Raw genomic sequence first — 64,231 nt, 5'->3', positions numbered from 1 at the left:
CATTTTTCATTTTCCTTTTTAACATGAACCCAGCCATCACAGAACACACTTTCAAAACAGGCTCTAATTACAAAGCAGGTTAAAAGAAATTTTATTAGACCAAAGCCTGTAACTTCACTTGGGGTCATATCCCACATGCTTTATTCAGGATCAGATGGCATGCCTGTGATCTCCACATGCAGATCTCTCATCTGTATGGAAAGGAGATGTCAGTCATGCTGCCACATTCCGCCTTATTTTAGACAGCTCTCCACAGGTCTAGGATGCACATATGAAGAAGAGAAAGGAAAATGTGCACTATTCACTCATTAAAGATTAGACAGGAATGACAACACAGCCTGAGAATGTCAGGTGCTCTCAGCTACTGTATGTTAATCACAAAGGAGTGTGCAAATGGCTTCATTTCTTCCCCTCAGATCTAAATAACTTGCTTTCCTTCTGACCAGGAATAGTGGTAATGCTTTGCTTTTGTCGAACCCTGCAAAGAACAGCCAAACACTTGACATCTGCTTACTTTATGTGTTATAAAACATTGCTTGTTCACCTTAGTAGCCTAATATAGGAGGCTCATTCTTCTCAGCATTACCTGATCCTTTAGCAGTGTGGCTCCACTGACTTATTTCTGTTAATTTGCTCTAAAAGAACTGAAAGAAATAGTTTTAAGCAGGCAAAGATTACAATTTCATATTTTTCAAAATATTAACCAAATCTTCTTATGTGCCTACATGAGACCTAAGGCTATGTCTGAGCTTCTTAATAAAATGCTTGAATAAATTGTATAATGATGCTGAGAAGCTACTTGCAAATTACTGCAATCAAGGTTATGTTCAGTGCTTGAATAGTTAAGTTAGAGAGACCAGAACCATGAGCAATCTTGTTAGGGGAAGTAGGTTCTCTGTAACGCTATTTAAAACTGGCCACAGCAGCTCAGTTAATGCATGTAAACATTGGAACTGTAACTCTGCTACCCCAATGGGATCCTGAATATACAAAGAACAACACTAGACATGCTCAGCGCATCCTGGCAGTCTACAGGGAAGTGTTTTTTCTCATCAGGCTTGTAAAAGTTTTTTCCACAAGGGGAAAAAAGAGGTTCATGGATCTGAAGATCATTACTCTTCTGTCAATCAGGCAGGTGAAGCAGAAGACAAAGCAGCTAGGGAACCTGTCCTTTTCATGGGCCACATTTGCTTACGCTCACAAATATCAACGCTAAGAGAGTCCTAGTTCCCTTCTCTACCCTATCAATGCAGAGGCGAGACACAAGACCCAAGAATTTTTAGAAGGCTTTAGCTGATTCACTTCCCTCAGTTTCCTCACACAACTCATGAGAGTTTGTGGTACAGTCCCAAAGTTCTCTGTAGGGTATTCCAGTATGCAGCCATTGTGTTGCCTTTATGGGGTTTCCTCTGTCCCCCAAAAACCAAATCATTGTGCACAATTATACTATTTTGAAATACCTTGGTACACATGAAGAAGTTAGTTTCCTAAGCTAAATACAGAGCAGAGTACTGAAATCACTGAGACTTAAATGTGGGAATTACCTCCTAGTTTTACCATTCAATTATTTTTCTCATTAGAACCACAGTTTTAATCAGCTAAGAAGTATTAAATATTAAACAGCCAGTAAAGCAGAATAGTATGTTACATAAAATAATTCTTTATAAAGTGCTTAAGTACATTAGAACTTCATTTGTCTTTTTATTATATGCATTCATTCATTCTATACTTAATTTAAAATAGATGTCAGGTATCAGCTATAATACTCAGATCTGGATTCTGATCTAGATGTTAGAACCTCTGCCACTTACCAAGCATGTTAAAGAAAGAGGAAGGAGGAGGGTAAGTTTATTTAGACCTGTTTTTAATAAGCTACAGCAATTAGATATTTTGAATACTCAGAATGATGTATTAGAATTATACAATTATTTGGTTTGTTCAGTTGCTTTTCAATACACTTGAGAACCAGCTCCTAATTAAGATACACGCGCTATCAAAGATGAAAAACTTAGATGGTGGTAAAAACAATTAGAATGATGATGTAGGCTTAGATTCCCCGTGGTTTTTGTACAGATCTGCAAGACAGTGTAGGGTACGGACAAGTGGAATTTGCTTCTCTGCACAAGGCCCAGACACAGCTGGAGTATTTGTGTGCCCTATAGGGACATGAGCCACCCTGGAGCATGTGGGATGCTCTGGGACATGGCTCTGTTTTCCCTGAGCTGACTGGGTACTCTGACAACAGGAGCTTTACCCTTTAAGGGAACTGCTGCAGTTATACATTGCCTCTGGGTAAGGAGTTGCTCCTCTCTGCACAATTCCTTCTGGGGAACAATAGTCTCAGGGTGCTGCAGTCCTCATCCTGGTCCCATGGCCAGACTGTTAAATCACAGCAGAGCTTCTGCCTGTGGAGTATATGCCAATTATATGCTAATTATTTGTTATTCCAGTATAGAAAACATTCCTTCCTATTTAAAAGGCATAAGACGAAAGCAGAGCATACAGCAAAGCACATTTTATAAAATAGAATAAGATAAATGATCCAACCAAGATTACCTCCAATTACAGGCATGCCTCACCCCTTTAAAACTAACAGACTATGTAATATACCATCCTTAATATGTCCTGAATGTATTGCTCTTGATCTCAAAAGCAGTAAGAGCAGTCTCTCTCATGAAATCTTGCTGCAGAAATGACTGAGTTCCTACCATCTCAATGCCACATGAAAAACCTTAATCAAAGCAACCAAACCTCTTGACTTGCTGCTGATTCCACAGCACTTTTTTTTTATCATGATATCACTTTTATCTATCATCATTTATTCAAAAAAGTAAATCAAAAGCATAAAATAGTCTCATCTGATTTTTTGCCTGGAGGAGATGTCCTTCTTGTTGGTTAAGCCATGAAGTCTTACATCAGTCAGAGACAAACTAAGTGGCTTATCTGACTTTCTGTTCTCCTTTTCCATGTATAGAAGTTTCTTATGCACAGGCATAAGATTATCCAGTATCAAAATCAGAATTTTTAAAAATAAAAGATTTGTCTTCAGCAGCTCGGCTAACAAAAAGGAGTACTTGTTTTTAGAAAGGTGCAACATTTTTTTAATTGCTGATCAGAAAGCCAATCCTCTATTAATCCTAACCAAGTAACCCGAATATATCACTAATGCCAGTTAGTGAGAGATGCATTTATAGCTATACTAATGATTAATACCAAGGATTTTTACAATTTGAATTCTACAAATAAATTCTAACATTTCTGTGTGTAAAGTGACACTTCCCTCACATTTGGACTTTTATCAAACTTATTTTAAAATAAGTCATTAGGAAATCACTTTGAATTAGACTGCAATAAGCAACACTTCAGCTGAACAGGTTCACAAAAAGATTATTGGGTCAGCCCTAAAGATCTACCCAGAGATAGGTGCCGTGTTGGCCAACACAGCTAACACCCCTCAGTTTTTTGTGGCCTGTGGCAACAGAACAGCTCTCAGGCCTCAGTGACTGGGTTTTTATTAACACCTCTCCACCAAGATGCAGCTTTTCCTAACTTCTTAGGAGGGCTCTGATTCATGCCTCTGGGGGCAGAGTATTTTACTCACTGTACTGTAACGCTCTCGGGAAAGATCTAACAGTATCCCAGCTACATCTGTTTAAAGCCATTTCAGTGCCTTTGGGGGCATGTGTGTGTGTAAGACCTGAAGGAAGCCGCAGAACTGCACATGCCCCGGGAGCCAACCAAATAATCATTAGAGAGTCCCAGAATGCAGGAAGAGTCCCTGCTACATGCGGCTTCCTTTAGCAAGCAGGAACAGAGAAGCTTGAAATGGTTTTCTCAGGGGAAATGGTAAACATAATGGTGATGCATAACTATCATGAGCCAGACCAAAGGTCTGTTTAACCTAGGAGCCTGTTTTCCAGCAACAGATGCTTAAGAAAAGTGGATTAAAACCAAGGCATGTATAAAACAGATATTCCCCTTGGCGTGGCCTCTCAGCTTCTGGGGAACAGCGCTTCAGAAACTTCCCGAGCTGGATTCACATTTCGTTTGTTGTGTTTAATAGTCGCAGATAAGCCGATCCATCACAGATTTGTTTCATCCCTTTATGACTGGATTTACACTTTGTGGGTCCGCAATGTCTTTTGATAGTTGTTTGTGCAGCTGGATTATATCCTCTCTGAACAGAAAGAGCATGATGGCTTTATAACCACTTCAGTTTTCCCTGGATGCCCCTTAACACCAAAGAATTGCGCAGAGCGGCGCCTTTTCCCACTCTCCAGCCCATTCCCAGCCGCTCAGACTCGCACTGCGCTCCTCTGGCACACAAGCGCCCGGAGCAGCCTCTCCTACTCCCCGCCTCGGGCGGCGGCGGCTGTGTCCCCGCAGCGGGACGTCTCGGCCCCCGGCAGGACGGCGGCAGGTGCCGGCCGCACGTGCGGCCTCCGGCGCCCCGGTCGCCGAGCCCTGGGCCCGGGGGCACCGCTAGCCGCCTTCCTCCAGGGCCCGGGCTTTCTTGACGTGGCAGCGCATTACCCCCGGGGGAGAGGCGGGTACTGGAGGTATGGCTCGCCCGCTCGTTCGCCCAGCCTTTGTCGGTGGCGTACTTTGCCCGCCGTGGGGTCGGTGTCAGGGCGGCGGTCGCGCTGCCGCCGGAGCGCGCGGGGCGCTGTTCCCTCAGGTGAGCTCGTCCTGTCAGCGGGCGCCCTTCTGCTCTGGGCCGGATGGGAGCTGTGGGGACTTGAGAAAATAAACCTGACGGGAATGTTAGGCATATTTCAGACATTTTTTTGCGGCAAATTGAAACTCATTTCACAGAACAGTAGGTCCAAGTCCTTCAATGTTTTTTCGAAAAAAAAAAAAAAAAGTCACTTGGTATCGAGACTCCTAGCTTTTATTTCAGTACCATGGCTTGTTCACCTTTCACTGCAATGGTGTAAGCTCTGGCGTTGTCTTTGTTGTTTCTGAAGGTCAGATATGTGCCAGCATTTCCATTCAGAGTTGCGTTCCTCAGGACTTGTCCCTGGGCTGTAAAATGTCACCATCAGCTGAAGCATGGTATGTAAAGTCCAGAGAAGCCTTTGTCCCATTAGTAGAAAACTTCAGAGTTAAAGGAGTGGGTTAAAATATATGGGTTTACTGCTTTCCAAACCTTTTTATATGCCTGTATAACATGAAAGCTGATTTAATTTAAGGAATAAAATGTGATTTGACAGGCAGATAGTCCTGACTCTTACCTTGTCCATGTATTGCATCGTACAAAAAGATTAAAATGGTTATATTAACATCTGAAAGGTGATTGCCCTTCTGATACTTTATTTCTCTCAAGATAAATTTCCTAACACATTTTTATTGCCAAGACAATGTACAAGATCTGACAAGTTTCCTGTATGCTTCAGGTGTCAGATGTTTGTCACAAGAGACATGGTTCAACATTTGGAGTCTGTGCTGTTTAGGCCAGGTTAAGTAGTTACTGCTCTCTTTTTTTCTTCCCTCCACATGCCTGAGCTGTTCGTTCCTACTCTTGAACCAGCCCCTGCAATGTGTCTTTGAGCCAAATCCAGCTGGTATGAGTCAACTGAAAAATAACCTACCTGGGAGAGCAGGAGGGAGTACTGGATCTCATCAGTTCCCAGGTACAAGAAGTAACAGCGAGTGGGCACATGGCAAGGGTAAAAGCAGCAGCTGTGGGGTGGTGCTGCCCATTCTTGGGGGTCTGGGCTCAGATATGGAGGAAACAGTCAACTTTATAGCACCAGGCTAAGTGTGTGCTTACATTGCTGTCAGTGCTTGTCACAGGTAGAGCGGTCTTGTAGTATGTGGAGCAACTCTACAGTATAGACGTAGTTACAGGCACCCATAGGGAAATCTGCTAATCAGCTATGCTGTGCTGCCATGGTTATTTCAGTGTTACTCCATTGAAATACATGCATTACTGAAGAAACTTGCTACTCAAAACCTCTTTCTGCTCCTAATTAAGTCGAAGGAAAAACTTTCTCTGACTTTTAAGAGAGCAAGGTCTGGACCTTCAATGGAATTCAAACATAAAACATCATGCTTCCCTGACAGCTGTGTGCCTTCTGTGGGGGGAGGCCAAAACCCAGCAACAAAATATGACTTGCTTTGGCCGCTTCAAAGTGAGATACTGGCAAGGGGAAAACGTTTATAAATGCCAGTGCTGGCAAGGAGAGCAGAGAGATGCTGGTCTGTTGCTTTCAAGGATGCACAGCTACTGCGTGTTGAGGAATTCTGCTTTTTATTATTGAGCTTCTGATCTGTATGCTATAAGAAAATGTATGTATCCTTAAGACTGGCCACAAAAATAGATAGGTTAATTTTTGACCCAGAGAAGTTGCAGATCTTTTTGCTGAATGTTCTTAATTTTATTTTTTTTTGGCATATGACTACTGTGTCATAGGCCTTTTCAGCCTAATATTAAAGGAAAACCAGTTTATAGGAGCCTTGAGATAACTCTACTAGATTTTATAGTAGATATGGTCACCAAACTTATTTAAAAATTATTTCTTCATGCTTTATTTATTTTTCAGGTTTTTGGAACACTGGAAGCGATCAGTCCAGAGGTATTTTCTTATGAGCTATCTGTGACTACAGATAATGTGGGGGCTTTTTAAGGAAAAAGTTTCTAATTTCCAAGGCTTTTCTTAAAACATTGGAAAGCATGTTTGTTATTAAACTAATTATGAGAGCATAAGTAGCATATTTTAATATCTAGTGGGGGTTTTTATTATTTTTTTGTTCGAGTTTTTAAGAAATATTAATATTTGTATCTTGTCTTTTGTGTGGCCAGGCAGAGCCTGATTAAAACTAATAATTGCATTGTAGCATAGTCTCTTGGTTTTACTGCGTAGATTGTGTAGTTGACGTCCACTTTCTGAAAAATCACTCTGACAAGAGACCCTACTTGAGAGATGTATCATGAGAACATTTGTGTGTTCCCTATCATGTCCCAAATGAAAAATTAAATATTTTCAACACCTGTTTCCAACACCTCTTTCCCATATTAAATGCATAACTATAAACACTGTATTTCAGACTTTAAAATTATTTTGCAGTATTTTGTCATATTAAACTATGCAGTTATGTATAACATGCATATTGTAAACATTTATTGTCTAACATAAAATAGACATGTAAGGTTTTTCCATTCACTGATCACTAAAGTTTAAAATGTTTTCTCTGTGTTTGTTTATAAAATTAAACACTTTTTAATTAAGAAACTATAACTACCTAAGGATATTTTAGGAAAGAAAAAAAACCCCAAGAAACCAAAACCAAACACCTCAGAAGTTCAGCATACATTAGATACTCATTACTACACGTAATTTGTCCTCTATATAGTTGTCACATACAGCAAACCATTCAAGATTAGAGACTCCAGTTAGAAATACCATTTAAATTTTGTTTAAATTACATTTTACTCTTGCTACATAAAGACAGTGTGAGCATATACTCTCAGAATTCCGCACCAGCCTTGTAAGCTCTTGTAAATTGTATTTACCAACCCTAACATAAATGTGTATGTGTGCTCACAAAAACATATATGTAGCTTCTTCTAAATGTTTTAAACAAAGATTTTTTTTATTAATAGCAATGCACAGCAGATATCCGTATAGAACATCCAATGCTGTTAAGACTAAAATCACACATTAATATTTCCAATACATTTTAAAGGATTTTATCTTAGCATGTGACTACTGGGGTGGCAGTTCTGTTTTTTACTATCTTTACACTCGTTTTACAAAGTATTTTCTTATTTGATCATGAATCAGCTCAAAGACAAATGTCTTGTTAAGTATATGGAAACTTTAACAATGTAATGCTAACTTTGTTGAGGTAAACTAATTAAAAATGAAAAAATACAAATTGCAAAAAAAGAGAACTTTTCTATGTAAAAATTTTGCTCAATGTACTGTGCCTGCTGTTTAGATGAACTCACTCGAGAGACATCTGTAATGGACAAGGCAAGAAAAGAAAGACACACATCTTGATGCCAAAAGTTTTTAGAAAGCCTTCATTGTATGAAGGCCATAAGAGGAAATCAGTTATATTGTTCTGGCAAAGTCCAGTGGTGGACAAAGGAGATTTGGTAATGGCCACTACAACCACCATTTATTTGTAAATGGTTTTCCCCTTATTGTGTTAAGAAGTTATTTAAACGAGTTTTTCATATAGTAGTATGCAGCAATATATTATATTTGAAGTAAAATGTTCCTGCTTTAGGTTTTGGTAATTTATGCCTAATACCTAGAGCATATAAAATGAATTGTTTTATTTGTTTACTGTGATTTGCAGGGATATTACTCCATGACAAGGTTACATTGACCTATCATTTCATGCATCAGCAGTTCTTCTATTGCACTGATTTGATCAAGCCTAGTGGATAAAAGAGGAGCAATCCACCCAGTGGACCAAATTAGAATTATAATAAAAAGTGCACATTCTGAAGGGCAAAGTAGGTTAAGTATGGTACTTATTGCACTTGGCATCATTTTTGTGATGTGTCACATTTTAAGCTTTTTTTCATAAATGTTTGTTCAAAGTTTTACATTCAAATTTTGCCTTTAGATTTTATGTAGTTATGCAAGTGATGCTGTAGCTACAGTTGAGGAAAAAAGGTAGTTTTTTGTAGCTACTGGAGGCTTTTTTAGGTTAGGTGCTTGTGAAAGTACAATAAATCTTTTTCACTTTGAATTCAGAGGAATTTCTGCGTATCTCTTTGCTGTACAACTCTATATACTGCTGTTACTTCTCATACTGAAGAACTTCACCATTCTACAGTCATAAAATGTCAAACAACCCTTCCTACTTACCTGGCTTGGTGTCTGCTAGACAGAGGAGAATGGACTGCATGATCTATAGCATTACTCTGTTTATAGAGCTATCTTGTTCCCACTTGCTTGCCTTGAATGCCAGCAATAGCTCAGTGAATCAGGAGGGGCTGTATATTGTCTGTTCTCTCCCAGGTAAGTTTTAAACTGCTGATATCCAGGGGATGGGCCAAGGTACCTGTCTTATGCAAGATGTGAAATAACTGCTGTAGCCTCAAACATTATTTTAATGAGATGTAGCAAGATCTTCAAATGGCTCTGAAGTAAGGTATGTGGAAGTTATAACAGAAATTTAAGCTTTTGTTTCTCTAATCACAAAGATTATGTATTAGATTTTAAAAATTTTAAAAATTTTTTTCTATATTACTCTGTTGTCATGATCCGCTAGTACTACATAATCAGTCTGTACTGATGCAGATTTGCTAACAGTGGAAAATCAAGGTTGTCGGAAATGATAATTACAAATTCTAGCACGTCATAAATGCTAAAGAGCATAATAGCAGCATTCATGTGGTTTGCTTACTAAGGAATCCACAGAGAAATTCATTTAAGCATGCATTTAAGTTTCAGTGATCTCAATAGGACATAAAAACGTACGTATGTTGTTTACATAATCGGGTAGAGTGTGAGCACATGCATTAGTGCTTTGCTGGATAGATCTCTTCCAATAGAGATGGAGACCCCAGGCAAGAAGCCCACCTCAAGAGCTTGTAAAAAAACTCTGGGAAAGTCCTGATCAGTTTCCTTTGTTTTGTTTATTGTTTGGGGGGGGTTTTTTTGAGTTAGATGTTAAGTTGATATGAATTGATTGCTTCAGTAATTGGAGGTAAGTGAAAACATGTTGTCCTAAGATTAAAAAGAAAAAAAAATCTATTTGGACAAATTCTGGTAGTCTACTGTAAAAAAGAAAAGAAAAAAATACACAGTTGTGTCTTTTTTTTTTTTTCTAGGAGGAACAATTCTTTAAAAAGGACAGAGACCAAGAAGGTAAGCATCAGCTTACTCCAGACCTTAAATATATGCCTCCTTAATGGCAATAGATTAGTTTAAAACATCATTCAACAGAATATCTAAAGAAGAAATTCAATTCCATAGCTGTGAATATTCATGCAGTAGATGAAATGATGCCAAAGTTTCAATTTGTATCTTTGTGTGGATTTGTGTTGAAATTGCTGAAAATTTTCACTGCCTCAGGAATTTAGTAATACCATATGATGAATAGAAAATTAACGCTTTTTAAAGTTACTGTTTCTATTTTAAGAGCAAACAGATGAAAAAATGAAAAATTATGTATTTTGGGGCCAAAAGGTAAATTATTTAACAATTCCTAACTTTTAAAATGATACTTGCTTTACAATACTTGTTACTGAATCAAGGAAATCTAAGTAAGCATGAGGGCTGAGCAATTTGGTAGTGCATACTCAAAGTGGAACCTTTAAGATCACCATACAGCTTCAAATTAAAGAAATCTTAGAATTGAGGAACAAAATTTGCATCAGGTGAACCAAAATGTGAAACAGCTGGTTTGTATTTGCTTTTCAGAAGTGGGTATTGAATCAATTCAAGCAGTACCACAGTAAGATGTCTTTGGTTTTGAGCTGATCTATTACATGCTTTTTTAAGCAATTAGAGCTTGATAATGCAATCATTTGTCACCCAATTAATTTTGAAAGACTGGAAATACATGGATGAACTCTTTAACCTGTGGTTCACTTGGCACCATTGTTACTTAGATCAAATAAAAAAAATTATTAGTAGTATTGTGTAAGCTATATTACAGGAACGTAACATCTTCGTGTTCTGTGACTTGTCATTTAATTTTTTAAATATTTTGTTATTACTGTAGATAAACATATGAATAAATACATGTAACATGTTTTTGTTTTGTATAGAATATGTAAATTCATTACAATTAGAAACAATAATTGAAAAAATACTATGAAAATGTTTCTCCAGGCCTGGTTCTGTGCCCAACATGAACAGAAACTTTATCAAGGGCATTAACGTCTGCAGGCTTCTGCCCTTTATTATCTTCGCAGCTTTGAAAACCTTAAGCACTGAAGCTAAAGTTCTTATAAGGCTAAGAGAAAGCTATGGGCATGCCAACATAAATCAGTTCGTATGCTTTTTTTAATACTTCTAATCTTGTCCTGTTATTTCAGTGCATCAGAATGATGCTTAATGACAAGTTTCTGCTCTTTCCTTGGAGAGGCAGCATAAAGACAATTTCAGTATGGAAAGTGTATTGAGACCTAATTTCTAGAATTTCTGTGCTGAACTTACAAGCGTAGCAAATGCTGACTTTCAGATTTTTTGTGTTCTTGAAAAGATGTGTATGAATTGTGGAATAATATATGCATTGCTTATTACATTTGTATGGCTTTCCAGGTAGGTTATCTTGAAAAGAATACTTGCTCTAGACAAGTATGTTCTGGACTTAAAAAAATAGAGTTTGCCTGTAGTGTAACATGAAACGCTATGTGCGGTTTACTAAAGTTGTGACACATAATGACTACTGCCTTTCTATTCATGAGCCCTGCTACCTTGCACTGCTCGAGGGTTCACAATCTTAAGTTAGCTTGGGTAACACATTAAAGACAGACATTAAACATGTAACAAAGCAGCACCAGTAACACGTCCAGGAGAAGGCATGCCTCCAGGCCTTCTGCTTTCTCCCATATGGAGGCAAAAGTAGCAGCAGCTCCCAGCTCTGCTCGAGGCTGCATGTAGCACTGAAAGAGACTGATAACTAATCAGGCAATACCTCTTCTGGACACAAATGACAATTCAAATGTTTGTGTGTGCCATTTGGAAGGAGTATACACTTCTGGAGTGGGCACATTATGCCAAAACTCTGAGGGTGGTTATTAAACTCTCTTTAAAGAAACTTGTTTCTGTCATGTCCCTACACTGTTATAACTGGACTCTTAAAATTGTTGGTTTGGATTTGAAAGATGAAGGGAAACCTCGTAGAACACTAGATAAATACTCTGAATTTTGTAGCTGTAGCATGAACTTTCACATTTGAATCTTCTATCTCTGGGTTTATTTCTTGGAGTACCATTTTCACCACCCTTATAAGTGATAACATAAATAGTGTATGATTTGATCATGCTGATGGTGATTTGGTATTTGTGGAAGCCACTGATAATACTGATCTATTTATAGACTTTCAATGACAAATAATTGAGGGGATTTGAAAGTTTGATAAGCAGAAATAAGCCTTCCTTATGCTTCAGCATAGTTACTTCATAAACTCACTGTTTGGAGCACTTTCACTTGTTTAAATATGTTTTCAGCGTCATTCTCAAAGAACCATTAAAAAGGGGAGGCAAATATCTGTGAGTTGTAAACAAAAAAGTTTGAGGAAGTGAATGGAACTGCTGAGAGATGCAGAGTCAGTAAATATGATTTCCACTGTTGCCATCATTTAATACATGTCAAAGAACAGAGTGATGCTGTCGACCCTAGATGGGTACTTACTGTGTGGGAGCTTTCTGTGTCACAAATTATATTTAAGTGAAAAACATACATGCAAAAGAACCTATTCTTGGGATTCATGTTCAGATCACAATCTTTTTTTGCCATGGTACAGACTGGAAGCTCACTAGCTTTGTTCAGCATAAGCTGAAAAATACTGTATTTTTATTGGAATATTATTATAATTTGGAGACAATGTGTTTTGTTTTCTCTGTGTGGAAAATCATTGGGTTTTAGTATAAGGCAGTTTAGCATTTGGACCACAAGTGGTAAGCAATGATGTCTCCCCTGCAAAACAAATCTCTAAAATACCTGTTGAAAAATAGGTCTGATTTCACCCCTCTATGTACTTTTGATTACTAAAAGTGCTATGTAAATATTAACAGGAAGGTTTTTGAATAGGTGTTAAATCTTCTGAACAATTTAGGTAGTATCCAGTTCTTTTAGTGGTTGGTCAGTGGGAGGGCTGTCAACAGGAGGTGGCTGATGGCCATTGGGAGGAAATGTTCAGCAATAAATCTTGCCACACTGACCTCTGTGGCTTCTCTGTTTACCTGTTCATGACCACAGTCTTGAACTACAGGTTAGCAAGATGTGCCAGGAGCTGTATATTTTCTATCCCAGCTTTTCTTTCTGATAATGGTAGGTGTCCCGAAGAGACTGGTGGCACAGATGAGGCAGCTGCCGTCAGCATGATCTGCCATTGCCTAGGGTGAACACAAACAGAGGGGAGAAAAACAGCATTTCAGGCAGCCAGAGAAAACAAGGTTTGAGCTGCATGGTTTTGTCTGCTGGACATGACTTAAAAATAAACATGGTCTAAAATGTGGAGGTATTGTAAAACCTTATTTTTTGTCAGTGAACCCAACTTTGATCTCTGTTGCCTTTAAATTAATTGTAAAGAAAAAATTCATTATTCATTATACTTCTTGAAAAGCTTGGATAATAGAAGGCTTGTTAAAATGTGAGATAAAATTTCTTTTTCTTTGTGGAAAGCAAGAAAGGAAAAAGGTAGCAAGCTAAATGACTTCCTTTCTGATACTTTATAAATGAGGAATTTTCATCTTCAGGAGTGGGTTACTAAGGCATCATATTACGTCTAGAACTATTTTGTCCTTCATTTTCACGTACATTCATTTTTCAACCAACCCATTTTTCTGTAGAGAATTAATATTTAGTATAGAATTATCACAAATCAGTTATCACAAATTTTGCTGTGGCTGTAAAACCTCATTAGAGGTCAGTTTGGTGAATAATCATGCAATTTTTAGTATTTCTCTCATTTATATGCTTGGGATTTTTTTTGTTTGTTTTTTCCTTTTTTTTTTCCCCACTACTGGAAATTTTTTTGTAATATAGGATGTTTAATCCAAAAGTGTGAAAAAATAAGAATTCATTCAGCATTCTTCCCCAGATGATATAAGAAAATACAGGTACGGTTTGTATTAAAGTTATTTATGGTTTGTGGGGGTGACTGTTCAACTGAGACACTTATGATAGGTTGATTTCTAGTAGATGTTATAAGAAACTTGTAGTTGTACTGCTCAGTTTTGCAGCAGAATTTTAATTTTTTTTTCCCTCAGGTCTGAATATAGTGTCTTGGCACCCAGCTGGAGAAATTTTCACCCGTGGGATGAGTTCTTATCTCTGTAAAGCCTTTGCCTGTAAACATACTTCAGGCTATGGGAACTATGTTTTTTCATTCTGTTACCTCCTGAATATAGCTCTGTAGAGAATAGTCTTTTATGTAGTAACAAAAAGAAAACATTTGGCTTTTAACAGTGTGTCACAGAATTCAATAAATACATGGTGGATGCCATGCTAGATTGACATGGAACTAACACCTGATGGCAGACACGCTACAGAATAATTGCTCCAAAATAAAGTTTGTATTTTCCGAAGCTGGAAAGTCTGAAATTCTGATTGCATCAATAACTTTGGTAGCAGACAAGAAGATTTGGCCAATGTAAAGAAATTCTACAGAGGAGTTCAGTGAAAATTTCATTTTATATCTCTACAGACTATAGAAATAGATTACTTTTTTTAAAAAAGTAATACAATGACCAGTTATTAAAACCTTATTTATATTACTTGTATCTAGAAATAAAAAATCAAGGAAGTTGGACATGAATGTTTAAAGTGAAGTGTACTCTGAGTTAATGTTAATTCTCCATGTAAATATCTTCTGTAGAATTCTCTTTTCCATTTTTTTTTTCCCAAATTTTTCCTTTTTGGCATTAATGATTAAATAAATAGCCACTATGAAGAAGGGTTAGATGCCCAGGGAGGGATGCCTATAATTCAATATGCTGATCTGAGAAGCCTCCTAAGCCAGTAACCTGGAAATAAGGAGTTTAAGTCTCCTCAGAAGAGTTTCCATCCTGAGCCTTTTCCAAGAGTTAGGCACCCATTCTTTCTCCTAGCACAGAGGAAAAGATGGAGTGAGAACGCCGTTCTCCCTTTTCCTGAAATCTGAGCAGTTGTACATTCTGAGTTTTTTTGAAATTCTGTTCATTTTGCCTGCAGGGATTTAAATCTCAATTCTCATTCCTCGGGGGAAAAAAAAACAAACCAAATTGTATGCCATTATGGATAGGGGCTGTGTTGTACATCTGCTGAAATTATTCCTTTTGCCATGATACTATTAAATATTTGTCATGCCAACAAGGAAGGAACAAGCGTGAGAATAGCTCATTACAAATATCAAAATGCTGCCACAGGAGTCAAAGACATAGGCAAGGTGTGAGGACAGAGGTAATGTCTTTTGTTGGACCGGTTTGTATAACTGAGGAAAAGTAGATAAATACTGGACACAGAAGCACTTCTTCAGGTCTCATATTGAAACAGAAGACTTCAAAGCTAAGTGTAAGTTAAGACTAATGTGGTCTGAGTTTAAACTGATATTTGTTAGTTAGGCTGCAAGAGGTAAGATGGTACTTTTGAAATAAAAGGGGTATTAAAGGGATGGATGGGAGAAGTAAGGTGGTTATCTCTTAAGGAAAATGCACCAGATTTCTCGTTCCTATCTAATTCCATCCCATCTTGTTCTTGCATACTCCCCTCTAAGCATATGCACCCTCTTCTGATTGTCTTCATTCCTGTATGCCTGTCCTTATTTGCATGGACCTCTAAGCACGTGCAGGCTTGAACTAAAATATGTGATTTTGTACATTCTTTCCTACTGCCTTCCCAGTTGGGTAGACCTAAAATACATAGTACTGACTCATTGTTTTTCTTACCTGAACCACCATCTTGTGTGAAGGGTTTGTCCCCAAAATATTCTGAGAAATTTTTGAGAAATTACTTTCTTTAAAAAATTGACAGTAGATGCTCCCTTTCACCATAGTTTCCAAGGAATGAGGGGCCAAACTTCCTTGAAAACAAGCCCCTTGGGAAAATGGCAGAATTTAGCTTGTGACTTTCCATTGAGAACAGCTAATTTCAAAGAAAGGAATTTGGCTGTATGCATTTTACTAAAGACAAAACTCTTTAACAAGCAAATTTAATTCTTGAAAGAAATATGAACTTTCCCACAAGATTGCAGTGAATTCAAGCTATCCTAGAAGTCTGAAACAACATACTTTGTTATGTAAGTACATGTTTAGTTTTTGTGGTCTGTTTTCAGTTTAGCATTATCTTCCAAATTGGTCAATATATTTTCATGTGTTCTGAAAATTAATTGTATGATTGGAAAAAAAAATTTGTGAAGAATACACGGTTTTTCATCTGAAGTAAAGATGTCTATTTTCTCTTTTAGTCTGTGTAACTCATTGTTATACTGGAACTGCAACTGATGTCTCCATAAAGGTGCTGTGGTCTGCATCAGTCCTTTGACATTTTCATATAAAAAATTTAAATTTTCTTTACTTTTTTTTCACTTGCTACTATATTTTTGATGACTACTTTTACAAAAAATTCTTTGCAACTGAATCTTATGGGACAAAGCTGATAAGAGTAATATCACTGAGACTAAGTTGAGCCCAGTAATGTGATTCTGTTTGTAGCCTAAGAGTAATTTTTAAATTCAAAAATTTAATCATTGATGAACATTCATTCATTCATTCATTCACATTCATTCAGCTTTTTGTCCTAGATATCAACAGGAGGATTGCATTTGAAATCATATGGGTGTATAGACAAGAGAGATTTAGACAGCTACCATCTTGAGTTCTTAGTGGAAGATGCCATCTCAGTCCCATTGCATTCTTGCAGTAAGAGATTATTAATTATTTTCTTCAGGTATAATATTAATATCTTTAAAGTTCATAAACTCTTTTAAGTAAATTTTTAAAAGGAACCTTTTGATGTAATTATTAAATAGAAAATATTTACAACTATATACAAAAAGACCTTATCGGTGATCATCACTAATGAATAAATGTTTCGGAGTTAATCTGAATATATAACATGCTCTGCAACTGCTATTGTTATCATTAATAGATTATTCTGCTTTTTTAATTCAGATGAAAAATAATCTGGGAACCTTCAGAAAGCACTCAGTAATGAACTTGATGCTGAAATTGAGCCAAATACTATTGAAAATTAAAATAATTATGAGCCACTGGGAGAAATATCAGATGATGATGAAGAAAGTAGCAATGAACAAAGTGAAAATGAAGAGGGAAAACTTACTGCACCAATAGAATTGCTGGAAGAGCTAAATTTTCTTTATTAAAATAACAAATTAACAGCATGACTAAGTATTATGGAGTTAGGTAAGCTGAGGTACCAATTCTGCAGTGAATGCTTCTTAATTCTTGTCAAGATTTGTCAGCAGTATTAATTACCTAGTTAGCTGGCCTTCATTCCCAGACCTAGGTTTACATGTGGTTTTGGCTTATAGTGAAAACTACTCATTGATGAAAATGATACATTGTGTCAGTTATTACCATGATTTCTCAGCAACAACTCCTGGTAATAAATATATTTATGTATTTTGCTATGTCTGCCAAGCAGCACAGCTATGGAGGCCTGGTTGGTTGGGTTACAATTGTTTCTCTCTTGCCTGCCTGCTTGCCGTCAGTTAATTGAGTAGTTGTCTTTAGTACTATATTCTTTGATCTCAGTTGCTGTTGTTGTCTCCAAGTCACCTCAGCTGGTTTCTCCGGGCTCATTGTTCATTACTTGGTCACCAGCTCCTGCATGCACTGTTCTTTAGGATGGGGAAGGGAACCTTCATTTCAACTAATTTTTAATTGTTTTTTGTAGAAAATGCAATAGAGAAGGAAGGTTGATAAGGGGAAGAAAGATGGCAAAACCCAAAATACTGGGCACTTTGCTGTAACAAGAACAGTGAATTTTGCACTATCTTGCGAAAAAATGCAGTTGCACAGCCACTGTCTAACTGAGGGATTTAATTATGGCAGGTTTCACCTCAAAATTCTTCTTCCATGTGAAATTTTTGAATTCAATTGGGTTTTCTCACTTTATGGTGCATGTGGTATGCAAAATAATATTAAAGCTTTTTCATGTCTTACTATTTTAGGGTTTCTTTCAGGTTTAACCTGTTGTCTGAATTTTCTGTGTTATTCTTATTTACGATATAATTATTATATCAATTACGATCTTTATTTAAGTTATTTATGGTCTTATTGCTCTTAAATGTCATTTGTCTTCTTTCCATCCTAATGGTAGAATTAAAGTTTAACCTGGAATTATTAATGCCATTAGCTTTTTTTTTTAATTTGCATTGCAGACATTACTCAAAGTTATGATACTACCCAAGAGCAGAGGTTGTAACAGTAAGCTTGATGATATTCTTCAGGTTATGAATATCCATTTCTGATATGTGTATACGTAAAGTTTTTCATTGGTATAATTGCACTTTCACGAACGATAAGTGCAGGCTTATTTCTGTTTTTTCCTGTTTATTTTGTCATCATGTACATGTTTGCGATATATTATGTTGTCAGATTGCAGTTCTAATCTATGAACCAGAAAATATTGAGGCCAAGCAGTTTTTTCCACTTCTTGCAGAAAAGGTGTTGATGGATAAGTTTGAGAATCGCAACTGCAATATTTATTGTAGAGGCATTCTTGCCTTTCACAAGGCAACACTGAGAATTACTGTACCAACAGGAACCTGACTATGTGTTTAAAAAGTCAGTAATTGAGCAAATACTTATGTTACATCTGGATTTTCTACATCTTAACTAGGCTGCCTCTTCTCACAAATATAGAAACAGTCTTCTAAACTCAGAATAAGTAAAATGGACCAGGTGAGTTCCCATCATCTGTCTCAAGATAATATCAACTAGCTTGGTCCAAAGCATCAATAAAGACCTTAAACTAATCTGGCTCTCCCTGCACTGAAGTGGAAGGGAACATTTAAGCAAACTCTTTTAGCACTTAGGCAGGAAACTTCCAGCAGAGAATATGTAAAAATTAGTAAAGGAAATCAGTTTTTAAACTACCCCATGTAGATTCACAAAAAGACATCTGATGACAGTCTGAGATGTTACCAATGATCAAGACAATTGAATTGTGCCAAACTGTAAGCCACGTTTGCCATGAAATGGGGATTAAGCTGAAGGGTGTTAACCTCAAGAAGACCCTCTGAATTCTGTAATATGAGAAGAAAATAATTACAAAGATAAGATTATTTTAATCTATCTTTGGATACTCTCAAGCCTGATTTAGATGTACATTTTCTTCTCTCACATATTAACTTTAGCATACACCGCTTATTTGTGATCAAGACTTCCTAGTCCTGTATCAATTAGGATATAACTATACCTGGGACAGGGGGTAGAGAGAGGAGCAATCTTCTATTCTCTTGCCACTCTGTAGCTACAGGAAACAGGAACAACAAAGAAACTTAAACAGTGGCTTAATTCATCTGAGCATTCTCCCATAAACGAGTCATTTTCTGGTGACCAGCTGTGCTGGTTTTGGAGCTGTGTTGAGCCAATTCCAAGTGCAAAGTGGTTGCAGCACTTTTCAGGATACAAGCTGACTTCATAGTTTTAACTCTGCAGTCTGCCACACAATTATTGCAGGGCTTTCTTCACTTGGTAGAAAGGATTAATCAGTATTTAATGATTTAATTGAAAATAGGTGAAACTAATTGCTCTACTTGCTTCTTTTTAACTTCTTTTTAAGAAGATGCAGTGCAGCAATGAATGTTTTTGTGTATTTTTTGTGGTAGAAGTAGCACAGAAACTTGCCAGTGGGAAGAGTGAAGATGATGAAGAAACAAGTGATGAAAGCTGCAATAGCAACACAAAGAATACTAACTGTTCAAATAGCAATAATGAAGAAAAGGAAGACAGTTCTGATGATTCTGAGGAAAATTAGTTGATGATTTTGATTCTGCAACAGGCATGTTGAAGTATACTGTTGAATCATAATTTCTCTTAGAAATGTTAGTAGTCTTCACTAGCATTAATATCAGGTCTTAGAATTTTTGTAGTCCTTGTAATATTTTCAAAGTTAAATGTGCAAAAATCACCTTGTACTGTAACTTGATGACTCACGTGAACTTGATGTATGCAGAAGTAATTGATAAAGAATTTTCCCACTAAAGCAGCAAGTCACATGGAAACTGTGATATAGATTGTCAGTTGAGCAACACATAGTATTTTAGGAGTATTAGACTTGCTACCTTCCTTTGCACCACTTGAACAGAGGAAAATGAATTTTCCAGCATGATTATATGAAACTCCCTATTCTGCCAAATGATGACGTAGTTTTGAGTGACATAAATGCTGCCTTAAAATAAAAACACTGCTTGCTGAAAATTGTTGTGATTTTTATAGCCTTGACAGTAATGAAATAGCTGTTAAGAATACTTCAACAGAAAAGCCTTACCTGAGATCTTTGTAAAAATGTATTGCTTCAGTGACAGTCTCTTGTCCAGATTTCGAGATAAACCATATAGCACTGGCAATTGGCACTTGAATAAGTGCCAGTTGTAGAATTGATCAGAAAATCTACATAATTGATAAGATTGTGACTTGTAGCAATTTAGTATTTGTTTATTGTTAACATATATAGAAGTTATAGACTGAGGTGGCATGAACTACAGTAGTGATGGCAGCTGTCACTGTGGTGTGAAATATTCATACTCAACTGGGGAAGTTTAAATTCACACTCCTGGTGAGTTTGGTCTGCATAAAGAGATTATAGGATTGAGACTCTTGAGTAAATGTACTGCAGATATGCAGCTGTTTCTCTGGCCACAGCTATGCTGTAGAAAGAACAAAAGTTTAGTTTCTAGAAACAGATAAAAGATAAGTAAGCCAGCTGCTTTCCAGAGAGAAGTGGAGCACCTCCCTTCTCACTTAAATTGAAAGGAATGAAAATGATCAACCTCTTTGAGGTTGTGATTCCTGAATTACTAATACTCATTTTAGTGTCCACATCATTCAGCTCCTATTGCTTGGGTTTTTTTAATTTGGAGATTTTTCTAAGAGGGAACAATTTGCTCAAGACCTAAATGAATTCATATTCATGCTTTTAAAAATGACAGGTAAAAGTCATAGACTGGTAGTCATTCTTCCTACTTTATAAATATGCTGATTTTTCTGGACTGGCATTAAAACTTTAAAATGACTCAGCTATGCTCTTGAGAGTCAAATTCCCTTTTAGTAGAGTATCTCAAGAATAGATTGGATATATAAACTCAAGATGGTTTACATTTTGTGCTAATATCTTCTGCCATTTTTAATGCAGACATCTATGTGGGATGTCTGCCATATGTATTGTCTCAAATCAGTTGGTGTCCACATGGTGAGGACTAAATGAGCCATGTTAGAACACTGCAAGAAATAGATAATAAGTTAAACATTTTTTTAAAGTTTGGATATAAATTGGCTGGCATGCCTATAAAAAGATATGCATCTAACTCAACAGATAGTGCAACTCTCTGGCTTTAAAATGATGAAAAAATGCTTTGATTAAGCCATGCTACTGCAGGTAAGGCTTGTACCCAACTCTTACTGTATTTACTTTTAAAAAAAAAAAAATAGTAAGAATTTTACTGTACAAAACCTTAAGTTATATGGGGATGGAGAATTGGACTGAGTGTAAAGTCAACTAATGAAAACCAAACATAGCTAACGTGCTGTTCTGGGGTAGGCAGAAGAAAAGATAGAGTAAACATATTTTATTAAACAAAGTTTAGTATTGCTTTTCACTACAGAAATTCTAAGGCCTGATATTAATGTTTAAGACTATATAGTGGCCATTTCATGCTATAATTTTAAGGGTGTATTTTCCTTTTACCTCAGTGCAAGAAAAAAGTGCTTACCAATGATCTGTCTAAACATTATTGAATAAATGCTTGGTGTGTTCTTTTTCATATGAAAAATCAATGCTTAAGTAATAATGAGACTATCCAAGTTTATAAGTCTTGGAGCAATAATTGGTTAATATTTTCACGTGTAGATAGATGTGCCTATATGTGAAAATTTCTGCAGTTTCTTATTGCCTTTAGCTGCTGTGGCATCTCTGTGTTGTGTTATTTTTATTTCAGTAATTCCTGATGCAGATCTGTTTGGGTAAATATGACAGAGAAGATGCTTATCAAATACTTGTGACTCTTAACAGGGCTTAGCTTTGCAGTGTCTGTTTCTTTGTTTAACCCCAGCAGTGTAAAGGACATGAAACCACAGATTTTGATATAATTTATTTTACTTGAAGAGATCTTCCTGTGTTGCAGAGGTGCCTTTGCAGTTCTCCAGTACTTCATCTTGGTACAAGGTAAATGTGTCTCTATCTCAGAGGCATCTAAGACCATTCCTGGAGTCCCTGTCATTTCCAGCATATTCTTGTTCTTCATGTTTCTTGTAGAGGATTACTGCAAAGTGAAAGAGAAGTATAATTGTGGTTTGGGTTTTTTAAAATTACTTTCAGAATGGGCGTGTCATCTGCTTTCACAGTCCCATGCTCATGAAAAAAACCGAGGTGCATGTCACAGTACTCAGAAAGTGCCCCTCTGGGAATGGGGAGTGCTTAAGGTGCTCTGAAGTTTGAATGATTGTCATAGCTATTTTGTTTCTATCTTCATACAGTGTCCATAAATGAGACTAGGCGAAGCTCACATACTGATACTGAGGAATTGGACAGAAAAGCATGAGCAAAGACAAATGGACTAAAATGGAGGGTCTCTGAAGTGCTCTGAAGTTTTACTGAAACTAATTCTGTCTGGTTAATCAAAATGAGGAATTAATTAAACATCTTGGGTCTCATTTCTTATGTCTAATGACACAAGTTATATTGATAACTGTAAAACACAGAACTAATTTTCATTCTTTGCTGAATGTGGGTGGTTTTAAACCTCATTAGTAAACACTTGTTTCTTGATCTTTTGAGTGGTTGAAATAGGTCAAATAGTTTCCGAAAGGAATTTGCATCTTTTGTGGGTTTTTGGTTTAAAATTTGCATTTTCAAACTGGCTGTTGATCAACAAACATTTCAAAGTAGCAGATTAATCTGTAATGCCTTTATCTGATGTACATAAGCTTTAAAAAACTTTGTTGTGGCCGAATATGAACTGTTAAAGATGGCATGACTTAGTTGTGTCTCTTATTCTAGTGCCAAGTTGCTAACACCATCCCAGATGACAGCGGCTCTGCTTTTTCTTGTGGTCATCTTCTTCCAGTGCAGCTATCAAAATGCCAGCAAGAGGAGTCAAAAGCATTAGGTAAATGTGAGCTTGCAGAGAAGTTTTGAAGGGCCAAAGTAGAGGACAGGAATTTATTTATAAATAGGTCTGAATATGTGTCTGTAACATGACAACTCTAATCTGATTTTCTCCCTGGGACCCGATGTCTTCAGTTTGAATCACCTGTCTCTTGATCTGGGAGAAGTGTTTTTTCCTTAAAATTGCCCCTCAATGCTCTCATAATATTCCATACTAATACTGAAAAGAGGCATGTGTTAACAGCTGATGGCTTTGCTTAAAACTCATGCACTTCTCCATTACGTCTAAACAGGAATCTGTTTATTGTGAGAATGCTAATGAAATCAGCTTAGATTAGGGAATATGAACTACTCAGTTAAACAGAGAGAAAGAATCTTTTTCTTAGTTGCCCATCTGTTTTCTGTGGTGGACAGACTTACTATCTAACTTCTCAGTGCAGTGTGCCTGTTGTCCATTTTTGTAGCTGTTCATATTGTCCTGATTGTGTTTCTGTGCTATGTTTGCACCTTGTTATAAAATTTAGGTATTGGTTTTCTGCTTAAACCACTTTCATTTCAATCATGTGCACTTAACCTCCCTTTTTGGAAAAGGTTTTTTGTTTGGGTTTTTCTTTCAATCTCTGTAATATTGTAGCTAAAAAGATACCAGAAGGGTGAAGGGTTCCAGTTACGGTCATGCTGAAGGCATACTATTTCACTAGTACTGATGACTATTCAGGGTGAACTGACAAATTCATCAAGGCAAAACCTGACTATCTACCACAGAGAAAAGAGGGAAAAGAAAAAAAAAAAAAAAAAAAAAACAAAAAAACCCCAAAAACCCCCAAAACCTGAGACTTAGGAAAGCCCATACCTTAGACTGAGTTATGATTTGAGAAGTAGAAAAGTAGCAGAAAAGCCCATATGTTCTTTCTGAACATTCTTTATGAAACATGCTTAATTTAAATAATGTATTAAAAAATCCCAGAGTCCAGCTCTCCAAATTCATTCTGAGATTGGAGAGCTAAACTGCATTGTCTCCTACAGCAGTATTACTGAAGTTACTGAATGTTCTCATTGTAAACTGATGCCCTCCTATGGGATAAAAAGATATAATTCAGTGAGACATGTAACAATTATAACAACATATCACAAGGGGAAAATCCAGGCATTAGCTGTCTTGGCTCTACAGGGTTATTGGGGGAGGCAGGAAATAAATTTTATTTTAAACACAGGGTAAACAGTTGGAATTCCCTAAAACTGGTAGAGAGCAGACTCACTGGGTGTACTATCACTTTTGTTATCATATTTCATGCTGCAAACACAGTTCCCCAACTTAAGTAATTTTGTTCGATCCATTTAGATAAATAAGGTTTTCTGTTGGGTTTTATTTCATTAGTTTGGAAGAGGGTTCTTTGCTTACTTCCATGTTTGCTTGGGGGTATTGAGAGTTGGGATTTGCTGCTGCTATTGTTTCAGGACGTCAGCTGTTCTTTGGGATGTTTTTCAGATGAAGCAGATCAAAATGGACAGCAACACATGTCGGCGTGGATCAGGAAGGGGACACCCTGAAACAAGAAGCCACAAAGTATGTAAAACAACGTGATTCAGATTAGGTTTTTCTAAGTGCCCTTCATCACAGCAGTGCTGAATGTTCTAGCTGGCAGCTCATCTTGAGCTGTCTTTGAAATTTGAGTGATGGACATGATCCTTAAATATGGGACAGTTGAGTACATCAATGACTGACCGATCATAAAACCCAAAGCAAACATATCATTCACCTTCAATACATTTTTATCCAGTGCCATAAACCAGCAAAAGTTGTCTGTAGAGTAGGATTATAAATCCGTAGTCCTCACCAGTTTTCTATTTGTAGCATTTTCTGGACAGGGCCATATAATTAGAGCAATAGTTTGATTTTTTTTTTTCTTGGCATGTTCTTTTTTTTTTTTTTTGTTACATATATACAGTAATTTATATCTGTATTTTTTTAGCTCTGCAGGTGATAGCCAGGAAAGTTCTGAAATACTTAGTTTTGAACAGTTTTCCAATTTTTCTTTGTCAAGAGTTAAGGAAATTTGTCATTTAAATTATTCCATTCTGTTAAAGATACAGGTAAATGAGACATAATTGTGTGCCAGAAATGGTAGAAAAAGAAACAGATGCCTGATGCAATGCATATATTTTGTAGTAATGTACTGGATTACAAATTATTGTAACTGTGCAATTAAAAAAAAAAAAAAAAAAAAGAATCACAGCCTGCAAAGATGAAAATACAAACCCACAATTTCAGGAACATCCCAGAAGTTCAGTGTACATACTGTTGTATACATTTTTAAGTAAAGAGTGTGCCTGGTACCATCCAGCTAAAATATTCACAATGCAAATAAAACGACAATTAAAAGGTATCAGAGAGAGAACACTCATGGAGGAAAAAACAACAATCATAATAATCACCAGAAGGCCAGTTAACTGCCTTGCCTGCAGATAAATGCATATATAACATCACTACAGTTCAGAATATGAAGAAACAAGAAACATTATTGCACAGTGCCTTTCCTCTATTTGCTTTTCCATTGGCACGTAGTTACACTGTGAATCCTTACAGTGTAGGCAGGAGGCACTCCTGCTGTCAAAATACTGTATGCAGCTTCTAACACAATGACTCTTCCACAGGCTGTAATACAAATATTAAACAATTTTCCTCTGCTCAACAGTCACAGTTATAAACACTGTATAATCATTGAGTGGTCTTTGTTGCTAAAGATATTTAATGCATCACTTTCCTTCCTGTGCCCACCCAGGGTACTCAAGATTCATATTTTAGCATGTCCAGTTAGTGGATGGAGATGAACTAAAAGAGACCCCATGATCTGGCTTTTTTGAGTTCTAACCAATGCGCTGGTTACAAACTTGGACTAAGGGAATTATACATCTACATCCTGCTTCCTTGCTGATACTGTGGGTCAGGTTTTTTTGCTGTGTTTCACATCCTCAGTAAATGTCAGGGTTCAAAGCAAAGATCAAGTTGGGGCTCCAACCTGCAAAGAGATTCTCTGTAACCCATGCCTACAGTGCACTTGAGCAATAGCCACAGAAAAGGGACTGACACATGGAAAGAGAAAACAGCAAAGAGGGGTTGAGCAAAAAACTCAGGCAGCACAGCTGAGGGGAAGGCTTTGAACTCTCTCACTGAATCCAGTCCCTCTCTGAGTGGCCTCGCCTGGGTGTGTACATCTGGCAAGAGTGTTTCAAAGGTCTCAGTTAGTGTGGCGAGCACGGAATGAAGTCTCCAGAGCTGGAGTGGTTTGGGTTTAGGTCGGATTTTTAAGGGGGTCCGTTGCAAAGGAGAGTTACCAAGCGTTTCCTTGCGTGGTGTACAGCCGCCCTGTAGATGAGCGGGGAGAGCGAGGGGAGAATCCGCGGAACCCCGGGGTTTGCTGACTCCCGCTCCTTGTCGCCGCCGGGGCCAGGACGAAGAGACCCTTGTCAGCGCAGGCTCCGAGCAGCCGCAGCCGCTCCGGGCGGGCTTCGTGCAGGCCGGCTTTGCTGAGCGTCTGGGCTTGAGATACAGCACCACCTAGAGGGCACGTGGGGCGGGGAGCCGGTGCCGGGCTCGGTGGTTTCGACATTTTTCTGCCCGCCAGGGAGCGAGGGCGGTTGTATACCCGCCTGGGGCCGTGCGGGGCTGCTGCCCGCGACGCGTCCCCCCGGGCCGTGGGGCTGACCTTGCCGGGGCAACGCGCCGCGCGGGACCGCCGCTTGCGGGGCCGGGCGGGGCGGCCGCCGGGGGCGGGGCGGCCGCTGTCCGCGGTGCTGAGCGGAGCGCCCGCGCCCGGCCCCGGGCGGGGCGTGAAGGGGCGGGAGGTGCCGCGCCGCCGGCGGGATCGAGGTGCCAGAACGACTCTTATTTCTAGTATGCCGCGGAAAGCCCGCTGGTCTTAATTGTCTGGCTCCTTCCCCTGACGGGCCTCAGCTTCTCGGAGGATGTAAATATTTATGTTAAAGCATGTCTATTTACTCCAGACACACGCACTTCTGGAAGGCCAGAAGGGAATGAATGGGGGCACACGCTGTGTGCCTGCCGGGCATAGACACAGCCGGGTCGCGCCTTGCAGTGACTGATGGCTCAGGAGATCTTTGCGTGATCTTTCATTGACTCTTTGTACTGCAGTCCTGCCACGATTTCCTATGAATGTTTGTTTGCGTTTCTAAAGACAATTAGCTACAGTTATATTATTATTTCTCATGCTCTGCACTGAGCAAACGTTTTGCCCGATTGGTTGAAACCACCTTTAAAACGATAGCCGGGAATAGATGGGAAAAGGTCATGTCATCTAGGGCTTTTAATACCTTTAAAGCTATGTTTACAAGCTGTATTTGTGTTGTCAGTGTTTTCATAACACATCCAGTTCCTAGACAGTAGGTGTGCTCGGCAAAGCAATCGTCTTGGCTACTTAACGCTGTCTCCGGTCAGTCTTCTTTCCAAATAGGGCTTGTAAGTTTTTGCTCTTCCCTCGAGTCCTTCAAGAAGGACACATCCCTGCTGCTCCTTGGGCTGCCCAGCACCCCCTGCACACGATGAAATTCTCTGGCTCCATCAGGCTGTTTCCCCTCCTCCTGTCTCAGTGCAGATTCCTTCCAGCTCCTTAAGTGCCATCTTTGTGAGAAGGGTTTGGTTTAGGCACCTGCGTAGATACCGCGACATGCTGAAATGTAGCACCGCGGTCACCACCGCAAAACGTTGGCGAAGCATGTTCGGGGTGGGGGGTGGAGAAACACAGATTTGGGATTGTCGAGAGTACAAAAAAAATGTTGGTCTGACGTTTCTCGTTTTAGCAGAAGGATGTCTGGTATGAAAATGAGGGCATGTCACAGAAATCCAGGTGTTCCCCTGAGGCCGGGAAGACAAAAAGAGCGGCGGTGCCTGTGCCTCTGCCACCCTCTGGTGGAGAGCGGGGCGGAGGGCGCTGCTGGCAGCCGGCCGCGGGGACCGCGGAGTGAGCCGGAGGGGCACATCGAACCCTCGGCACAGCGAAGGGGGGGTGGGTTTGCTAAGCTACAGTTCACACAGACTCCCCTGGCTCACTCGTGCGCCGCATCGTGCGCAGGGGAGTGCCGGGGCCGCAGGGACGGTCCGAGCCGGAGTTCGCACCCGTCGCCTCTGCCGGTACGCTGATGTGTGCGGTGCTCTGCCGCCTGTTAGCACAGCCCGCGACCTCGGGTCAAGCCAGTGCTATCTAGGGAAAGCCTCTGGCACCGTCCGCGCAAGGGACTCAACGGGGGACTCGCAAGGCAGAAACCCCTTCCTGGGCTGACGCCCCCGCCGCTGCTGGGCAGCCCTACCCGCAGTGGGAGTCAGCCCCGCCGCCCCAGGGCGAAGCAGAGCGCCGGCGGCACCCGAGGCCGGGTGGGCCGCCCCTCCCCGCCCCAGCCGGCCGCCCCGGCGGTCCCCAGCCCCCGTGCGGAGCGGCGCGGAGGGGGTGGCGGCAGCCCTGTGACTCATGCCTGCGTCGAAGCAGATCAACCGGCGATTCACGCTTTTAAAAAAGCAAATCCGAGCACTTCTGGAAAAAAAGGTCATCTCGCATTAAATTCCGCGGCGCGATTGGTATTCCGACGTCGTTTCTGGCGGAGTTTATAAGCGGCGGGTCGCTCCCAGGCTGGAGTCGCCCTGCCTGCCTGGACTCCGGCAGTAAGAGTGGTCCGCTCGTCCCCTCGGTAAGTCTCCTCTAAACCGCTTCCTATTTTTCAAATCTTTGGGAACCTCTTTCAGGATCCGGAGCTTTTTTTCTCCCTCTAAAATCGGTTTTGGTCGCCGTCGTATCTATAGAGAGGTAACGGGTATTTTGATACAGCCAGAGCCTTAGACATTGTGTTAACCTGTTACTTCACTTCCAGGCATTGTCTAGAGAATCTCTTCTCCTTTATGGTTGTTTTCTTTTTCCTCTTAAAAAAAAGTGTAATACCTGTTTTCCATTGAAATCATGGATCCGTTGCGTTTACACGCGGGCGTAAATCCGCCCAGCAGTGGAAATGAATAGGTAGCTACCGACTTGAAAAAAGCCGCTAACAAAGAAAGCGTTCGTTCGTTACCGCGACCTTCATTTTCTTTACAAGGGGAATAAAATAAATCGCAGGTAGCCGTGGGGACAAAGAGACGAGCGGGGCAGTGACCCGGCAATTCTCGATCAGCGATCCTGTATTGGTTATCGGAGCGCCGTGTCCGCCAGGAAGGAGCTGAACATCTGGCGAGGAGCGAGGGCTGGTCCGGCACCTTCCTTCTCCCAGACAGACATGCCTTCTCCTGCCTTTTGTGCCGCTAAAGCGAGAGCGGGCACAGGAGAGCGCTGCTTAGTGCTGGAGCACGTACTGGTCCCGGTTTGCTGGAACATGTGTGTGCAAATACACATGTGAGCGGCGCCTGTCATTGGACCTGGGCAAAATGCACCTTTGTGGTGGCGGGGGTTTATCTGTCAGTCTTTCCTGAATGCTTAGCCTGGCATGTTTGGGGCTCGGATGATAACGCACGGAAACGGACTCCGTTTGGGATTGTAGGTCGTTTGGGCTGGTAATTTCTAAACCCGCTTTGCACGTTGGTTTCCATTTGACGCGAGTCACATAATCGCCCTGCTCAGCGGCCACCGATATAATTGCGATAGACTTCATGCTCCGCTAAATCCGCCATTCAGGCGCGCGGGTTAGCGCCTCGGCACCCAGCGAAGGGACGATTTTGCTCTTCAGCCTGTCGAGGCATTTCCCCGGCGCGCCGCTCGCGCCTGGCCCCGCGGCCCCGGCACGGCCGGCTCCTGCCCGCCCGGCCCCTGCCCGTCCTGCCGCCGCCCCGGGACCTGCGCGGCTCACGCTGGGCTGCAGACTGCCGCCCGCCGGCGTCCGGACGGGACTCCTGTGCGGTTCTCCTGGAGACCAGACTACTAAAACCGCCTTTTCTTCCTTCCAGCAAATTCCTTGCTGCCCACCCTTCAGAGGAATATCGGAGGAAACCCGCGCTACGGGGACTGGGGCTTTTCTGAAGGCATGGCTTCCTCCGCTCCCTCGTCTTCCAACGACGCTCCGGACCCCACCCCAACTAATTTACGACCCACAAGTAGGTTTTAATATTTTCCTCGTTTAAAGAATTTTGGAGGCTTTCTCCACCTAGGCTTGGAAAGACCAATTTCGAAACGAAACGACAAATCCGTGAAGCCCTGTTCCGTGCCGTTAAGCAAGGTGCGGAAAGTGCTCTACACAAAGAAACCATCTTCCTGGTGGGAGCGGGAGAGGTTGGTCCGTGGCGAATAAAACGCTAGTAGGATAAGCCCACCTCAGCGACCAGCGCTGGCTTTATCGTACGGCCACATTTGAGGGATTTAGACAATAAACTGAACACCCAGATGGCCAAAAAATCGAGATCTTGTAAGGGGTGTGGAGAAAATCAATCAGTTAAAGGACGAAGTTACACCAGTGGCTTAAAGCGGGTGTTCCCCCCCCCCTTACATTTTATAAATGCTAATGCTGCAGCTTCCTTTCAGCCTACGCTGAAGCCTGTAATCAAGCGAAATTTGGATGCTAATTGTAGCTTTTCAAAGCCTTGTATTCCTAATTGCTCTGAATTCGCCTTGAGTTATTGAGGTGTGAGTGGGAAGCAGAGGCTGCTGCAGGTGGATAGAGAATCAGTTTATAGCCCTGCCAGGCAATTCAGACCGTCTCCTGCCGAAAATAATACTTAAAAAAAAAAAAAAGACGCTCGATGCTATAAAGCATCAGAGACAAAGAGCGGGCAACAGTAAGAAATGAAAGGTTGTCAGGCACAGCCAAGTGGGGAATAGCTTTTACCCTGAAAGGGCTACGAGGCACGAGCATCGGAGTCATTATTGTCATTATTCTGCAACTGGAAGGAACGGGGGAGGGGGCGAACGGCAGCACTGGGTCTTGTTCCAGGCAGGGGTGACAGGCTCTGCTGCCTTCGTACACGCAGAAATCGAATTAACTGGCAACGCGGCTAAAAATGAGATAACCTCTGTCAGCGGCACCCCGCCCTGCCCGCCCGGGGCTCCCCGCCTGCCGGCACGGGCAGCGCTCCCGCCGAGAGGGGTCCTCCGCCCGGCGGGCAGCGCTGAGGCGGTTACCCCGCTTCTCCCTCCCCGAGGGCCCGGCCGCTGCTCTCCCCGCCCAGGTGAGCCGCCCACGTCCCAACCCCTCTGTCTCCTTCTTCCCTCACGCACCAACGCCACCCCGGCCCCTCAGTGCCACTGCCCTCGGGCACCCCCTGTGCCCTCCCGCGGTCGCCCTGCCCGCGACCGCTTCCCCCTCCCCGCCGACGGCGGTGCCCGCCGCGGAGGCCGCCGTGGGGCCTCCCGCCGTCCGGCGGGGAGGGGCGGGGGTTGCGCGGCACGGCCCGTGCCCCTCCGCCCGCCGCGGCCTCGTCTCAGCGACAGCCCCACGACTCCACCGCCGGTCCTGCGGCTGCCCCGGCGCCGCGGGCGAGGGGGGTCGGAGATGCTCAGCTGTGCTCTGGGCCGAGGCCGGCACCCCTTCCACTTCAGCCCTGGACTTCGCTCCTCGCTTCCCCCCGGCTCAGCTGGGGCCGACCGTGGCGTGGCCGGGCTGCGGCTTACGGGGGCTGGGAAGGAGCTTGTCCTCTCTGTCGGTGCGGTCGCGCCGCCGGCGCTGCCCCCGCGCAGGAGTCTCGGCAGCGTTTCCTCGGGCGTGCAGGGCCGGCGGGCCAAGGGCTACCGGCCCCGGGGCCACCATATAGTGGGCCGGGAGCGTCCCTAGTGTGGCCGTCGGCGGCCCGTCAGTCCGGCCGAGGCTTAGTCATGCAAGTCCGATCATCTAGTCAAATACTATTTTTCACCCAATTAATTCCTGAACTCTTTTGTGACCCCATTTCACGCCATTTTATTTTAAGCTGCCTCTTCCCTGGAGCCCCGCCAGTAAATTATTAGATGTTCGGGTCCCGGGTGCCTTTCCCTCTCCTCTCGGCGGGCCAGCGTGTCACTTCGCTGTCACCCGAGCCTCAGCTGCCCCGCGCGGGGCACGCTCCGGCGCCGCCGAGCTCGGGAAGCAGCCGTTTCTCCCAGACCGCGTGGAAGGGGGCGCGGCGGGGTGCGCAGCGGAGCGGCAGGGCGGCCGGGGAGACCCGCCGCCCCAGGGGAACGTCTCTGTCCTCTCTTCCAGCTTACGACTCGTGGTGCGGCGTGGCTCACGGGTGCACCAGGAAGATCGGGCTGAAGATATGCGGTAAGTCCGCCCGTGCCTCGCCGTGCGACACCCCACACACACCCTCACGCTTCGCGACGCGCCCTGCCCCGGCCGGGGCCCTCCCGCTGCGGGTCGCCACCAGCGCCGGGGGCAGCGGTGACCTCGGGCGCCCCCTGCCGGCCTCACGGCGGCTCCGCGGCCCCGGCCCCGCCGCTGACACCGGGCGCCGTGCTCTCCCTTGGATTTGCGTGGGCCGAGCCGCTGTCCGCCGCGGGAGGGACGGCTGTGGGCCCCGCCGCCCCTCCTGCGATAAACGGGGGTGTGGAGACGCCAGCCGCCCCCGGCGGGGGGAGCGCAGGGCTCGCCGGGGAGGCCGGCGGCGAGGAACTAGCGGGCGGGGGTTTGGCCGCCTCTCACTGTCTGAAATTTTTCAACCTTATCTGACTAGAAAATACGGATCTCCTGGGGGAAAAAGATTAACGAGAGCCTTATTAAAGAGCAATTCGTCAGCTTGCTGCGCTGGTAAGATAGCGCTGGCAGCCAGTCAGCGCGCAGGCACATGAAATGCAGGAAGGGAAACAAATGCACAATCAGATCGCAACGTTATAGCAAGAGATTCATTTGCAGATAACAAGCTGTCTTCCTTCTCCAGATTTCTCAGTAGCGCTTTCGCAGACAAACAGCCAAATATTCATTTTCTGATGGGGAGAATCGTTCAGCTTAGCCCGTGCCCCTTATGAATAGAAATTATTTCCCATTTTCCCCAGCTACCTCTTTTTTGGGGAGTAGAAGATTATTTCGTGGGAGAAACGGGGCTTTTTTCAAAGCAAAGATATATTTAAACCTCTTGCCCTGCTTGCCCGGTCGAAGCTCATTCGCTAAGGGTTTTGTTACATGGAAGTTTGGACTGGAACAGAATCAGTGTGCGAATGTTTAGCCCTGTGTCTGTTCGAGATTTCATTGGCACCCACAGGCGACATTAACGAGCAGTCGCTTAGTTCTATAAATAGCTCCTGATCTGGGTTTAATGGACCGTTTCCCTACCCGTCCCTTCAGTGGCTGGAGCGATGGGCTTTTTCATCATCATTTTAATTTAGCCCGGCAAGCAGAACTGATAAAGTAACGCACCGTTAGGCTTGTTCCGTGTTGCTAGACTACCGGGGTTACAGAGGGACATCGCAGCTTCTCTCAATGCGATCAAATACACTGAAAATTAAATATTCCACCATTTTGGATTTGAGAAAGGCAAAAGAGAGCAGTAGAGGCTTTGTGAAGGGAATTCAAAACAGGGCTGCTGTGGTTTTTGGTCGGGTTTGGTGCTCGGTTTTTCTTTTCTGTTTTATACGAAGAATATACTCTGAATAGCGACGGTGATCCGGAACAATTGGATTCGATCGCAACCACTGTTTTTGATCGTATGGACCCTTCCATTTGAATCTAACACCTTCACAGAGAGGGAAGGTTGCCTTTGGTAAATACATACAGCGAAGTGTTAGCGTTGCCAAGAATCCTAATTAAACATGCTAAACAAGTTGACGTTTGACTCTTACAGATGATATCCCCTCGTCCTTACCTTTCATAAGACGTCATTCCAGACCCTAAATATTGTGCAGACGCAAAGCTATAGTAAGCCAGGCGCCTCGGAATTGTTCCTTCTGTATCGCACAGAAATCGATTAATTTTGAATGCAAACTTTAAATGAGGGTTATGCTCAGAGAAAAGGCAGGTCTTGAACAATGAGTCGGTTTTTCCACCTGTGTTGTATATTGTGTGCTTGACATTTTCAGCAATTACATATCCAAGATGTATATGTCATTTCTTCTCAAACAACTGATTTAAGGATTAGTTCCTTTCCTTTCTGGTTGAAAGCCACCGCCTGAAAAGAGCCCTGCTGCTGCCACACCCCCACGCTCTTCGTCTCTGCACATCTGCACTTTAAAAAAAAAAAAAAAAGAGAACATATTTTAAAGCGGTTTAATGAACTGTCACGGTGGGCAAAGTGTGGGCAGATTTCCCTGTGTCTGGAGTTGCATGCTACACCTTTCACTGCCACCTCGGCAACGATTATCGCTGCTGGGACCGATCCTGCTAACATTTGCGTGGCGTCAGTGGAAATGCTCAGGTGCGTCTTTCAGCTGTTCGGCCCCGGCAGCTGATGATTCCCGGCCCGGCGAGCAACGCAGGAGAGTGGGATTTCAAAAGCAGCCATGTGAGTCAGAAACCCGTTTCCGGAGCGACTGGGATTTATGCTGCCAAGTCACGCAGGCGGTGCTGAACCCCCCGGCCACGGAGGGAACCAGAATTTCCTGCGGCTGCCACCGACGTGTATTGACCCACGGACCGGGACCCGGCAGGTCTGTCCCTGCCTCGGAAGCGGAGATTCCTACAGGGCAGCGAGGCCGAGGGGGGTTCACACGCCTGCCTTGTGCGAGGCCTGATGTGGAATCACGTCGGATTTGTGGTCACGTTAGGGACCGAGGAACTCCTCGCCAGTCTAGTCTCACTCGGCTTTTAAAAACTCGGTCTCTTAAAGTGCATCGATGAAAATACCTGTCAGTGGAGCACCTGGGGGAGGTAGCCGCTGCTGGGAAAGGCTGCGCTCTCCGCTGCTCCAGGAGAAGCAGCGCGGACGCTGTTTCATGCGCTGCTACTTGCTGAATCTCTCCTACACCGACCTTACTTTCCGCATAGGATACAGACGAAAGGTTTGCTACAGTCACGCGTTTCCCCCCTAGGCGTGGAAGGAGCCCTCGAGCGCAGGCTGCCGCGCTTCCCTGCAGCCCGGGACGCGGGTCGGTGCTGGGGACCGTCCCCCACCCTCACTTAAGGAGGAGAAGCGCGGGGAACAAAAGGGTCCGGCGGCCCCAAAGTGGGGGGCAGCCTCTGTCCCGCTGGGCTCCCCCAGGTACCGAACTCTCCAGATCCGCGAAATACCGCCGTGGCCGAGGGACCTGGGCGAACGACACGTTATCTACAGCCGAATGAGCGATGCCGGGCGGCAGCGGCTTCCTCCCTTCAGGCTTTTTTTTTTTTTTAAGTCTCCGCCCTCGACCCGCCCCACGCGCGACCGCGCAGCCTGCGGGCCCCGTGCGAAGCCGCTCAGAGCCCCAGCTGATCCCTGAGCTCGCTGCCTCCGGCTTCGGTAGATAATAAGAGGAGCCCCCGCAGGGAAGAACCGCCGCGAAGTCGTTTGGGCAAGGGGTGAGCTCCATGCCCCCGGCGTGCTGTCACCGCCGCCTCCCTGGCCCAGCTCTAGTTAGGCCAGATCCTTCAGGGAAGCCCCGGCCTCTCTGAGCCCAATGTGAGCCGAACCGGAGGCAACTGCAGCCTTTCTCGGTTACTGAAGCGTTGCCACCTCCTTTCCCACCGCAGCCTCCGAGGGACCCGTGTTTGCACGCCGAGAAGAGAGCCAGTTGTGCGGCGAGGAGCACGGCTCTCGGGGAGACCGCTGCTCTTCTTGCAGACGTCTCTTCCCACTGAGCATCGCCACCGAGAGCCTAGAAGAAAGAAGTGGAAAAATAAAGCAAAATGAAGCCACAGGACCTGGGGAAAGAGGATCGCTCCGGAATTCAGTCTAGACTGCACCTGCTTCGGTATCAGCTGCTTCACCTCACGAGCAGGCGAATAGCACTAGCTGTTGCAGGAGCTGCAAGGACCGTTAAAAGCAGTAAAACAAATTTAAAAAAAAAAAAAAAGTAAAGTCATCGATCCTGGACGGCTAGTCCTAATTTATGCACAATGAGATATTCCCTTAAATATTTTTTTCTCGTATAACTCTTGTTCCTAAAAGCATCATAGAAAGAAACTAATTAGTAGAAGATCAATATTAAAAGGCAAAATGTGAAGTGTTCACTGAAAGGATGGGCTAGACAAACCTGCCTGCAAACAACCATCTTAGAGATCCGTTTGGGTGCCCGACTGATGCAGAAGGGGCTGCCGGCCGGGGGCTACGTTTTCGGTAGCTCTTACGGGACTGGCAGCAGGGTCCGAGGCACAGGTACCGTGCCGGGAGCCATTCGGCCAGCGGCTCAGTGTTGCTCCCTTTTCTCCGCACGAAGATGCGGCCCCCAGGGCCTGAGGAAGCTACAGGGGACCCGGGCGGGCCGGCGGTGAGCGCCCGGCGGGATGAGCCCGCAGTCACGGTTCGCTGTCGGGGCTGTGGGCGGCCGGAAAGCGGAGGGCGTTGGAGACAAGCGGCATCAGGGGACGTGGAGGAGCGAAATTACAGCGTTGGTTTTCCTCCCTGCAAATTCCTCCTCTCTAGCGGACATCCCCAGCCGCGACGTGCTTTGGTTTCAATGGTTACTTGTTTAAAAAAAAAAAAAAAAAAAAAGGCCGGCGCTGCCGTACTGTCTGCTCCAAACATACAGGCATGCTCGCTGCAGCCTGGGAGATCAAAGTCCGTTGCCTTCGTTAATAACGAAAAGCCCAACACTATGCGTGCTTTAGCGGGCATGGATTTAGTAGATCAAATCCTGAAAATTCATTGTTCTCTCTGCTTTGTTAAAGTAGACAAGTCTCGTTACTCGCCGCGGGCCCTGAGTGGCGCCCACCGCCCACCTCTTGCAGCGAGAGGATTTATGACTTCTGTTGCACATAACAGCAATTGGGATCGTGTCCTGGGCGCCAGGGCTGCGTCTCCAGTGAGAGTGGAGCTCCTGGATAGATGGGGGATGATTAGTGTTAGTATCAAAGCATCTTTTCAGGTGGAAAATCCGCATCTCCTGGACATGTGCTGGTACCTACTGATAACAGAAAGGTGGGGTTGATGAGTGCTACCGGTGTCCTTAGAGCTCTGGTGCTCTCAGGACGGCTGCTCCAGAATGGCTGCTTGTTCTCATGCCTTTTGTGCGTGAGAGCACCACGAGGGGAACTGAAAGTGGCCCTGATTTTAATCATACATCATTGCCCCTGTCTGCTAGGTCCATAAACTTCGCCTGCAGGCTGAAATAGCATTGACTCATCCTGAACTCTCTTCCAGCGGCTGATTACTGAAGTGGAATCTGTCTGATCGACTTAATAAGAATTTACCACTACACTAAATGACGAGAATTTGTTTTTTGCATGGCTGGGTTTTTGCAGTTGATGGCATTTTGAGCTCTCCCTCCTGGAGGCAAATAATCCCCATAAATACTCTTATTCCTGACCTCATTAGTCAGATCCAGAGCCAGCACTGCTTTGAACTGTTGTCTAGAGAGCTGCTTTAGATATTTCTAAACATGTTGGGAAGCGAGAAAGCTCTGACCTGTGCACCTTGCAATAACAATGTAGGGTTCCTGCAAAGGACCAACAGTCTGGAAGACAAGGGCCGGATAGTCAGCTCCCTGAAGGAAAGGCAGTCCTCCAAGAGCCTGCTGGCGTGCGAGAACAGCGAGAAGGAATCCAGGTTCCGGCGCACCGAGACAGACTTCTCCAATTTGTATGCCAGAGGTAAATGCTCTTTACAGCTTCTGCTTGCTCTAGCTCAGGCACGCCCTTTAGTAGTCTGTCCTCGCCTCCCGTGGAAGTGCAGCCACGTTCAGACCGTGCTTTTGCCTGGTTGTTTTTGAAGGAAGCTCTCTGTGTCTATGTTGCTGAGAGCCGCGCTGGCGATGCGTACAAGTTTCTTGAAATGCAATTTTGCGCACTTTGGGCTGATCCTCTGCAGCTCAGCTCCAGCGGTTCCTCCGAGGTCACTTCTGATCCAGCCTCTGGGAGGAGAGTGATTTTATATTTTATTTTCTCCTCAGTAAAATAGCAATGAAATGGTCTGTGATTGCTGGTACGGTGCCATTGATGAGGAGGGTGGGGAAGGGAAATCAATCCCTTTGTGGGTTGTCGGGCGGGGAGCATTGCAGGGCAAGGGCAGGTGGGGGTTTGGGGGTGCTCTTGGCCCCTGGGATTGGCCGGGGTGCCTCAGAGGTGCCCCCGCTGTTCCTGTGGGAGACCTGGGCTCGCCCTTCCCCACTGGGTGAGAGGGGCTGGGAGCCCTGGGCGCAGCGACGGGTTTCACTCACTTGGGAGCGAGCAGGGCAGCCCGGAGCCAGCCGCCAGTCCTGCTACGGGCAGGCTGTGCAGGGGCTGCGGCTTCCAGGTCCTGGGAGAGCTGCGGGCGGCCGGGGCTGGTTCATTTCTGCCTGTCGGTCCCAAAGCAGGTGCTGACATCTGGTTTGCCCTGCAGATTTGCTGCCTGCCAAGAATGGTGAGGAGCAGACCATGCAGTTCCTACTGGAGGTCGTGGACATCCTCCTCAACTACGTGAGGAAGACATTTGACAGATCCACCAAAGTGCTGGACTTCCACCACCCACACCAGCTCCTGGAGGGCATGGAGGGCTTCAACCTGGAGCTCTCAGACAACCCTGAGTCCCTGGAGCAGATCCTGGTGGACTGCCGGGACACGCTGAAATACGGAGTGAGGACAGGTAGGTTCTCACACACTACTCCAGAGAGTCCCTCCTGGGGCTTTTCTCTGGCCCAGGGTGAAGGGAGGGGGGTTGAGCCCATGGAGGTAAGCCCACACCCTCACCTCTGCCTCTCTGGAGGCTCAGCTCCAGGGCTGTCTGCAGGCGCTGGAAGTGTCTCTGCTCAGAAACTTCAGTTATTGATGCTCCACCTGTCCCCGACGGGTAGGGCTCAGTGCTGTTTGCAGTGCCTAGAAACAAGTTTTTAGGACATAATCTCTTTCACTTGATGAAATGCGAGCTGTATCTCCAGGGAGCAATATCATTAGGTAAATGAGGGCATAAATGACACTGAATTTGCAGTTTTTCTTCTTTATGTTCACCAGACGTTTAATGAAAAAGAGACTGAAATTCTAGGAATCCTCAGTAAAGGAACCCTGTGGATTTCAGCCCATTACCCAGGAGCCCTGCCTGTCCAGGTCCCTCTGATTCAGATAGAAATGCCCGTTTATACTTCGTTTACTGGGTGAGCTGTGGCCAGGCTCTAAAGCAAAGCCTTTGCTTTTTCAGGCTGTTTGGCCTGAAATGTTTTACATTTCTGTCAGCAGAAAGCTCGGCTGGCAACAAGCCCTGACCGCTGTACGTACCCAAGCAGGTGAGGAACAGGACCGGAGCGGAGGCCGTGTCTCCCCTCCCCAGTCGTGCTCCAGCATTTCAGGGCTGCTGAGCTCTACCCGGCGAGCTGCCCTCTTCAGCGCGGCACGGCTCGGCACTGCTGCCATGACGGGCGGCGGTCTTCCCGTGGGGCTGAAGCGGCGGGAGCTCGCAGGGGGAGGCTTTTGTCTGGCAGTCTCTGGGTAGGCAGCTGCGAGCAATGGCTCCTGAACGACGGGGCGCTGCTTTCTGCACTGTTGTTATGCAGCTGTGAAAAACCAACGCAGCGCACTGAAGGAACAAAATCTTGACAACTAATGTGGCAGATAGCTTCCTGTCTTTTCCCATTTACATGGTGGTTTGATTTATTCAAGAGTGTCACGGGCATATTTTGATTTAGTACCCTTAATCAAAGGGACCGTATTTCGCTCCCAGACCCGTGGTCGTTGAGCAGGTGGCCAGCAGCAAAGCCAGAGTCACCGCGGCCTGTGTGCCTGCGTCGTTATTCAGGTATTGATTGCGCCGGGACGTGGAACAATCTCTTCCCCTCACCCTCACCTCCCCTGGAGCTTTTGCGGGACCGGCAGGACCTGTCCCCGGGAGCTGAGATGCAGGTATCCGATCAGGCACAAGCTCTGTTCAAAGCAGCACCCGATGCAGCTTTAAAGAAGAGCTGCTCGGGCCGTGTGACGACCCAGGACACACGCTCTGGTTTCCCGGGCCCCAAGGGCTCACGTTCTCTCCCCAGGCGAAGCTCCCTTTAAAGCCAGCGGAGCTGAATCTGCAGCTCAGCTTCAGGAGAGTGCAGGCTCGGTGACAGCTTTGGGAGGTCAGCGAAATGTCTCTTAAAATAACTTCCCAAACTGTGTGTCATGGCAAGGGGAAGAAGTGCTGATTTGCAAAGCAAATAGCTAAACCGTGGTGATATTTCTGGGCTTTAACCCTGAGCCGCTTGACTCCCTGGGGCGGGAGCAGCCCAGTCGCTTCGCCTCAGTGTTCCCCCAATTTCCGCGGCAGCCTCCGCTTCAGGATGTGTCGAGGCGCGGCACTGCCGGCAGGCTCACGCCTCCAAAAGGTTCCCGCTGACATCGCTCGGAGTAGAATCGCAGAGGTTTCATTTATTTCTTTATGTCAAAAGATGCTGATGTTCCCAGTGTTGAGCCGAACGCGACGTGACAGGGTCCCTCCAGGCGTCGAGTGCCGAACGGGCTGAGCTGTCCTCAGTGTGTTATCTGCGTGTCCTTTCCCACGACAGCAGAGATAAGGGTTAAATCATGACACCTTCCCCCTCCCCTCAAAGTCCGTCATCATTTGTTAGGAATTTCATCTCTTCATGCTAGAAAAGTAGACCCCCAATAGTCGGGCTTATTGCTTATAAAAGTTGTTAAAACAATTTTGGCTGAAATAGGAGAATATGATTGACTTCGGTCTGATAGCAAAGCCTCTCTTTGCGGTGAATCCTAGCTTTTAAACCACGTGGGGGAAACGCCCGTGCGGAGGGGCTCTGGGGGGGGCTCTCAGCGGGTCCCGCCGCACTGGGGCATTTCCCACAGGGACCCCGCGGAACGCCGCTCCCGTGGCCGTGCAGCTCAGTAACGGGCTCCTCTACACCGCTCCCTTAACACTACGGCCTCATTACAAGCGGACGAGCCATTCTCTCTTTCACCATTCAAATGCAAATGACCCCAGCACCTGCAGGTTGTTACTGCCAAGTACCACCCCCCCGCCCCGAATTCACAGCACGGCGGAGGTCGTGGGGGCGGCCCTGGAAGTGGGTTAGCCCGAGCCCTTACACAGGTTCCGGAGGTGTTTTACAGGCGCGATCGGCTCTGAGGTTCCCTCTTTTAATTTAAACGCTCCATATAGGAGCTGCCTCCGAAGCGGGTTTTCAAGTTGGTAATAAGACATCCGTGAATGTTGCTTAGCGGTCTCCACATAAACAGGACTTGTTTTGAAAACTTAGCTGCAAGGGTGTTATGAGTGCAAAACTATGATTTGTGTAAGAATAGTTGGGCGGTTTAAAATGGAAACCTGAGAGATACCGGTGGAGTTGTTCTAAGTTGCTCTCAATTCTTCTTCCAGGTCATCCTCGCTTTTTCAATCAGTTGTCCACAGGCCTGGACATCATTGGCTTGGCTGGAGAGTGGCTGACATCAACTGCTAACACAAACATGTAAGCAGTGGCTTGTCGTCAGGGTCTGTGACTGGTGCTTAGAGGGGCTGCCGTCTATCAAGTAGATGCATGTTGTCATAGATGTGAATAGTTTTCTTCTTTAAATGCTGATTGCTGCCTCTTCAATAAAAGCATCTCATATTTTTCTTAATGTGACAGTAATACAGTGAAAATAGTTATATAAAGCTGAACAGTTTTACATTTCTGATAAATAGAAATGCAAATATCCCAGAGCACATGGTAAGTAAAACATGCTGATTCTAATATAGCATGAAATTATTTTTCTTCTCTTGGACCAATCTTCTTTATGTTTTCTTTTTTAAAAAAAAAATTTATTTTAAGCTTTGTCTCTAGATTGAGTAATTCTGCAGCTATCCATATATTAACACTAGAATACAAAATATGTACAACTTTGTTGTCTTGTCTCCTGTTGACTTCAAAGATAGCAGGCTTGGGGCACCACCTTCTCCTGTTCATGTGCTGGTAAAGAAGTGGCTTCTGGGTGTCTCTAACAATGTAACATTGAAAATTAATTTTATGACAATGAAGGAATTGGTCTAAGATTTATTAAAGTTGTGTGTAAATAAATAAATGGAAGTATAAAAAAAAGGTAAAATTTTACATCTAGAACATTTAAATGAGGAAACTTTTCCTAATTTTTCTTGACCTCAAAATTAATGAAAGCTAGATGTAAAATTAAGGTATTATGTTCAATTTTTTGCAATAAAGAGTGTAATTAATGAAGAAAAAAACCCCAAAACAAACCACCAAACCAAAAAGCCTTCTAGCCAGTTTTTATTTATATATTGATTTGTATATGCTCAAAAAAGTGATGGCAGCCTAAATACTTGGCAGGTAACAGACTGCCTTCTGGTTTTGTTTTAACTCTAAAGCTACCCCGGTTTTGGGTAGTTTGTTGTTAATTGGCAGAACACAGGAAATGTATCTGCAGATTAGAAAGTGAACAGTATTTTCACTGGCATATCCATGAGCAAATGGTTCATCAAGTATAGCTGATTACTAATAGCTCTATGTAGATTACAAGCTGTGCCTGTTCTGTGAGATTAGCAATAAAGAAAAACACATAACGTGCTCCAGCCAAAACCAGCCTGCTCTTTGTAGTAATTGTCTTCTCAATTAATTCTCTGTTTGCTAAAAATTCGTATGAGACATTCAGATTTAAAAGCTGATTGGGAAGAAAACCCAGCAACATATATTTTAATCATAAAACAAATATTGCAAAGTGCCTTCTTTTTTTCTTTTAAACACCTCAATTTAAAAGTGAAAACAAATCTGATTACATTTCTAAAAGAAGAAATTGCTTAAATATTGTTCCTCTGTGACAAAAACATACTTCAGAGAGTCACTTTTCCTCTTTTCCTTTGGCTAACTTTGTTATCCTAGCTTAGTTATCCTTTTATAATCAGCGAAATTGCACAAATATGATAGGACAGAATAGAATTCAGCTCTGTGGCAAACTGTGATAGTATTATGAAATATTGCCATCATTATTAAGAACATCGCACTCATTCAGTTCTGAAAGAGTAACTCTTTAAAATGAGGTTGCTTTTGCCTTTCGTTTTAAAAATAAATTATTAAATAGCTAGTTCTGTAAAGCTAGTTTCCGATCCATCTATGATCAAGATCATATCTTGAAAATACTTCTGCAAGCATGAAAATTGAGTATGTATTTGCTTGTATGAGGTTTAGCAAATGCAAAATAATACATCACACTCTTCTTTTTCAGCAAACCAAGGTCAAGATGATATGCTTTCAAATAACACAGTAGTTGCAAGTAGGGTTAAAGCAAGATGTTTGTAAAATACAATTCAAAGAACTGACAGAGAAGGTTATTCAAAATAGCCAAATCATCTCTGTGAGCTCTGGGGAGCGTACTATTTGTTTTGAGCAGTGTTCTGACCTTTACCTAGAAACTGTTCTAGTTCAGCTACACAAGCGTGTAATTCACAAGCGGCAGTAACACTGGATTATTGTAGGGAATGCTTTCCATTTGCCATTTTTTTTCTTTTCCACCTATAAACAATACTTAAAATATTTAAGAACAATTACAAAATATGTTTTCTTCTACAAATGAGTTTTGAGTAATCAAAACATCTGTACTTACTTAATATTTTAAATTGTCATTAGGAAATGTTACTTAAATGTCACTGTGAAGGTAATATATTCAATTAAACATAATAAGCTTCCCACATTGACTTGGAAATAATGTATCAATGTGCTATTCATAGCTCAATCACTAATCATAAGACCTTCAGGGTGGAAATTTCAGAAGTTGCCATTATTCATCCAGCTCCAGGAATCTATAGTGCAAGGCATTTGCTCACCATGCATCAGTCAGATGAAGTTAGAAAACAGTAGTATTATCTGGAAATTCTCTTTATGCCCACTGTTAGCTGAGACAAGAGAGTTATATTGGTATTTTCAGTATTATGCATTTGTGCTTATGAAGATGTAACATAGAAAAATGCTGTAAAATGCTTTATGTTTATTTTCAGAATGCTTTTTACATAGTGGCAAACAGGAGAACATATAGCTAGAATGATTTGGCCTGATAAAATGATTAGGCCTTTAGGTGACAACAGAATTAAGCCAGCACTGGCCACTACAAAAAAAACCCCATTCATTTATTCTGTTTCGTAAAGACCTGAGACTCATGGCTCTTTTAGTTAACTCACAGAAATACCTATAAAGGTTTTAACTGTACAAAAAAATCTAACCAGCACTTTTTGTCGGGAGATTGGTTCTAAAGTCAAACAGTTCCTTCCAAGCCAAACACATTTTCTATGTTTAACTGAAATTTTCAGTCATTTCAGTATGAAACAAATAAGTGAACTTTAGCAAGATGTGATTTTAAAAATCTTAGCCAACATCTAATATAGCTGCATTGGCCTTATCATTTATAATCATCTGCAGTCATCTTTTATTTCTTTGTCAGTCTTTGGAGACTCAGAAAATAATTACATAGTAAAATAAATAAGTGTTATTTTATTTGGGTTTAAGTATATTCAGAAGTCCCCTTATGAACACTGGATAATTTATATACAAAAAACTTCCCTAACATTATATATTTTTTTGTACAAGCCTTTAAGTCTTCTGGGAAATATGTAGGGATCAGTGTAAAACATCTCGGGACAAAATTAACTGATGGAAAAAATCACATAGACTTAAGCATATCTTGTATTAGACTACAGTGATCTATACACTGCTGAGTTCATGTTGACTTCATTTGGTCATTCTGCCTAAATAAAGATTGGAATGTGTCCTAGACTTGTAGTGCTTAAAACAAAACAAAATCCCCAATGTTAGCAGATGCCAACTGGTTTATTAATTTTCTCTCTCAGTAAATATTGGCAGCACTCGACTTCAGATCAGTGTTCAACTGTCTGTCTCTGGCAGTTCTAATGATAATAAAAGCGAAATAAGGAGTATTTTGGCTTCTGAAAATAGCAATTACAATTAAATTACAAATGCTGTTTAATCTTAAAGAAATGTTTTAAAAATAGTGGTAGTGTTTCTCTGATGGACTAAGGACACATAAGGATTCTAGAAAACATTAATGTTTTAGCTAACCAGTGTAGCTGTAAATAAAAGACGAGCTTTTAGGACACATGTTCCCTTCATACCACGTCTCCTTCAAGTTTGCCATACCTATTCTCAAGATGTCATTTTAGTATTAGAGAGACAACACATACATTTTGGCAAGATTATTCCAGTGGAAGACATCAGTCGGAGCCAAAGTGTCAGGTTGTCATATTCTTAAAGATTCTTTTGGAAATCATGGGTTGACCTTTTTTTTTCAGCTTCCTTTTCCCCCCTCCTTTTTTACTTTTTTTTTTTTTTTTCCGTACACAGTAAGCTGTGTTTGTTTACAGCAGTAGCAATTTATCCATGTACCTTGATCACCAAAAGCGGTTGTATGGCTGTCACTTTCCATCCACATATCTGCTTGTGACATCAGGGCATACCAGACTATGCAATGTTTTTTGCCCTCGTTAAGTGGATACAATAGTTGACTGCTGATTTGTTTTTTTGTAATTGGTAATTAGAAAATCATCATTTATAATTACTCTCGACAGTTATTGATCACATGGTATTGTAGAAATAAGTTGTCCTTGGAGATCATCAACAGAATAAATCCACATAACTAATTGTATTTAGACTTTGAAGCCCTGGCTCAATACTTCTAATTATGGTTGTGTTTAGCTCAGTGAAGTTCACTGTTTTCATAAGGATTTGGCAATATGTTATTCCACAAGTGTGAAATTGGCACTTCAGAAACAAATATTTTACTGTACAAACTTGTACAGCAGTCAGCACCACTATGATGGTGAGCGTTAGGTCTTATGTTGGTTACACAGAAAGTTGCAGAAGAGCTAATACTGCAGGTTTTATCGACTGATATCTCCAGTATTGTCTTCCTGAGGATTTTTGCTTAGGTAAAGGTTGCAATATTAGAACCTCAATTTGTAGGAGAACTTTTAGGAATCTTAAGCATTTTCACAAAGAATCATAGACTAGGAATTTATTTTGTGTTTTTAGAATCTGTATTTGATCTTGTTTGGTTGGTTTTGTTTGCTTTATCCATGCAGGTTTACCTATGAAATTGCCCCTGTTTTTGTCCTCATGGAACAAATAACACTTCGGAAGATGAGAGAGATTATTGGATGGTCAAACAAAGATGGAGATGGAATATTCTCACCTGGTGAGTTTTTCATCTCTGTTTTGGTGATTTGACTAAAAGTTTAAAAGTTAAAATAAACTTTTAAACTTAAACATAAGCTGTGTCTGAATGCCCACAATATCTGCAACACAAAACAATGTGTCAGGTATTTAGAAGTAGGAGTTTCCCCTCTGAAGTACATGCTTTGTTGAGGCATCCCACAAAAAAGTTGGAGGAGGGGAACTCTTTGAATATGTCTATGTATCGTGGCTGGCCAACATTTTAAACCTGACTGTGAGCTCTGATAGTTAGGCACGCTTTTTTTGTGCTCCATTTCTGGAGATGCTGAGCATAGAGAATCACGTACTGATCTCTTTGATGGTCAGTGAGGATTTGGGCTCAGTCAGAAAAAGACTGTGACTGCCTGTCACTTTCTGGGACATATTATCTGGGACATAATCTGACTGGATTCACAAGTATGATTCTGAAGACCAAGACAAAGTGTCTTCCCATGAAGGTGATATAAAGGCAGGCAGCAGTGGCATAAAAACTGGTAAACCATATGGAAATCCTGGACCCATGTGTGTCAGAACTCCAGATTTCTGGGTTTGGGGTGGGGGGACACCATCCTGTTTCGGAGGATGAAGGACAATTCCACCTCCTTTTCGAACAACCCACATAAAGTGCAGTAGAAAAATACAGATCCTTCTCAGTGTTCTGGTTGACGAAGAAATTTTAGAGAAATAAGTTATTGTAGACTTTATGATAAGATTCAAATTACTAAATCTTGAGGTCTGCATCATAGAACTCAGCTAACTGTTCTGGGCTCTTTTTAGTAGTAAACCAAGAGAAATAGGTGCTTTCCCTTGATTCACATTCTTTAAAAGTATGTGTCAAAATAGATTAGCAGAATCATAGCCTGCAAAGTGCCTCTTTCCCTTAACTGACTATAAGGAAGCTTAGAATAACTAGCTCAGCTGTAGAAATCTCCCTTTTAGGCATCTGCTTCTATATCTACAATGAGATGGGATAAATCCATCCAGTATGCAACATTTCTTCAGTCTCAGACAATTTGGTAAGTTCCTGTTATTCTTGCTAACAAGAACTTACCGTGCAAAAGCAGCACAATGAAAGCTGAACTTTTTAGGGGTGTGTTACAAAATGTTAACAATTGAAAGCGATGATGGATAGGAAATTCTAACTATCAGTATGACTTTCTAGAGGGTCTGTCCCTACACTGTTTAGACAGATGTATTTCAGAGATTTTTTTTTTTTATAGTTCACTGCCACTTTCACTACATAATGCAAATGAGACTTGTATGTCTTTGGTCTAATAGGCTTTTTTTCTCATTATCACTATTTTGTTATTCACTCATTTATTCATTCACAGGAGGAGCTATCTCCAACATGTACAGCATAATGGCTGCACGGTACAAGTACTTCCCTGAAGTCAAAACCAAAGGCATGGCTGCAGTCCCTAAACTGGTTCTCTTTACCTCGGAACACGTAAGCTTAATATGCTGCTAATTCTTAATTTATTGATGTATGTTGTGAAGATGTTTCTTCACTAAACAACCACTCCATTAAACGTGCATATGTTTTGCTGCAGAGTCACTACTCAATAAAGAAAGCTGGAGCTGCGCTTGGATTTGGAACAGATAATGTGATTTTGATAAAATGCAATGAAAGGTAGGATGAATGTTAAGGTTTTGATGTATTAAATGTGTTCATCTGTTAAATTTGTTGTATTGTGCTTAAGGACTGGTTCAGTACAGTGTGTCAAGTTGCTAATGGCCTGTTGAGAAAATCCTATTAAATTATTTCAACTGTAGCTAGTATTTCCATACGCACTCTTTAATTTTCTTTGTCTTTCTATTTTTACAATAATTACAGAGGCAAAATAATACCAGCTGATTTGGAGGCAAAAATTTTGGAAGCAAAACAAAAGGTTTGTGTTTTTAAAAATTAGTACTTAAATGCTTAGCTTGGTAAAATTACGTCTTCCTTTGAAGGCTGAGGGTTAACATTAAAATAGGACATTAAAATGCTATAAATGTTATCATAATATCTTCAGCTGCTTAATTACACATTCATGTATTGTTTAGGGAATTATCTATATGTCTTGCTAAGGTTTCCATTTACTGTTTAAAACCAAAATATTTTTAACTCTTGAACCGCATCTGTATTTTATGACATTCTGTTTGGAAATATATGGAAAAAAGAATGAAAACATGAAATTAACATACTTTTATCCAAACTTTAAAGTTTATCCAAAACCATCAAAAATTCTGTTGAAGTTTAGTCCTAAAAAATCTCATAGATTTCAAGGCTACAGAGTTAGTAAATATAGCCAGTAAGTTCAATTTTTTGAGGCATTCATTGCTATTTCTTGAATCAATGGAATGAAAAATCCATTAATTTTGTATAAAGCCACCAAAGTTAGAGCAGTCAAGATTATTATTTTTTTATTTCTTTACTTCATTATATTTGGGCATTCTATGAAAATGCAGTTCACATTTATTTCATCTAATTCAAAATTGTCTCACTTTGATCTGATAGTTCCACATTTATTGCTTTTATTTTGGATTGCTTTGTACTGATTTGTTCTGTTCGGTAGTAGATAAAGACTAAAGAAACAACTTCAAGCCTTCAAATCACAACTTACAAATCACATTTAATTAATTTTCCTTTATACTGCTGTAGAAGTCTCTACTTGACTATCACTAGTCTTCTACTAGAATGTTTGCATCTCCTCACTGAAAGAGATTAGACAAAATAATATTATTTACCTTTTGACTAGTAAATTTTGTGAAGTTACAGTAGAATAAAACAGAGTTTGTTCCTACCATATATACAATTTGGTAGTTTCTACTGTTGCTTAAATGTACCTTTCACATGGGAAGAAAAACATTTTTAGGCTAGAAAATGGGATAGCAACATTTCTAAAATGATTTTAACTTTTTCTTTTTTTTTTCCCCCTGAAAGAGGCTGGATTTTGTATTTAATATTTTTATTTTTATTATAGGGATACATTCCTCTTTTTGTAAATGCTACTGCAGGCACAACAGTATACGGAGCCTTTGACCCAATACAGGAGATTGCAGATATATGTGAAAAATACAACCTCTGGCTCCATGTAGATGTAAGTAACTAAATGAAGTGCTATTATTCAGGCAAAAGAGGTTTTTTGCTTACACATGTCTTGTCTTGAATTAAAATATTTACTAGATCCTGAGATCCTGAGTAAATTAAAATATGTTAGGCTTTTCCAAAACAATGAGTCTTTTTTTTCTATCTCTTCCAGGCTGCCTGGGGAGGTGGACTCTTAATGTCCCGAAAGCATCGTCATAAATTGAATGGAATAGAAAGGTACTACATGGTGCTTATTTGTAATATTGTTATTAAAGTACTTTCATCAGGTGCATGACACTTCACAAATTCATTAAAAGATCAATTTGCTGCATTAAGGATTTTAAATGTTAAATTAAACAAAAGCAAGACAGACAGGAAAGGTTCACACTAGGAAGATTGAAACAATACTACAGAAGGAAAACAGCGATGTACAGCTGAGTGAAAAGTAAGTTTTCAGCAGATGTGAAGGAGGACAAGGATATTGCTTGGCAAAAAGGGAGACTGTTCTATGCATAGCTTTGAGGGGATCATAAGTCTGGGTGAAGAAGAATTTAAGGAAAAAATGAAGTGAGAGTACTAGACTATCTCTGAAATGTAGGGCTTTGAGAATAGCAGTGAGAAATGAGGAATCCAGAGAAGATGTTTGATGCATGAGTATCTATGATGGGAAGCCATGACATGGTGGGAATTTGTAGAGATTATCTCCTGAAAGGTGTTTGCATTTATTTCCAGAATACAAAGAATATATGTGCTTTCTGAAAATGAGTGTTCTGTAAATGAACATTTATAAATATATATTTACGCTTGCTTTTCTGTTGCTTATTTATATATACAGACACATAAATATATATTTGTATACAACAAAGAGAGGAACATATGGTAGAGACTGAACTAGGAGCAAGTTTTAGGGGCAAATTTCAGTACCTGTAAGGCTGAAAAGGACTAATTGCCCTGGTAGGAAAGGCCTGGTAGGAAAATCATGTGGACCCTTCTGTTGCAGGGACAGCAGTGTGTGGTGTGGCAGGAGTACCCTCAAGTAACAGAATCGTATCAGTCTCTGCCCAATCCAATTTGCAAGTCACTCATGTTATGGCAACATGTCCAATACGAGGTCAGCATTGTAAAATAATTTCCTTAAGCAACACAGGTTTGGTCACAGTAGTTTGGCACACCTCTCTTGACCTGAGGTCAACCCAGAGGTGCTAATTAAGACCATAACCTTAAGCAAATAGAGAAAGTAGCAGGCCACAAAGCATGATATAATTTCTTTTCTAGTCAGCTGTATGTATCTCCAAACATGGGACGGGGCCCATGTGTACTGTGTAATTGCTGTCACGGACCCCAGCTGGGGTCTATTGCTAACACTCGGGCCAGATTCAGCCTGCCTGAAGACGTGGGCATGTAGCGACTGGCTTGGTGCCGCCATACAGAGCTGGGATTGCCTCTGGTAGGATAGCCTCCGGCTGGCTGGCTGTGCAGGGTAGAAAGTGACGTCTTCGTGTCAAAACAAATCAAATGCTTCTTGCGAAAATGACTTGAAATTGTCTTCAGAACCCTGAAAGTTAAATAAATGTCCTAAACCAAAACTATAGCACTCTCACAAGGAAATGAGCTGTTACATAAATTCCTGCTGCTTGACCACTCCATCTGAACTACTAGTGAAGTTTTTTTAAAAGATAATTGTCTCCTAAGTCTGAGCTATATACCCGCTCATTTGTAGCGCCTGAGCAGGAGTTTTTGGAGGGATGGTGAGCGCCCCAGGTATAGCACAGGCTGCACTGTTCTTTTGGCTGAGGGATGCGATGGTCTAACCTAGTGCAGACAGGGGTTGGAATCGTATCTGGAATTTTTATGGAATTAGTGGTCCTCAGACTGGGGTGAAGAAGTCATTGTGTTGCTTAAAACAGAAGAACTGTGGGGGTGTGTGTGTTGTCTGAGAATGGGGTGTAGAAGAAGAGGAAATATCTTTGAATTTTCCTTCAACCACATTGTAAGAACATACACATAGTCTGTGAAATATGATTATAGACTTTCCTTCTGTGGAACACACAGTGAATCAAGGGGACATTTGGTAATTAATTACTTAGGATGAAGAGGTCAATGCATGTGCAACGTTGGCACATTTATTTTAGCATTATCATTAATCTGTCTAGGATAATATGTTAAAAATACAGAACATCTCATCTGTTTGGCTAGTAAATTAGGTATCTAATATCCACCTGTGCTTACACATAAAAAGTTTTAAGCTTTACATACAGAATGGTAGGATTGTGATGTTAAGTTTTATTGCCTTTTAATGGTCCATGGGCTTGACAAGCTAGTATAGAAAAGGCCTCTTATGGCTCTAACTGGAAAAGCAGATGAGCATGCGGACTGTCTTTTCCCTTGCTTTCTACTTTTCCAGCAGTTGTTCAGTAAAGAATTGTATTCTCCCAGAATTCACATTATTTCCTTAATTCTCTGACACCCTCCCCAATCAGTACCTTGAATTGATATAACCTGTCAAACTGTTTTTGTTAGTTTTATTAGTGCTATTTCTGGAAGCAGAGTCTTCTGGGGATCAAGTTACTATATCAGCTATTCAGCATAGTCTGACACTAATTAGCTGGTATTAGTAATAATATACACTAATTAGAAGTCTGACATTGCATTGTTAACGTGCAAAAAATTCCTTTCCTGGACAGTATAGCTGGGAAAGAAGACACTTGAGACAGTAATAATCTCCGTAGTGAAATCATCATGGTCAAAAGTCCGTATGTTTCCAGCTGAATGCAGAAAACAAAGCTGACTGCTTCAGGTTAAGTTTCTGTTTTCGTGATCTGTCTGAATGTGTCATTTTTTTGCAGAGCCAACTCAGTCACTTGGAATCCACACAAGATGATGGGAGTGTTGTTACAATGTTCTGCCATTCTTGTCCGGGAGAAGGTCTGCCTTATATTTAATAATTAAGCAGTTAAAAAAAAAAAGAAAGAAAAGAAAAAGTAAATATCAAGCCCTACTTTGTAAGAGAGTAGTGCAAAATCCATTTAAAAAAACTTCCAAAACTTCTTTTGGAAGAAATAATTGTATGGATTTACATTGTGTTCAGGAAGTTGTTTTATCTTTTGTGTGTCTGTGTGTAAAGCTGTAGACAATATGGATCAGATCTTTAGCTGTTGAATGTTTGCATATTCTAATAACATTAGAGCCATGCTAATATACTTCATCTGAGCATCTGCTCTGTTGTTTCTATGATATCTGAACATACACCCTTGGTCATAGTAATCAGTCACAGTCTAAACTGCTTAAATAAAAAGCAACTTTTTTACCTTACACAGTGATTTAAAAGTTTCTCAGTTTTGTTGAAAAGAAAGCATGCTGCTTTTATTATGACTCTATATGTATTTTTAGGGCTTTCTTCTAGATTCTTCATTGTCATCAATAAAAGCAAGACCAATGTCTTAATTCGTCTAAGTAATATGTATTCTCCTTAGATGTTAACAAAAAACAAAACAAAAGTTTTTAAAAAAAAAAAAAAAAAAAGTCATGTCATCTGTGATCCTTGTGCATAGACAGAACCAGGATGTAAGAGTTCTGGGTTCCAGCCCTAGGTCTGCCATTGCTTTCAGGTGACCCATTTCTAAACTGAAGACTGCAGCTTTTATTTCCTTTTATAGAACACTTTGACATCTGTTGGAGGGCAGCACTAGCTATTATTTAGTGGCATGCATGCTTATCATGCTAACTATTGCAGGATTTTGGTGACATTTTTTATTTTCCCAATGAGAACTTTCATAGGTGTTTTTGTATTTATCAGACACACCAGAGTCTTTGAGTTCTTCAAAGAACCACTAATAAACTCTAAAGGAGATGCAAACCATTTAAGAAATGTCACATGTAAGACTCCTGTGTAACATACAGGAATTTGCTCCTTGTGTTTCCCTTGGAGATGTTTACCAGTAATCTGTCGGTTTCTGCTGGTCTGTGGACCATATTTATTTGTAAGCAAAAAATATGTAGTTTAGGTCATTTGTACTTATATTTATCACCAATGTTAAGTGTCAAATAGCTGGACAATATATAAAGTTGAAGCCTTTAATTACTTTTTTTTTTTTTTAAATTTTCTGTAACTATTTGCTGCACTGAGAGGCCACAGCCTCATGCTACCGTGTAATTTAACACATCAGAAAATTAAGTTTTATATAGCCTTACAAAGTGAAGTGGACAAAGTTAGTATCAAGAATCCAAATTAATCTGAGAATTGTTTTTCAGGTGTGGCTGTGTAAAACCACATGACTACTCAGAGACTTCTAAGAGAACCACCTTAGGTTATGAAATTATATTTGTGGCTCAGGTTTATGAAACATTGGCTCATTAGGGAACAAGTCTTCTGTATATATTTGAAATACATTTTTAATATATTATTAATGCATACAGTTTTATATGCACATATACCATATAAGTACATGGATTTTATTACAGGGTATACTTCAAGGCTGCAATCAAATGTGTGCAGGCTATCTCTTCCAGCAAGACAAACAGTATGATGTATCCTATGACACGGGAGATAAGGCAATACAGTGTGGTCGACATGTGGACATCTTCAAATTCTGGTTGATGTGGAAGGCAAAGGTAAATAATAAAAGTTCAGTTGAAAAATCAGAAATGTATTTAATTTATAAATCTCATATAATGTAACACTTCTTTTTAACATAAATGTTCGTGTAATTACAATCTCTAAACACACAGGTATCTGAGTATTAAGTCAGAAATGAGCCATTTGAATTGTAGTATAATGTTAGCCATCAATAAATTCAGCTGGAAATTAGAAGAAACGTTTAAGTCAGTAAGAGAGTCCTGCTGTAAAACCAGTGAGGGCAGGACACTGAAATACACTTACATATTTATTTTATGACAGATTACTTATAGTGGTAGCAGAGTAGACTTGATGACTTACAAGGGTTCTTTGAGTATCATGTTTCAATGCATAGATTTTATAAGCAACTTTGAAAACAAAGCCTTTTTCTTAAGAAGCTTTGCCCAACTGATGATTTTACAGTTGATTCCCTGCTACTACTGCGGTATGCCTGGATGGCTGAATGCAAGCATGAGCTTACGTACAGGCTTATGTGTTTACAAGATAAGAGTCCATGTAGTCAAGAAGACACATTTCATTTTTATTGCTTTATTTGCAGTCATCTTATTACTATTCTTCTTGCTCTTCTGCTGACAAGATGGGAATTCAGTTGGGTAACCTGTCCACAGTCTAATCTTTTTTTACAAAACTGAGATTAAATCTAATGGCAAAATGTACAATCACAAAACAGTTTTCACTTTTGGGTGGGAATTAGACACCAATAGTAAATAACCTGTGATGATAAAAGGTGTTTTCATGCAGATTTCCTCAATATTGAAGACTGAGGGAAGAAAGTAACAGAACTTTAGATATACAATTACTTTTAAACAGATTGTAGAGTTGTCATTGTTTATTTTAAAAAGTACTTCAGAGAAAGAAACACAATATTTCAACGCAAAATACTTACAACAATTACTTTATAATCAGCATGGGTTTGATTATCAGGCTAAGTACATTTCAGTTCAGACTCAATTCTTCCTCCAAAATAAATCATTTTGGTACTGTAATCCAGTAACATGAAACTGCTTATGACACATTAGAAACTGTCTGTGACTAGCAACTTTGAAGTGTATTGTTTATGGTTCTAATTACCAGGTGCTGACTACAGACGCCATTAAAGCATGGACTGAACATTTTTATAAATACCAGCCGAACACATTTTGTTAAAACTAGCATGCTGATTCTACCTCTGCTGTTACATTCACCTGTTAAACTGACCTCGCTAAAGAAGGAGAGCACTTCACAATGGGAAAAAAAAGTGGGGAAAAAAAAAGTCCAAAAATTAGTTACTTTGGATTTCTGTTTGGTCTTGAGAGAGATTCAGATTTCTTGGACCTGAGTTCTCTGAGGTATTGGATAGAACCTGTTTCTAGCAGGTTGCATGTTTATATTACAGAAATGTTAAGAAAAAATATTAGGAGCTATGGAAATTTTTCCTTCAGCATTAGCCACCATGAGTGATCATGCTCTTGTCCTCATAGTAGAAATATACAGCCTAGGCCCAGAAGTATTCTTCTGACTTTACCTTCAGTCATGTTATTTAGTACAGAGAACTTACCCCAATAATTTAAGAGTGTACTTGTCTTTCTTACTTCTTCATTCACGTGCAAAGTGTACTTCAAAAAAACCCCAACACTTTTTTTTAATTTTATTTATTATCAACATTAATCTACTTTTTCTGGGATTGCGATCTTTCAAAACAAATCAGATAGGACAAAAGATCAGTGGGTAGACAAACGACTTTTAGCAAACATACTGCAAGCTTTTGCTTGCTGACTTTTTTAAATGCAAATTTCTAGCAAACTGTTCAGAGGAAATAAATTACTTTCCAAGTCTTACCCTTTCAACTGAGCTCCCATTCCATGTTCCTAGTCTTTCAGCAAGAGCTGGGAAGCCAAGACTTAATATAATATTTCTGGAAACAGGAAAAAAAAGTGCTAAAAATAATTGATTAAAAATATCAAAAGCCCTTGTTATTATGATAATAAATTCTCTTAAAACAAGACCAAAACCAAATAGCGATTACAGTTAGGCCACATTTAGCCATTTTTGTAGTGTTGATTAACTTTACTTTTAAATTACAAGAAATAATACTGCTAAATGTTTTCTGACTGAAAACATTTAAGAGTGAAGCCTATCTGAAAAGATGATTGCAACGGAGGAAGAAAAATGACCATATAATTAATACTTATTTTCTTTTTAAAACAGGGTACAGTAGGATTTGAAAATCAGGTCAACAAATGCCTGGAGCTGGCAGAATATCTCTACACTAAAATAAAAAACAGAGAAGAATTTGAAATGGTTTTTGAAGGGGAGGTAAGTTTTCTTCCATTTAGCCTGTGTGTAGGAGCCAAATCTGAATTTTGAAAACAGTCTTCACACTTCTCACAGTTCTTCAAGCCAGCTATGCAAAACTGCTTTTATTTTCTAAAGAACTACATGACTATTGGCGTCTGGGCAGTCTTTTGGCCAAATGCATGTCAGATTCATCTCTTCCTCTTCTGCAGAGGACTTCTCAGTTTAGGGCATGAAGACTATCTTAATACAATCTACTTATGCAGAGATTCCACATTATAACATACATAACTGAGAATCTGCTATTTTTCCTGTATGTTCAGTTGCTAGTGCCACTGCATAACCTTTTGATTGATAGAATAACAAATATACTTTGTCTCTCCATTTACTAAGAAAAGGAAAATCGGGTTGCCCTTGCTGCAATCCTGGGAAACTGTTGCTCATAAAACTGCATAAAGGTGAAAAGCATTTGCACTTCATTAGCACCCTAAAACATTGTAAATGGGACAATATGGAGAGAATCTAAGACAGCAGATGCAACCAGTAGTACTATAATCCATTTATTTTGCTTTAACATGCAGAACTAGCAAAGTTAATACTATGTTTTGTATTCTACATCTGTGCTAAAATATGCTACTGACTAGCCTTTAGTGTGTAATTGATCTGTATTATTTTGTTTATTGATGTATGCGTTTGGTTCTTTTTGCAGCCAGAGCATACAAATGTATGTTTTTGGTATATTCCGCCAAGTCTCCGGGGCATGCCAGACTGTGATGAGAGAAGAGAAAAGTTACATAGGGTATGTGGTTTTTGTTAAATGCAAAAGTATAGTCTACTTTTTCAACTCAAAGTATTCTGTTTATTAAAAATAATAAATATATGTGGTGACACATGATCCAAATTCTGGGACACCAGCTCTCCAATTGCTTGTTATGACCTTGATATTTGTTCACCTTTGTCTCCTATTTATACTGAGGCTGAAGTGACATTTTCCCTATAGAATGAGATACAGAACATACTTAGTTATTCTTTGTTTTGTATCACTTCTGTGCTCCCAAAAATCTTAGGAATCTTTAAAAAGTAGCTAGGCACAAAGATGTCCCAGTTCTGTTTGAATGGAACAGCATATCAGCAAGAGAAACAGAAGGGCAATTATTTGAAAATGCTGGGACAGGTAAAGGACATGGAAACCTTGAAGTCCTTCTCAGGTCTTTATTTTGATTTTAAATGTGCTTGGTTAGTCATGTATTAATGCATTTCAGTGAAAATTAATACCCTTTGGAGGACTTTGGGATAAATTTAGTTGAAGAAATAATAGAGGGAAGTGAACGCATTGTAGAGGTACCACCAGGAAAAGTATTGTGTTACTTAGGACTTGAGGGAAGTGAAATAGATTAATTTCAGTACCATTTTAGACAGACAGAACTGTAATGAAATACATTCAGGAGACAAAAGAATGATTTTACAGTTGTCAAAATGAATTGCAATTTTTTATGTTTGGGAAGGGAGAAGAATGGGCAAACTTGGGAGGTTTTGTAGAGGATTTTGTGTCAGCATCACACTGAGGAAAGAGAACAGAAGAGAATAGAAATTCCTGGGTCAACCCAGTGACATGTTAGATAAAGAAATTGCCAAAAAAGAGAGAAAAGAGGAAGATAGATAAGACTGGTAAGAAGGATGAAATGTTTGACTTGACCCTGTTAAATGTTAGAGGACGTTGTAAAGCATCCTGCAAAACAGTAAAAGAGCCAGACATCTGACCTTGGCTGGCAGAGAGTAGAGTAGGAGAAAGAAGGTCTGACTAGAAAAACTGGGCTCAGTCAATACCAAATATTAAGATTGTTACAACATGATTCCTTGTAAATTAAAGTGAGGAAGCGAGATTGTGGTAAATGTACAGTATTGGAAAACTACTGGAAGTTTTCCATGGTTTATGCTAACACAAAATATTATTTATGACATAGATCTTGTTGAAAAATTTCCATCGTTGTTGTTCCCCCCCTGAAAATTACTTTGAGAATATTCTCATAGAATATTCTCACAGAAAACTTCTGTTACCTTTAAAATGTGATTCTGGAGTAGGTTTTCATAAAAAGACAGAAAACATTTCTTCATGATGAAATCCTCAGCAGAAAGAAATGACGTGTATTTAATATATAAAATTGTTACATAGTGAATACTGTATGATGCAATTAGACTATTAATCAAAAAGATGGACATTATTGTTGTCAATTTTCCTTTAAATATCGAATCCTACATATTTAGTTTTTCAAGCTTTTTCTGTTACAGATCTTTTTTTATAAAAACTAGTGCCTTTCTGATCTGACCATTTATTTTACTCAAATTAAGAGGTGTGACATACAAAGAAAGGATATATTTTTTAAAAAGTCTCTTTTTTCTTTTTTCCTTTTTCTTTTTTTTTTTAAATGATAAAGGTGGCACCGAAAATCAAAGCACTGATGATGGAGTCAGGTACTACCATGGTTGGATATCAGCCTCAGGGTGATAAAGTCAACTTCTTCCGAATGGTCATCTCAAACCCAGCAGCAACGAAGTCTGACATTGACTTCCTCATTGAGGAAATAGAGAGATTGGGGCAGGAGCTGTAGTACAGTGGTTGAATTATTTATTTCTCTAGTTCACTGTTTTCCAGCACTGGCTATTTTTTTAACCAAGTTCTGCAGAACATGTTTTAAGGAAATTCTCTTTCTGTAGGTTTCAATCTCCTAAGACGTCCTTAAACAAAACAACTATAGGCTACTGAAACATATATGTATTGGCAGATCATATTACTGAGGGAAAATGTATTATCTTGACGTTGAAGTACTATTGACTCTTACATTGGTCTTGTTTATTGTAGTCAGCAGGAAATTAATAAGTATTAAAATAGCAAATTAAGAACTCTGCACAGTATATATGTACAGTATAAATAAATATATAATTATATATATATATACATACATACATATATATATATAAAGTGGTTATAAACTTAGATCTAAGCCACAGCATGTTTTCCACTTTAAGACAATTAACTTTTCCTTCAACAACTAAAGATGTGGATAATGTGCTACAGATTTTTTCTGCCAGGTAAAAATAGACATATAGAAACATTTCTAAAATGTAGATTCTTAGGAGCTAAAGATAATGTATAACAGTACTAAATCTTATTGTTGGTGCTTCTCTCACGTACAAAACAGCAATCTCTAACAGCACCTTCAAGTAAAATAGTTGTATTTCCCCTTTAGTGTCACATCAGGGGATAATAGTAGCAGAGTCATTGTAACAGGTATATTATTGCTGTATTTTTAGAGGTTCATTTGTGTAGATTGTGTATATTATTGTTAAATGACTTTGTGTAAAAGGATTTAAATGTAATAGTTTTACAGCAAGGTAACTGTTGAACTGTAGGTATATGAAATATTTGCTTATTTATATGCAGAGATTTACCATGCTGAAGAGTTGTCTTGTATTTTCTTCCATTTGTAATGTATCCTATTTATATATTATTGAGGTTCCAAATAATGTTTATGGTATTTTAGTGTCTTTGTGAGCCAAAGAAAAAATACGAAAATATTAGTTGACACTTTCATTTAAATCCTAGTGCCCTTAAAATAATAACTTACAGATAATTTTACTGAATATAAGGAATCCTAACATTGTGTATAGACTGTCCAATGATGAGATCCCTTTAATCTATTAGAATTTTCAGGTTTGTTTATTGTAATGTCAGACTGTCTGTTCAGTGTTCTGAATGCTTTTCTAGTGAATATTGGTTGCTAACCAAGGCCCCTGTTCTTGAGTTGTATTTCAGGACTAATCTCTATGACCATTTAAACTAAATTCTGTGAGAAGATTCCTGAAGTTCTATAGCATTTCTGTGGGAGTTTTAAACAGCATCATTCTTTCAGTGAAATAGAATTCATTATGCCTTTGGAACTTATAAAATAAATAAAAACAAAAGTAATCTCAGAATCTTTAAATACAGCTGGCTTGTCATAACAATTTAAACTGGCTAGACTTCTTAAAGTATAGACACCAGAGTTACCCACAGCTTGTTCAGTTTTAATCGTTAGATAATCAATACTACAGAGTGGAAAACTCCATAGTGGAAGCAGAGTAGTGGAACAAAATGAAGATTCAATAATCCTCTGTCTACTGAGTTACTGTCACGGTGATAAACGGAATATGCTAATTTAAGATATTTTCATATGTGATTCTATGGCTATCTTCTATACCAATCAGTAATTAATTGTTTTTTCTTATTTTTTTTTGCCCCCAAATCAGTAATAAAATTAAATTATTTTAGAAACATTCTGTGAAATGCAGACATGCTATGCAGTTTTCACACCCTCTCTGACCCCCTTCAGTCTTGTGGAAGGACAACTACAGCCAGGAGAGATTTCCATCCTGCAGGTCTTACTGGTTGTCTTCTGAAGATGCTGTCTCACATCTTTGACGCGGTCAGAGCAGGGAGAAGGAAGAAACTGTCATGGTAAATGCCATATCATATAGCACAGACTTTCCAACTTTTTATAGCACTATTGCTTATCCCTCTTCTGTAGCCTTCTGTAGAACTTTTTCTTGAAATTATTTGAGTTGAATCTAAAATTTATTATAAATTTGTCAGTCTTTTAGATTTATGAGTATGATTTTCAAAAGATTATCTACATCATTACTTTTATGCCATGAACCCCCCTGGTAATCTCACCAGTACAGTTTTTCTTTCATTAGGTTATTTTCCTCAAGACAGTGTAGTTGGTTTCTTGCCTTCTTGATCTTAAACCTCAGTCTTCCTTAATGATAAGCCTGATATCTTACCATGTCTTCAATACTTAACATTTCTTGATGTAAACATCCATGCTGTATGACCTGAGGCCTGCAATACAGAAGTAGTCAGTGTGAACATTGACTTTAGTATCAACTTCCATAATATTAAATGCCATTCTTTAGAGATATCAGTTATTAATCAAAACTAGAGCATCTCTCATTGGGAGCTCTTTTTAGAGTACAGAAAGAAGTTTGTTTTGAAGAGGAAGTACACGTCATATTTTGATTCACAGGGTTCTGCCTGAAATCTGGTCTCTGTCACAGTTTTACTTTATTCAAAGGGCAGCTACAGAAAGATTTCTCTCGGTCCTTCTTGTTTATGAGAAACAATATGAACTAGTATGATCAATGCCAAGATGTATAACTGCTGACCTAGCGCCACTAAGGGATTTTACATCTTCCACACAAGCAGCACCATAGTCCTCGTGATTTCTTCAACCAGTTCTTAGGTGGGAATTTCTGACTTCCTCCACCTCCCTCATAAAGATATTTCAGCAACAGTATTACTAAAACTCCCAATTTACCTGTAATCCTTTAACCTTAATATTTTAACCTCATGGACCTTGTATCCAGATCATCATCTCAATATTCTAATAATTATTTATTGTAGTTGAAATTTTATATCTCCTAGAAGCATATAAACTAGGTAAAGAGAATCATCCTGATGTAACTGATCATGAAACTATAAGACTGTAATATGCCTTACTGGCATTCATACAGGAAACCTTGGACAGTCCTGTGACATAGTCAGAAATAGATTTAGATCTCTTCAGCACACATACAATGTTTTGCTCACTGAAATTTTTGCTTCATTTAACAGAGTACCTTGTGTTTTAGAGGTCAAAAGCATCAGAGTCTCTACCTGTTGCCATCAATGGTTTGCAGCTAGATAGGAATAAAGGAGCCACTCCTGCCTGTTTCAGAAGTGAAACAATTATCACAGAGGTGTTTTCTCTAAAGACAGGGGTTTAAAAATTATCTTCCTACCCTCTGCATTTTATCTTGCCTTTCTGCAGTGTTGTGTCTTGACACAGATGATACCCACAATGAGATTTTTGCAAAACTTTTAGTTCTAATACCAGACTCTGGAGCGTTTCCCTATTACATGCACCTGCTTCCACAGGCACAGAGTTTCTATTAATTTCCAACTTGGTTAGCTGATTTTAACAGAGCAGTTAACGGTCATCAGTGAGAAAGCTCATCTGTGTTTTCTTCTCAGTAGGTAATTTTCATCTGAGTAATATGTTACAGCTTCTCAGACAAAAGCTTACAAGGAATTTTCCTGCTTCTTAATCCATATGCTATTGACAGGAAGTATGGATATACAGAAGTGTTGACTAATTCAAAGCATTGTAATTCTAGGTGAGTAACTTAGGTTTTTTGAGGTTTAAAATATACTCTAAGGTAGCAGTTTTGCCTTTAAAATAACATGGACAATCACTGTAATTTTGTGTATGTGAATACAGATCAAATAAATAATAGGCAAGATCTTAGCCAAACAGGTAGCTGCAGTGCTTGTTAACTGATGTAATTTATTTGGAAAAGACTGACTATTGAATAAAAATCAACAGCAGCTGTTGATTTTGAATGAGCAAAATTCTGATTGTATTATTAAAGGTACTTTTTAGAGAAGATAATTAGATTATACCATTCACAACAGACAGACGGAACCAGGGGCCTTGGGAATAACCCAGGATTTTGAAATCATCATTGACTTAGTTCATAATCTGTTTTTTGAATGGTGACAAATATGAGGAGATTTTTTAAACAGAATCTCTGTTTTGTGGTTTAAGAAATGTTGAAGTTATAAAGAAGATATGCAATGCAGTTTTAATTTTTCAATAAAAGTCAATATTAAAACTGTCTAATTTGTCTCATATAATTTTTGCAAGCTGTTTTGTTTCTTTAAGAATATGAGACAAAAGCCATTATCCCTCACATTAAAACCAGCAAGGCAAATGCTAAGGCTACTATTTAGTTTTAATTGTGAATTAAATGTGAGCTTGTACCAACACATAGTGAGGAAGAACCCCAAGCTCTGAACCCTGATCAGTTTGAATAGGGTTGTCAAGACATTAGTACTCAGTAGAAATGCTAAAAAATAGAGAATCTAAAAATCTTTGTGTGGTGTTTTTTGTGGTTTCTGAAATCCTCATCCAACTTATACAGAGGATCCAAGAAAGTGAACAGGAACTTTGGAATGAGTAAAAAGAATTAGATGAAGCCCTTCTGCTAAAAGCCCTGCAATTTAATCTGTGGATATATTTATAAAACTTATTTCTTGTAATGCAGGTCTTACTCTCAGGAAGACTTGAATACATGCTTAACTTTGCACACTTTGCAATGCCACAGGTTGATCTCAGTGTTTGTTTATTAAGCACGTTTATATCTGCACACAGTCAGAACTAGGATGTTTTTATGCAATAAAAAATCTGCTTGACTGAAAAAGTACTTTTCTGTATGAAAAAAAATGCAGGACAGGACCAGGGCGAAAGGTGTTTTGAATAGTGTTATGTTTCAGCACTTCTGTGCTTGTCTGGCAAGAAATGATACAGAGATGGCAAGAGGAGCCCTCACGGTCATACGACAGCACGCTGCAGAATCAGTACTACAGGATATACTGGGTGCCTGATGATTGCAAAAACATTTAAAGTATGCATAGCAGAAAATCTGTGAGTATTATCAGTTAGTTAGAACTGAGTTTCTTTGTTCAACCACTTTTCTATTAAGCATTACAATGCACAGTCTTTTACAGTACAAATGTTTCCTTGAAACACAAATAAATGAGATATTGGCAGTTTTATTTTGTGAGTAAAGTAAATATGTTTTGTATGAATAATTTTGTAAAGGTGTGCAAGGAAAGCCTAATCTTGCCACCACAGAAGTCGACGGGAGAATTGTTGCTGATTGCATGAATCAATCTTTCTCATTCTTGGAAATGAAAGACCATTTCCTAATAAAACAACAGAATGAGACCTTGAAAGTCTGAAATACTGAAATTCTAATATTCTCTAAAAAATGGCTATGCATAATGCAGTAACATCAAACAAATTCAAGGTATCTCCTATAGAATCATAGATGTTTTAAAATACACCAGAAACTGCGTTTGAGCATAAAATAGTTGAAATGTAAAATTTATAAGAATGCCATTTCAGGGAAATACTATTTTTTTCCTAATTGAACTTTAGTGAAGCATAATAATTACAAAATGCAAGTCTTTCCCTGTGTAAAAGAGTATGCATTAAAGCATGGCAAAGCTTTTGGCACATGATATATCTTTATTTATGCATGATATATACTTGATATATATCAGGTA

At 40.6% G+C, this 64,231-nt stretch overlaps 1 protein-coding gene across 1 annotated transcript; it reads left to right on the top strand.

Moving 5' to 3' along the window:
* The first annotated feature begins 27,932 nt into the window (after positions 1 to 27,932).
* Positions 27,933 to 62,778, top strand: GAD1 (glutamate decarboxylase 1). Its single transcript, XM_075756691.1, has 17 exons — positions 27,933 to 28,670; positions 29,911 to 30,057; positions 32,130 to 32,192; positions 37,425 to 37,583; positions 38,314 to 38,556; positions 41,272 to 41,362; positions 45,973 to 46,085; positions 47,434 to 47,549; positions 47,653 to 47,732; positions 47,937 to 47,991; positions 49,069 to 49,185; positions 49,348 to 49,412; positions 52,022 to 52,100; positions 53,637 to 53,786; positions 55,999 to 56,106; positions 56,795 to 56,884; positions 58,521 to 62,778. Exons 2-17 carry the CDS (start codon positions 29,988 to 29,990, stop codon positions 58,692 to 58,694), a joined length of 1,773 nt encoding a protein of 590 aa, XP_075612806.1. The 5' UTR covers positions 27,933 to 28,670; positions 29,911 to 29,987; the 3' UTR covers positions 58,695 to 62,778.
* Positions 62,779 to 64,231: the final 1,453 nt, after the last annotated feature.

Source organism: Balearica regulorum, chromosome 6, assembly GCF_011004875.1.
Source record: "Balearica regulorum gibbericeps isolate bBalReg1 chromosome 6, bBalReg1.pri, whole genome shotgun sequence".
Taxonomy (NCBI): domain Eukaryota; kingdom Metazoa; phylum Chordata; class Aves; order Gruiformes; family Gruidae; genus Balearica; species Balearica regulorum.
Note: the sequence above shows the minus strand (reverse complement) of the source record. Positions and strands in the feature narration are given on the sequence as shown.

Coding starts and splice junctions, on each gene's coding strand:
- GAD1 (XM_075756691.1), top strand. CDS start 29,988: ATGGCTTCCTCCGCTCCCTCGTCTTCCAACGACGCTCCGGACCCCACC. Junction 47,992..49,068: donor TTTTGGAAGCAAAACAAAAG/GTTTGTGTTTTT, acceptor TTTTTATTATAG/GGATACATTCCTCTTTTTGT. Junction 49,413..52,021: donor AAATTGAATGGAATAGAAAG/GTACTACATGGT, acceptor ATTTTTTTGCAG/AGCCAACTCAGTCACTTGGA.